Source organism: Macaca nemestrina, chromosome 3 (genome assembly GCF_043159975.1).
Source record: "Macaca nemestrina isolate mMacNem1 chromosome 3, mMacNem.hap1, whole genome shotgun sequence".
NCBI classification, from domain to species: Eukaryota; Metazoa; Chordata; class Mammalia; order Primates; family Cercopithecidae; genus Macaca; species Macaca nemestrina.
Window position 1 is genome coordinate 122,003,895 of NC_092127.1, and position 72,089 is coordinate 122,075,983.

Here is a 72,089-nt window from a genome sequence, read left to right on the forward strand (position 1 = left end):
TCATGTTACTGGATACTTTTCCAGTTGTTGAAATGAAAGCTTTGAAGATTATATTAAATCTTGTATTAATACAAGATTAAATATTGTAGAAGATTAAATATAATCTTCTAAGCTTTCATTTCACCAACTGAAAAAGTTATTTACATGACAATTCGGTTAATATACCTGCAAGTATCTATTGATGTTTTTGTCTTTAATTTTTGTTCACTAATCTTAAGGAAAATTTAATTGGTTGATATGTATATTTTTAGAGCATAGTGAAAAAATTCCTACAACAATTCAGAAAGTACGTATAAGGTATATTGGGATAAACAGGGATGGTGCAGATCTTCAGAGTTATGTCATTTTGCCAACATCTAAATTTATTTTAGATACTTAACAAGGAGCTAGAGTGAGGCATTTGAGCTTTATTCGTTGAGTATCAGGAAGGGAAAAACTTCAGTTTCGAAGATGTAAAACAGGTGTTGTGCAGTGACTCTTCAATTAGTATATTCGTAATCTTTCCCTATCTATGTGGTTTAAAATGTCCAGATAGAAATTCTTCCCACATGACTTGAGTCTGATGTCTTGTTGCTGCGGCAGCAGTGAAGCTTAGCAATCTGCCTGTGTTCTTCACTGGTGTTGCTCTCACTATGTCGGCTCTGCTGCCTTCTCTGCCTGACTCTAATTTTTCCTACTTATATGATTCTCCATCTGCTTCCTTTTCTGGCTGCAAAGTGGCCCTGCCTATATGCTCCTTTGCATTCTGCCATCTTTCTAGTTTTGCTGTTGCTTTAACTATATTTTAAACATGTAGCACAGTTGATTGAAAACTGAAGAAATGTCTAGTGCTTGTTTAGATTTTTTTGCAGAGAACAGTTAGTCTTTGCCACCAACTAAACTGTGCTTTAAACCTAGGTGCAGAAACTTCTTGCAATATGTTTTAAGTAACCAAAATGGAAAATGCAAGCAAACTGTTGCCTATGTTTATCCTTGTGATTTAAAGACAGCTGGTAGAGATAAGCACTAACATAAATCTTGTCTGAATTCCCCAAACCCAGTAAATGAATTGTGAATTCTTTATTGCTTTTTCTAGATATTTAACCATAGGTTATTGTGATATAATGAAAAGCACAATTAATTTGAATTTAGAAAATCTAGGCTTATAGTCTTTACCCACTTATGTGATATATGACCTAGGGGATGTAACCTAATCTGCCTATATCTTCCCCCATCGCTACCTTCACTTTGGACATGAGGACACTGAGGTTGAGAGAAAATATGCAATTTCCTGGAGTTTTCAAAGCAAGAAAGTGTCAGAGATATACATCAACTTAGTTATTTTTGACCTCAAAACCTATACTCAATAAAGACACACAGTACTCAAGTCTGTTTTTAAAAACTTACAGTAATGCATCTTAAAAGTGATGCTTATTGCTAGAGTTCACTCGTATTTGAACACTTGCATGACTTGTGACCAATTGCTATCTACCATTTATGATGCAGTTTCTCTTTAGCCTGTCACTGAATTCATGAGCCTCATTGATATACTTCCCAACCAAAAATAATTCCTGAATTTTTTTTTTTTTTTTTTTTTTGCTCTGTGACCTTACATTTCTACTTTTTTTCTGAGTTTCTTGCAGAACTTATGCCCATTCCAAATTACATGAAATTTATGTGGGTCAATATTTTATCGATTTCTTTTACTATCTCCACAGTTCTTCTGATACACTCACCATGATGTTGTCACTCACTCTCTTGTCAAAATTTCAAACTCACTTGCCCTTTTATCCTTTCACCACATTACATAACAAAACCCTAATCCTGGATAATCCAACTACCTACATTGTCTTGTCCACAACTGGCCTGCTGAGTATTTATGATACAATATAAATACTATGGAAATATTTAACAGATATTATGATTTAACATCTATATACTTAATTGAGCATATTTACAACTACAGATTCTTAGCAATCTTAACAGGACCATTGATCCCAGTGAACAAGTATATTTGCCTGAATATTTTTATTTTTCACTTTTCCCAAGTGTTAAATCATCCTGAAGTATCATCCTGAAGTATCATCAAACTTCCAATAAATCTTTCTCAAGAAATGATTTTATATACTACTTCACAGTAAAAAACAAAAATAAAAACTAAACAAATAGATGGGAACTATTTCAATATCCAAGTGGCATAACACAAATATATCGATAATTGTATTTTTTTGTCCTGTCCTTCCTTCTCTTTTCTTCCTCTTAAAATGTAAGAGGATTAAAACAGATTATGTAACTTGCCAAAAGTCACACAAATAGTGGAACAAGAATTTGTACTTGACCTCGAGATGATGAATTTTATATGTCAACATGACCGAGCTTAGTATGTTTGGATAATTGGTAAAACATTATTCCAGGTGTGTTTGTGAGGGTGTTTTTGGAAGAGAATAATATTTGAATTGATAGATTGAATAAGGAAGATTACCCTCACCAATGGTAGTAGGCATAATACAATCGTATGAGGGCTTGAATAGTGCAAAATTGCTTTCTGCTTGAACTGGGATGTCCATCTTGTCTTCTTTTCAGACACTGGTGCTGTTGCTTTAGGACCTTCAGACTTGGATGGGGATGTATGATCAGGATCCTGGTTCTCAGACCTTCTGGTTTGTACTGTAGTTATACCTCCAGCTTTCCTGTGCTGTCAGTTTGGAGACAGCAGGTCATGAGACTTCACTGCATGCATAATTATGTGAGCCAGTTTGTCATGGTAAATATGTATGTATGTATGTATGTATCCATCCATCCATCCATCCATCCATCCATCCATCCATCCATCCTATTGATTTTGTTTCTCTGGAGAATGCTGATTAAAACACCTCTCTGCTTTCAGAACCCATTTTCTTTCCTCTGACATATTAATATTTTGAATTTTATAGAGAGAGATTATGTGAACAGATGTGGCACCTTTATTGAATTTAAAATGGTCAGTTTTGCTGCCTCACCCAATTTTCTTACTCTGATAAAAACTATAAGAAATGAGATGATAATTATAAGTGATTATGACAAGTGTAATAATAAAATCACTTTTATAAGGAAATAAGGAAAAACAATAATTTATAATGAAATAAAAACTAATGCTCAACATACCTTGCTGTGGTCGATAATTTAACTTGATGTTTAAGAAAGCCAGTTTTATTTCTTTGAACCTCCAAAGGATCTACTGCAATGTGATTTATTTCTGAAACACTGTGAAATTAATGAAAATATTATTTGTAGGGAAAAATGAGTTTACTTGCATTTGTAATAGGCTTTGCCAGAAGCAGCAGCTGTGCCTGTGCCAAGAGTCTGTCACGCTGAAAAATGGAAGGTTGATTTCTACTGTTTTTCCTTTCTTTCGCCTTATTTTTGTCATTTATCATTTTGAAGAAAAAGGGAATAATTTTAATTATTTAATTATAACATGGGGGAAGAATAATAGTGTGCCTAGAAATGCAGCTATGTCCAACTCAGCTTTGATATAATTTAGGTTGATTATTCCAGTCACTTGAGTTTGCCCAAATACTGTTAATTGTAAAAGATCAATCAATCCTAACTATCAAATTCATATGAAAATCAGTTTTTGCTCTTCAGAAAAATGTCAGGATCTTATTAAGGAGGTAAGTTATGCTCTGATGTGTTCCAGGCTTAAGAAATAGGTGCAGAAATAGACACTTCAGGCATATTCTATGAGTGCTTTCTACAGATTGTGCTTGTTTCATTACTCAGCACACCCTAGGAATGAAGGTTTAACCTGTTTCGTATTATCCACAAAGTTTTTTGAGTAAAATGATTAAATATCTTCCAACAGTCATGTAATCTGTGATATCCCTGCCTCATGCAGAAAAAAATATATGTATATAAAATTACAAAAATGAAAGACAATATTGAGTTTAGGTTATATTATACTTATATTACACCAGCATTAGGAAATTTTGCTTGAACATTCTTTTCTAATGCCCTCCAAGCAAGTATTTACCAGTGCTTTTTGAGTTTTAGAAGGATTTAACATCAAACTTCCCAGTTTCAGTTGCTTAATTTCATTACATACCAGTTCATCTTTTTGAACATTAGTACGGAAACTGACTCAAGTATACTTGTGTCCCTCCCATTTTTTGTTATTTCTCGAAGAGCTATTATTTCTCCAAAGTGTTTCTTAACATACACTTGCAGGTTCTCTTTTGCTGGAGAAAGAACTCTGAATTCAAAACATCTGTCTTTAAGTCCTGAGTCCACTTCTTAACTCATCCAGGTCTTTAGATAAGTCAGATACAGTTGCTGTTTTCATCTGTAGAATGGAAATAAGAATACATTTCTCAGACAATTATATGGACAAAGGTATGGGGTATGGTATAGTATTTGAAATAAATACAGGATATGGATAATAGTAAATCACTATATACATATAAATGCTTAAGGAGGATATGTTAATATCCTTGAACACCAAATGTCTAGACTAAGTGTTTTGGCCTTATTTTATTTTGTATTATTATTATTGTTGTTGTTGTTGTTATTGTTTTGAGACAGAGTCTTTGTTGCCAAGGCTGGTGGGCAGTAGCACACAATCTTGGCTCACTGCAACCTCTGCCTCCCGGGTTCAAGCGATTCTCCTGCCTCAGCCTCCCTAGTAACTGGGACTATAGGCACACACCACCACACCGAGCCAGTTTTTATATTTTTAGTAGAGATGGGGCTTCACCATGTTGGCCAGGTTGGTCTTGAACTCCTGACCTCGTGATCCACCCACCTCGGCCTCCCAAAGTCCTGGATTACAGACATAAGCCACTGCGCCTGGCCGTGTTTTGGCCTTATTTTATTAGAGTCAGTGGTTTTTTAAGTGTCTGTATTTGTCTTGGGCTCAAATTTCCTTTATTTAATGATTTGATTTTTCAGTTTGAAGGCGATTCTCTCCTTCTGTCAACTCCTGTCTCTTTCTTGCCATTGATGATAGAAAACATGTAAGAATTTTTTTTTCTATCTTTTCTGATTTCCCTGCTAACCTTGCCTAAAGCCTTAAGATTAGCCATTATTTATTCTACTTTTTATTCTAAAAGGAGCATAAAATCTATGTGTAAACTAATATCTTGTGTAACGCTCATTTCATTGTGATATTTTAAACTTTTTTTTACATATTTTTAAATACTCGATTCTTATTTAGAAAGCCTTTATGTACCGATATTTAAGCTCGTTAACAGCAAAGATACATAATCAGAGGGATTCACTCCTATGCATTTGCAATGGTCTCATTAAAAACTCAAGTATGTTCTTTTAAATTTAGACTACTACAAATTATTTGTCTTTCATTCAAAAAGTAAACTATTATGTACCCAGTATTGGTAATGTAAAGATGAAGCATACATTTTTTTAAAGTATATCCAGTAGATAACAGTCTCGTGGGAAAGAGAAAAAATAGCTCTGATGCAGCAAGTCTGATGGATTGAGAGGAGTTTTTCCAGAGGAAGAGATATTTGAGCAAGGTTGAAGAGGATAATCAAAAGGAAAAGCAACAAAAGTATTAGGGATCCCGAGGTAAAGGAAACAATGCAAATATGGGAAACAATTCTACATGAGCATAAACAGGGGAGATGAGGCAATAGAAAATCATACACTTTTGATATGTCTCCCACCACCAGGGTCCAGCTTTTGCATCAGTATTAGCAGGAGTGAAGAGGAAGCTGAAGGCTTCATTTCAGCAGTCCCTTTATCCCTGCTTGCTCAGTCTTCAAGAAAAACCCATGACTCTCATACACATTACTAAATTTTATCTTTCTTCTGGGCTTTTTTTTTTTTTTTTTTTTTTAGGAATTTGTGGTCTATTACTATCAAATGTTCTATATCTCAATGCTTTCTCAGAAAATTCCTTTTACTATCTTGCTCTTATGAAAATATGCCTCTCCCTTGAGGACATTGTTGTCCTGGATTCTCAAACAAGTGGTGACTATTTTATCTTAATATTTGTAAGCAATACCTGTCACAGAATATTAACTATGATGGATGTATTTGGAACATATAATCTGGATTATCAATTATTCTTTATTGAAGTACTTTATCTACCTAATTTTCCCTGAGCTCAGTGACTCTATTACTCAGCCTGTTATGTGAGCTGCTTCACATCTACCCGTCCCTTGAATTGAGTGTATCAGTGGCATCTTGAAACCCCTATGTATCTCCCCCTGAACTTCCTCTTTTTTTTTGAGATGGATTTTCACTCTTGTTGCCCATGCTGGAGTGCAATGGCGCCATCGCAGCCTCCACCTTCCTAGTTCAAGCGATTCTCCTACCTCAGCCTCCCGAGTAGCGGGGATTAAGGCATGAGCCACTGTGCCCAGCTAATTTTTTGTATTTTTAGTAGAGAGAGTGTTTCTACATGTTGGTCAGGCTGGTCTTGAACTCCCGACATCAGGTGATCCGCACACCTTGACCTCCCAAAGTACTGGGATTACAGGCATAAGTCACCATGCCCAGCCATACTTTTTGATATGGCTCTTATTTCATTAATGAAGCAAATCCAGTTGAACAGGTATTAATAAATAGATTTATCCCTGACTCTTCTTTTACTTTCATACCCCAAATCCAATTTTTTGGCAAATATTTCCAGTTTGGCCTTCAAAATAAACCCAGAATTTGATAATCTGTATCCATCCAGCTTCCATTTTCCAGGTCTAACTCAGCATCCCCTCTCTTCTGGATTATTGTAATAGTCCTCAGGACTTCATACTTCTGTCCTTGCCTTTTTCATCCTTGAATCAATTTTCAGCAGGGCAGCAAGAGTGATGTTTTTCAATGATGGATAGATCATATCAGCCTTTTAAAACTCTCAAGTGGTTTTCCACATCATCCGAACAAAAACCCAAAGTCTTCAATGCCTTACCTGTACTGGCCATCCATTATAACTCTGACTTCGCCATCTAACATTATACCCCTTGTCATTCTCATTTAGCCACAGTGGCTTGCTTTCTGATCCTCAAATGGTCACACTCCACGTTGGTTCTCAGCTTTGCTGTTGATGTTCCATCTGCCTGGACTGTCTTGTTCAGATATCTGTAAGTCCATTCCCTTGATCAATTCTGGTCTTTGCCCAGACATGTCAGTATAGTCTTTTGGGATCATCTTATTAAATGTACAAACACCCTCCCAAGAGGCATAAAATCCCTCTAGCTCTGTTCTGTATTTTATTGTGTTTGTCACTATACAATTCCTTATTTTGATTTTGTTTTTATTTGCTGACTAGCATGTGAACTCTATGATGCCAATGACTTTTGTCTGTTTAATCACAGCATGAGTTCAAAATATTTAAAAAAATTAAAAATAAAAGGGATAAGGTACATATTTTTAAAACAGGAAACATTGAAATAGAAAAATGACTAGAAAATTTAACAAAAATATATAATTTGCAGAAATTAAAAATCATTGAATTTAAAATGCAATGAGAAATGGCAAGTTGCTCACATTCCTGTAGTTCCTTCTAGTTTTTGCCTTCTAATCACTCCTCATTTTTTCTTCCTCAAAGGCAAAGGTTATCTTGATATTTAACATCAAAGTTATTTTTGTCTTTCTTGCTTAATTGTATTGAAATGAAACCATATAATATGCATTTTTACACTGCTGCCATTTTCTTCCCAAGATCAATTTGTGGGATAGATCTACTTTGTTGTATGCAGTTATAGTTTATATAATTCTATTGTTATATAATATCTTATTTAAAAGATATGTGGTTGCTTTTCTATACTAATGTTAATGAATAATTCTATGGTTTCAAATTATTTGACTATTGTTAATAATATTACGGGCATTCTTGTACATGTCTTTGGTCATTGCATAGGAAGACAGTATCTTGAGGCACACTAAGAAGAGCCTCTGGTGGAAAGGTAATCTACATTTTTCTAACCTATGGGGTAGTTAAAGGTGTCCTCCCTAAATTCTTACTCCACTCGGCCTCAACTGCAACAAATCTCAGTTTCTTGGAAGAGTTGAGGATTCCTTCAGTGACTATAGCCTGTAATCTTTCATTGTCAGGAGTTGTTTCCTATCCTTCAAATTTCAATTGATTCAAGCCACTCATTTATGAGTATCACTTTATAAAAACATATGAAGTATTAACAGAATATACAAGTTTATGATAAAATGAACCCCATATGCCTTAAATTAAAATAAAATAGAAAACTAGCCATATTCGAACATGAGAGCTGCCATTTTCTAAAAAATCATACTCATAAAACCAGGAACATAGTGTTGTTATAGATCATTGCAAAGAAACACGAATAACTCAGGGCCAGAGAGACAGAAAATATTTTTCTAGTGTCCCCTTGCCACTGTTCCATGTAATCTTTGACAATGTCCATAGCATGTGAAACTAAACTCAGCTGAAAAGAAAATCAGAAGGTTAATATTGGCAGTACACATTTTTACAGATGCAGGAAAATTTCCACAATGCAAATATCTCTCAGAGAATATCAGTGATTAAAATACTTTATATTTATACAGTGATTGTACACACATTTAACAATATGTTACACTAAACAAACTATGCATCCACCCATACTTCATGTAATCGTTAATACAGTACTGAGATAAAGGTATTTTTTTTTCTTATTCAACGTAAGAGAGAAGCTCCGTAATACATTCTCCACTCCCACTCCATCCTCCACAGAGGAGGAATCTGAGCAAACAGAGAGGTTCTCCCATTTGTGAAAAGCCACATTATTTTCTCTGGTAAGACTTCTGAATGTAACTGAGAAAAAAGAATTTAAGGACAATAAGACATATGAAGGTGGGGCATAGTGGCTCAGGCCTGTAATCTCAGCAGTATGGGGGGCCAAGGTGAAAGTATTACTTGAGGTTAGGAGTTCAAGACAAGCCTGGCCAACATGGTGAAAACCCATCTCTACCCAAAATACAAAAATTATCCGGGCATGGTCATGCACGCCTGTAGTCCCAGCTACTCAGGAGGCTGAAGCAGGAGAATCGCTTGAAACCAGGAGGGGGATGGTGCAGTGAGCCAAGATCACACCACTGCATTCCAGAGCAAGGCTCCATCTCAATTTCTTTTTTAAAAAGCGTGTGAAGCACATAAATATTGATTCCATTGTGACAGATGAGAATCTTAAGAAGCCAGAATAATATTTTCTTATCCTTTTCTTCACTATTTATTCACCCAATATTTTCGAAACACTATGGTGTATCAGGCACTCTTTTAGGTGCTGGAACTATAAAAAGAACAAGATAAAATACTTGCCTAATAAAAATTGTGTGCAGTTAGTGAAGACAGGTAATATGTTTGATAGTATTGGTTACGTAAGAAACCATTCCAAAATTTAAGGACTTAAAAGCCAACTATTATTTAGTTTATATTTCTCCAGGTTGACAACTTGGCTCAGGCCCAGCTAGTTGTTCATTTTGCTCTTGATCTGGTTCACCTAATCTCAACTGTGTTTGTTAATATATCTTCTAAGTTGGTGGGGCTGCTGGCTTATGATGTCCTTGCCTAATTTCAACTGTGTTTATTCATATATCTGGTGAGCTGGTAGGGCTGCTGGTTAATGATGGTCTTGCCTAGGAGGGCTGGAGTAAATTGACATCACTACACCTGGTCTCTAATCACATAGCAGGCTAGGCTTCAATTGTTTACTTACATGTTGCCAAGATTTCCAGAGTAGCATCAGAGCAAGCACCAGTGTTAAAGCACTTTCTAGGTCACTATTTATCTCATATTGCATACTAGCCTATTGGCGCAAGCAAGCGAAAGTGGTAGTATGTAAGAGTCCACGTATCAGGGGCTATTCAAGGGGACTGATACAGGGAAATACAACCAAATGAGAGAATTGTCATTGCAGCAATGTTACATGGATAGTAAATAGGAACATAAATGAATAAAAATATACCTTTAGCTGAGAAATACCAGGCTTTCTAAAGGAGTTACCATTTGACAACCTTAAAATGGCCAAGTATAAACTTGAAGTTATCAAGCATTTTTAAGGCATTCTGTTTCCTTGGAGTTTTACAACAAGAGATAATTTAATAATTAATAGAATATATATATATGTATACACACACACACACACACACTTGCGTGTGCGATGATCATTAAAGATGTTTTTTAAACTCCATAAAATACAATTATACTGGTAGAGAAGCAAATTTTAATATATTGTTAGAAAACAATATTATAAATAGTTATCATACAGGTAATCAGAATTATCAGTTTCACCGCAATAAGTTGAGTCTTTCCTACTATGTAGCAAAAAACAATTTAACCCCACCCTTATGAAATATATAAGCACCTGCTCTCTTTCAAAATGAAATACTTAAAGATGCTATGAGAAAACTTTCATTTCTTAGCTTATCACTGAGATGAAACAGACACCGCAGTTGATGCAAGCACAACTTATTACAAATGTCATAGACATTTTTTTTCAAATTTTGTCATTCATTCAAAAATTCCTCAAGCATAAATTATATATGTAATAATGGAAAGTGGAGAAGACTTTATTCTTTGTGCTTAGTAGAGAGGCTTTATAATCTCCATGTCTATTCCAGTAATGAATGATGCTTTTTTCAATTCACTGATAAGAATACTCTCATTTTTTCCAAGAATGAGCAAGAAATAATAATGGCAAATACAAGGCAGATAGTTCCTTTTATTCATATTGACTGAACATATGTAAGAGAATTGACAACAGCTTAGGTAAAGTGGAAAGCCCTTGGTGTAGTTCACACAAACACTCCACTAGAATAAACTGGTTGTTTGCTAAATAAGTAATGTTGAGAAAGTCTTTTAAGCTTCTAGGGTCTAATCTTCCTCGTTTCTTAAAAAAGAGTGATTATAATAATCAAATATAATAATGTATAATCTGAGAAGGTACCAAGTATCTTCTTTATTATTTTTACATTAGTTTATAAATTTATACCACATTCAACTTATTCTACTAAGTATAAGCAAATCACATTGAGAATTACAAAAATTCCAGATGCATAGATCCTTCACAGACTACGTATACTCCAGTGGGAAATATGAAGGACTTAAGTTGTTAACCATAATACCAGCATAAGGACAATATGAATGGAGATATTCATTGAATTAATTATGTCACAGATATATGTACAAATAAGTTTAAAATTAAGGCTTTGATGTAAATATTATAGAAAATACAATCAGATATTTGAATTGCTAGTTACACTAGATAATCCCAAACTATTTTCCTAGTAATCTGTATCTAGGTATTAGAAAAAGAGTACTGAATTGAGAATAAGAAGGTTGGAATTCTGAGATAAGGTCTGGTAACAATATATGTCATTAGGAAAATCATCAATTTTATCAAACATACTCTTTTTGGTCTCTTTCTCAGAGTGCTGTTTTTCATACTTGCAAAGTGAACATGATAATTTAAATGAAGTTACAGTTAACCTTCTATTTTCCCTTTCTGTGATTCTGAGTCTCTTCAATTTTCTTCTACATGAAGAAACATGTCGTCCCTAGCTTTGGAAAATTTATTTGACTGAAGTTTGTTTATTTAGATAAATTATTATCCCAGTTTAGATATAACCAAATGCATAAAAAGTATGAAAAATTGAAAAATAAAAAATATCCTCATAATAATTAAACAAAGCTTGGAGTATTAGTGTTCTTTAGGAGAATAGATATTCAATACCTGTTTCTAGGCAAACAATTATCAGTGTTTTTGTTGCACAATATTTTATTTAATGGATATATAGAAGAGAGATGTGCAATTGCTTGTGTTCTTTCTCAGAATTGGGAATTACATAAGACAAAAAGTATTAGATTGTCCTTCCAGTAGTTTTCTAGCATGCTATCCCACTGCAGGTGCCAACTGTATGGGAATTGGGTGAATCTGCATGTGATTACATACATTGAAATAAATGATGTGTTTTAAGTCAACATGTAGCCACTTGATAATTTAAATTGAGAGCTCCTTTCTTTTTGCTCCTTTATTTTATTCCAGTTACTACTTCCACAGTCCTTCATTTTACAGTTGTTTTTTTTAAATTATATTTTGTGTTCTAGGGCACATGTGCACAACGTGCAGGATTGTTACATATGTATACATGTGCCATGTTGGTGTGCTGCACCCATCAACTCGTCATTTACATTAGATGTATCTCCTAATGCTATCCCTCCTGACTCTCCTCACCCCACAACAGGTCCCGATGTGTGATGTTCCCCTTCCTGTGTCCAAGTGATCTCATTGTTAATTCCATCTTTGAGTGAGAACATGCAGTGTTTGGTTTTCTGTTCTTGTGACAGTTTGCTGAGAATGATGGTTTCCAGCTGCATCCATGTCCCTACAAAGGACATGAACTCATCCTCTTTTATGGCTTCATGGTATTCCATTTTACAGTTTTAATAAACTTTATTGAGAGATAATATGCATACAATAAGTGCACCTATTTTTAAGTATAAAGTTCAACTAGTTTTGACAATTGTAATCCACCATGTAGTCTCAATAATAATCAAGACATAAAATATTTGTATCACCATATATTCAATAAATTCTACCTGATTCTTGCCTCTGGCAACCACTGATTTGCTTTCTGTCACTATAAATTAGTTTGGTACATCATATACTTTGATATAAATAGAACTACAGAAGTCTTACTCTTATGTGTTAATTTATTTCACTTAGCATAATGTTATAGAGATTCAATGATATTTTTGCATGCATCAGTATATTTTTATTTAGGTTAATGAGCAGTATCACATTCTTTTGCTGTACTATAAGCTATTAACCCATTTATCTGTTGATGGACATTTGGGCTGTGCTGAGTTCTGGTGTTTTAATCAAACTACAAGAAAAATCAATGAAAAAGTATTTGTGTAGACATGCTTTCAGTTTTTTAAAATAAAAAGCCACAGAATAGACTCCATGGGTGGAATGGCAAGTTCACTTTTAAATAAAAAGAACGTGTCAAACTATTTTCCAAAGTTGTTGTATCATTTTACAGTTCCACCAGTAATGCTTGAGACTTCTAGTCAGTCCACATCCTTGTCAATGTAAATATTCTCATTCTTTTTAATGTTAGCTGTTTTGGTAGGTATATAATAGTTTAAATTTGCATTATTCTAATGAATAATAGTGTTAAGAAATATTTATATGTGCATGGATATTTTATTTTTTGTTTTGTTATTCAGCTTGTACAGATTTTTCTATTTTTGATGTTGTGTTCTCATTATTTATTTGTATATCTTTGCTTCTTTATGTATATTTAATACGCAGGATACAAGTTCTTTGTCATATATAATTTATAAATAATATCAATAATTGGTATTTTAACTAATTTCAGTGGATAAAATAATTTAGAAATAAAATTTTATTCTAGTATATGGCTTGCCTTTATCTTGAATATATCTTACAAAGAACAGAATGTTTTAATTTCAATACATTCAAATTTATTAATTTTCTTTTTTCATATGAGTGCTTACTCTATGCAGGTTAAGCAACCTTTACTTACTCCAAAGCCACAAGGATTTTCTGCTTTCAGAAGTGTTTTATAATTCTTCCTTTATCATTAATTTCAAGTTAATTGCTGCTATGGTTTGAGGTAAGAAAGAGGGTAATTTTTTTTTTCTCTACAGATGCTCAGTTGCTTTAACAGCATTTGTTGAAGAGATTACCTTTTAGACATTAAATTTCCTCAAATATTTGGTAAAAATAAGTTAATGGTGTACCTGTACATCTGTTTATGTTCTCTATTTTATTCCATTCTTCTACATGTCTATCCTCACAAATGCCACAAGGTTTTGGTTACCATGGCTTTTTATAAAACTTCGATTCAGGTATTGTAGTCCTTCAACTTTATCCTTTACTCCATCATTTTGACTACTCTGTTTCCTTTGCATTCTCATATGAATTTTGTAAACAGCTTGCCAATTTATTAAACAAAACTTACCGAGATTTTTATTCAGATTAATTTGAATCTATAGGACAAAACCAGAAAGACAGTGATAATCTCATTAGAAATTACTTCTTCAGATGTTTAGAAAATCGCCCAGTCCAGAGGTTGCTAAATCTCATTTGACATGTAAGGTATGATAACATGGCTTAGAGTATGACCCTGAGTGGGCTTGCCGCAGTTTGTTCTTGAATTACTTATTGTTTACATAAACTTGAGCAATCAAGTTCTTCAACTTCTGAGTGCCTTCATTTCCCATTTATCCAATGAGGAAAATAATAATGACTATCTCACAGAGATGTTTTAAGGTTTGAATAAGTCAATATTTGTAAAGTAGTTATAATGGAGCTTGGCAAATATTGTTTCATTTCATTTTTTTCTGTTGAAATAATTCCTGTACTCTGCCATTCTTCCATAAAGGACAATAAAAATATTAATTATTAATCAAAAATATTAACTTATTAATTGAGAAATATGTAGCATCAGATATAGTTTTAACACTTTTTAATATAAAGTTATACCATTTTAAACTCTACATCCCACTGGTAGATTTAAAAGTAGTAATAAAACATAAGAGAAGAAGTACTACATAGAAATGCAAAATGGGGTAAATAATGCTGGAATACATAGAACCAATATAAAGACACAATAAGATTAGAATCAATTAAAATTATATTCCTTTGAGAAGTGAGAAAATCAACCACCTATTCTTGAAATACATATTTATATTCGTTAGTGACCATCCCTATACATCTTATTCTTTCTTTCCTTATATTCAAACAACACATAATAATATGGTAGGAAATATTTGGTAGGAAAGAAATTAATGAAATTCAAGATTCTAGAAATATTTCTTTTGTTGTGTAGTGAGAAGGGTCTTCAGAGCTGCCGCAAACCTATGATACAAAGAGTGACTTTGTTCACATGTGCAGGCATGCACTTAGCTCTCCTGGTTAAAGATTGCTTGTGCCTAGAGATCCTCACAATTCCTCACTAAGAATCTAGGAGGCAGTTTTAGAATTGCATAGCTTGTTTTAAGGCTCTAGAAATAAGACACAAAGGACCTTTATTTTTCTTTTCTTTTTGTTTTTGTTAGTAGTTAGCTAAAGGAGAAACACATACAGGTAGTTCTTATGATTTTTCTGTGTGTCTCAGTTCCAGGGAAAATTTTTCAGGAGGAGAAACCTATACATAATTCTGACTCATCAGAGAAAGAACGAACTGAAAGTTGCAACTAATCTTTAGCATCAAAATATTAAATAGTTTATTGAGAGCAATAATGGGTCAAATAACTTAGAAGTTCATCTGCAAGGCAAACAAGTAGCTGACCTTTTGCAGCATTATGCTTTCTTTCTGAAATCACAGGTTAACAAAATAGAGTGTCATCTATTATAATCTGAAAGAACAAGAATTGTATGAGACATAGCTATCACATTCAGATATGGAAATGCTCTTTATTAACAGCTTCTTTGCATTAGGAGATGTCTCCTTAGGAGCCTGCTTATCTGTGATGGCCATATAAATAAGACAGATGGCAGAGAAATAGCTGTAAATATAATGGAAATTTCAGTAAATATATTGGAAATTTCAGTTATAGCAGTAGGACATTTGTGACATGCACTCTGATGTCACATGGCAAAGTTGTATGGTGTTTGTTAACCATAGTAAGGACAAAGAAGTTCACAGAAAATGAATTTAGAACGGGCTCAGAACTGAGGTTTATATTTCAACTACATTATTTGCTGTTTTAGAAAACTGAAGCCTTAAACCTCATCTGTTGAGATCTGGTTTCCATAATTTTGAAGTAGAAATAATGAAGGTTTTGTTCTCTATGCCCAAAATATTGTTTTAAAGTAGAAAGAAGATAATGTGTGTGAAATATTTCTGTAACCCATTATAAGGCCAGAGTAGTTTCCATCCTCAAGGATGCCATGTGTTTCTCCTTGAGCTAACTAGTATAGAAAGAGCTAATTTAACTCTATGTTTGAGGGTTAAATTAACTCTTTACCTGAGGATCAGTCAAGTCTGCCAAAACCAACAGATTCATGTGAGAATAGCCAGATAGTAACTAATGATCTGGCTACCCAATTGTTACATAAAGGAAAGATGGCTGGTCCTATTGTAACATACTCTGTCGTCCTTGCTCTTCTGCCAATGGTGGAACTCTGAACCCCATATGAAATTATATAAGTTATATGGAATTTCAAATGTGTCAAGAGCTGTGTGTGTGCCCATCATGTTAATTTTCATTAAGCAAAACTACTTAGTAATATTATTTCATCATTAATTATCTAGAGATAGCTTAATTATTCACAACCCTGGGTTTGCAACAGGATTATTTTGGTGCTACTTTGACAGCTGGAGACTTCTGTGGCTGGTGGTGTCCCAGCCCAGGGTCTTGCTCGGCCCCAGGCTCCCCACAGGAGATACTCCATCCAGTTGGCCTGGCTGGCTGCACTTGGCTTGTGTTGTGCCCCAGATCCCATGCTTACCTTGGGATCTGCACTCAACCCGTGGCTGCGATGGTTATCCTTTGACCTGCTTCCACCTTCGGTGCTGGCGTCTGGACAAGGTGAATGGGGTGGTGCTGGAGAAACTCAGACACCAATGACCCTAGAGCCCCAGAGTGCATGTTATTCCCACTATCCACTTGGTGAATGGGGGTGTGTTAACAACTCTTTCATTCCCGTTGCCCTGCCCTGGCCCATGACTCCTGGGCTGGGTCCCGAGGCTGTTTCCCATCATGTGGGGCAACTGCTTGGTGTTAGCAGAGAAGCAGGAGGGCTACAATGTTACAACCTTTTTCATACCTGCATTACATGCAGGTATGAAAAAGTTATTGTCCCCTGGCCGAGAAAAATGAGGTTATGCTGACAACTGGAGGTTGAGCACAGCAGAGAGTTGTACTGAGTGATGGAACATTTTCAGCAGAGAGGGGACCTGAAGAGGACAGCCCCCTACCCAAAGTCAGGTAGCTCCCCAAAGTGTGACTGGGTCCAGGGCTTTTATTGGCTCCAAATGGAGGAATGAGTGATAATTGTTTTGTGAGGTGAAAAAGAAAAAAAAAGGCTAAAAAAGCCATCATTCAAAGATGGGTACAACAGTGTAAGAAACTAATGAAATAAGGGTAGGTATATGTAAAATAGTGAAGGGAAGGGATCAATCAAAGGAAAGTGCACCAAACAGGAAGAGAGGTTCTCAGTCTGGTCCACGGATTTATTTGAGACTTGTAGCTTGCTTGTCAGGCTTTAAACTCTCATGGCTTGAAGACTGGATTTCACTGGGGACCCACCCACATCTGCTTAGGATTTGACTGCCTCCTGCCCTATCAGATCGGCTGTTTTTCCATTTGTGACTCACAAGATTGTCAATAGTCCCATAATATGTTGATTGTCACCAGTGCTACGCTGCTAGTTTGCAAGCAAGACCGTTTCCGTAGGGAGTGTATAAAGCAGTGTGTGTATTTGATCTTGTGTGGTTTTTCTTCTAAATTAAATTTATTAGATTACATATGCTTGCATTTCATTATGCGATCATAAAATGCAATATACTCCATAAATATTGGTGTGATGCAGTACCTAAATTACATTTAGACTATTCCAAAGACAAGAACCACAAAGCAGTGAAAAATTAAAACTCTTATGGTAACAGAGGTAATCAGAGCAGGAAAATAGCTTCCTTTGAATGCAGCATTAGTAAGATGCTTTCCTGTCAATGGTAAACTTAATAAGAATACTTAATTTGAAAGAAGTTTATTGAAATCTTGTTACATTAAAATAAAAGTAATGAAATTACACTAATACTACAATCACATTAAGCTCCATCTAATGAAGAGGGTATGTTTAAATGCTGTTTCCTAAATGTAACATTCTTACCGTAGTCTACCATTTACTGAGTTTTCTATATAAGAGTCATAATTTAAAATAATTTACACAGAATATTTTATTTAATTCCCACAATGAATCCATAATATTGTAGTCTTCATATTTCATACTTAAGATAAACACACACATACACACACAGACACACAGACAAACACAAGGAGAATAAAATAACTTGACTGAGATTAAGAGGAAGAAGTTCAGTCAGAATTCTATCCAGGTCAAAAACAGAACTACATTGATGCATGAGTGTACTAGATGTTATGGATTCCTTCTTGGCCTTCAGGGATAATTCTTGCCCTCCTAGTGAAGCCCTGTGTAGGTTTCTCATCAATTTAGCTTATAATAAAAGATACTTCCATATATCTCTTATCTGAAGTGACTTCTGCTTCTCTGTGTCATGCAACGTCTTGGACCTAGGCTTTACTGTAATGAGTTCATCCTCTTTTTTCTTTTAAAAAATAGCACTTTGTCCTTATCAGCTGCCTCATCAGTGATTTCTCTGTGAGGAGATCAGAACTCCACTAGATATTTCTGAACCTCAGTCAATTTTGTTTGAATTCACATTATTCATGGAATATTTGTTTGTTACACTCTTTTGCTCATGTGACTAGAATTGAGATTTTCTATATGTTAATTTTTTTTACTAAAACATGAAATTAGAATGTGTTGCTTAGAGTCTAGGAATTAAACTTTAAGTATTCAAATATATTTTTAGTATCAAGAAAAGTTTGATTACCTTGCTGAAGTTGGTAATTAACTACTTGGTATGTTGAAGTCACAAAGTTAAAAGCAGATGGCGTACTAGAATCCTACAAAATGCCTTTTTGCTGCTGATGCTGCTTATACCTCTCCCAGAACAAAGATTTTGTCATTCAGAGTCATAGGAAAAATACCCATAGCAAACCCATGGCACAGTAAACTTACTTCAAGCCTATGGTTCTTAAATGCAATAAAGCAACAATAACCATGAAGTAGGTACATACTTTGGCAATACTGATTTGAGACCCTCCGGAGGAAGAAGTGTATAAAAATGAGCAAAGTACAGAAGAACTTACTAAAATGTATCAAGAAGATTATATGGGCAAAAAAGATAATATAGGCAAACAAACAAATGAAATACCCGAATACAGGGAGATAAAACAAACCAACAAATAAAAACGGAAACATATCTGAAATTTAACTCAATAGAAAATTCAAAATTCACCAAAAGAAATTTATAACAAAGATAAAATAAAAAGGTAAAAGGACACTGAGTGGCTTTTTACTTATACAACATAGATTCTGAATTAACTTTAACATCTGATGAAATGCCCCTATTGACAAAATTTCGTGGACTTAATTGATAATGGGGCTTAAAGCAGAGTTACACTTGAAGATCTCACAAAATTTAAACAAGTTATTCCCTATACCCTTAAAGGAATTACTGAACATAATATAGAGGACAAATAGACATATCTCACCTTAATGACTGGAAATATTACTTTGTCTTAAATTCCCATGGTCCCATTACTCTGTAGGGGCATCAATACTCTGACTCTATTATTATTAAATTAAAATCAAAATTAATTATTTCGCATTTACCATTGGTTTGACAAAATAGACTCCCATGAACAGTGGCTCTGCCTCCCTCTTGTTATCTTGAAAAGTAATTCAATATGTTACAGAAAGTCAATTCAGTATTTTTGAGATGCATTTGGTCTCTTCTACCTACAGCTAGGAAAATTCAAACATAAGTGGTGAGAGATAAGACTGAAGTTTAATTTTATAACTGCCCATATTTTTATCAAATCATGAATCAAATATTATTAGGGCAAAATGATTTTACTAAAGTTGTATATTTAAGCTTTGTGCATATGTTAGAACTATTATTTCTTAAATTCTAAATCATAAGAGAATATTTAAAATTTGAATAATCTGAGCATACTGTATATCAGTATTGTTAAATTTAGTTTCACTTTTATAGCTACCCTCTAAACATTTTATTTAATTTGCTGTGGCTTATTAGCTAAGTAAGTAAATATTTTGTAAAAATTAACTGTGGATAAAATGCAGTTATCCAGAATATTCAAGTGATACAGAAAAGCTAACTCCTCATCTTAAAACAATTCTCTGTCTCTGTGTCTCTCTTTCTGTGTGTGTGTGTGTGTGTGTGTGTGTGTGTGTGTGTGTGTGTGAAGTATGCTAAACTTTATATCATTAAGATCAAGATTGCAAAGTGCTTATTTTTCAGCTAATTACATGCTCATAAAAACCAAACAGATGAATTCCAGTTTGGGGTCTCAAGTACACCCTGCATCACCACTTACAGCGAATTCATCATTCCTTCTGAAAATTTGTGTTATCTTTACCCTGGCTATGCAGTTAGATGAGTGAGGTCACATATCTTACCAAGGAGACTCATGCTTAGAAGGTAGAGATTTGTGGTGTTTCTAGAATAAAACATCCTCTCTGCTACCCACAGTAGACATTATTAGCGAAGGTATCTGTCATCATTTTGTAAGAGCAGTTCTTGGCAGCTGCTTAAAATCTGATGAAATGTTAATGACTAAAGCAACTTAAGAAGCACTCTGAATAGAAAGGAGATAATAATAATATTGCTGAGTCTACTAATAACTTGACATAAGCAACTCAGTAATTCTCTATTTTCCTTTACTGGTCTCTAATATCAACTATGGCCATCTCTTTATGTGTCCATCTGCTTCAAGCTATGCTTGTTGCAGCAGAGTAGGCAATTTAGAATCAATGACACAGACATGTTAAATCACAAACGACGCTTTATTTCTAATCAAAGCTGGTATTTACAGTTCATTATTTTAAAAACAAAAATTAAAAATTACCCTAGAGTAGTACTGTTATAAAGCCTGCATAAGCAGTATGCAGCCTCACACTCTTAGATGAGGTTTTTGCTTTCCGCAGGACATAGACTTTTCTCTACCCCCTTTGACTTGAGTTGAGTTGCTGTTCTAGAAGACCATCTTTCGTCCTAAAGGATTATGGTATTGAGCAAAGTATTGTCTCTTGCCAGCGATGCAACACAGATAACTGGAACACCCAGCAAACATGCCTAATTTCTCATTTCATTTCATTTTTTCTAGCCTCCTTGCCATCAGTATTCACCACGATTGACAATACAACCATACAGATCAAGTTCTAGGAAAGGCTTTGACTTGTCTATAATCTCCCAAGGCTAATGAGCATTACAACTCATAAATGTGACTCAGTATTAAAATCAGATTGATATCCCAGTATAATGTGTTATGGAGACTAAGAGGTTTAATAGTTAATGGTAGGGTTCAGTGAGGGGCCATTCTTGACTACAACAGGGAAATATTTATAATCTCATAATTACTAGTCTCTGAATGTCTAATTCATTTATTCAACATTTTTGGTAAGTTACTATGTGCAAAATATTCTTCCAGTTTCTAAGGATACAACAATGACAAAACAGACAAAAATATGTGCTTATATAAACTAAGTAGATGCTGCCCTATTCAATAACCCCAAATCTTAGAATCTTAAAACAATAAAGGCTTATTTACTGTACAAACTGCATGTTTATTATAGGTTGGTTTGAGGCTCTGCTCTATAAGGCCTATGGTACAGCCATTGCTTTTTCCACCAATCACAAATTAAGAGGAAAAGAGTTTATGGAGGGCCTCATACCAGTAGTCAAATATTCCAGAACAGAAATGATACACATTTCTATTTCTATTGCTCAGCACTTCATTTACCAGAACGAGTCACCTGGTCTCACTCAAACATAAAAGGGCCAGAAATGGAATTCTCCCACATACCCAGGAGATGGAGGGCTGGATGGATCTTCTTCATGAGCAGCACAAATTGAACATACAATAAGAAAAAAAATAGCTAGAATATATAGACTATATAGGAGTTATGGGGTAAAATAGAACTGAAATATTGAAGAGAAAGTTTAGCTTCAGGAGTCGTAATTAAAAATAGCAAGTTAGGGAAGATCTAGCTGAGACGTTGACACTAAATTAAGATATGAAGTAAGCGGAAGGGTATGGCAGAGGGGGAAGAGAATTCTACAGAGGACAGAGAAAGCAAAAAGTTCCTGAGGTAGAGATCTGTGGCACATGCTGCTGGAACAGCAAGGAGGCTAGCATTGAAAGAGAGTGAGATGAGCGAGTACAGGAGGGAACTAAAGATGTAGCAATAGACCACATCAATTAAAGCCACTTCAAATGTCTGGGCAGAAAAAGTAAATGGTCTTTCCTATAGTTTAACAGTATCTTCCTGGTTACTGTATTAACAATAGATGACATGGAGTTAGGGAAAGTGAGGTAGCCTGTGAGGAGATATTTATCCAGGCTAGAGACACCATGGGCTTCAACCAAGTTGATAGTAATGAAACAAGTGATACGGTTAGATTCTCTTTGTATTTTGAAGAATGAACTAATATATTTTGCCGATAGATAGTGTAGTGGGAGTAAGAGAGACAGAAATAATTCAAAGATCACAGTCTTATCCTGGAAACTAAGGGGTTAATATGCCCCATAAGCTCTAACTTTAAATATGTATGTAGCGACTTGACCCTCTATTGCAATCACACCTCCTGCTGCCACCCTGGTCTTTGTAATCATCATCTCTCCAGAACCACTAAAATTGCCTCCAATAGTAAAACTCTTTCCACTCTTCCACTCACAGTCAATTCTCCAGATAATAGCACAAGGGATCTTTTTGAAAACAAAAATTTCTCATCACATGGACCAAAATTCAAAGCCCTTCCTTTGAATTTCAAATGCCCTTTGATGCAGCCCAGGGAGACCCCCCACCTCATTTATAATCAATCTTCTCCTTTGCTCAGTGTGCACCAAACAGCATTTTTGTTTTTTGAACGTAACAAATAGTTCCCATTCCAGGACTGTTCTTTACCTGGGACAGCCTTTGCCCCAAATCTTCGCAAAGTTTCTCTTTCACCTCAGTAAAGTTTTTGTTTTTTTCTCAAACTTCATCTCTTAGTAAAAGACATTTTGAAACTCCTTTTTGTTGTTGTTGGTGTTGTTTGTTTTTTTGTTTGAGACAAGGTCTGGCTCTGTCACCCACACTAGAATGCAATGGTATAATGTTAGCACACTGCAGCCATGATTTCCCAGGCTCAATGGATCCTCCCACCTTAGCCTCCCAAGTAGCTGGGACTACAGGTATGCACAACCATGCCTGGCTATTGTTTGTTTATTTTTTGTAGAGATGGGGTTTCCTCATGTTATTCAAGCTGGTCTTGAACTTCTAGGCTCAAGCAATCCACCCACCATGGCCTCCCAAAGTAGTGGGATTATAGGTGTGAGCCACCATGCCAGGCCCACTCCATTTCTAACGCGTTTTCCTTCCTTTCTCACACCACTCTCTTTCACTTTAGTCCTCTCTAGTTTGCTTGTGGGGCTAGTGGTTGACATTATGCAATATATTTATTTAGTTATACAGTATGATTGTATGTTTTCCCTCACTAAATTAAAAATTAATGAGGGTAGAGAGTTATCTGACTCACTTGTATGTCTAGCCTCAGTGCTTGATTAGTACCTGGCATAAAGTGGGCACTCAAGAGATATTGCTGTTGTGTGAAAGAATAAATGAATGAATGAAATACAAGTGAGTGTAACTATAATCTTCTACAGGTGCTCCACTTTTTGAGGTTGAAATACATTAAGGAATATTTTGGTGAACAGCCAGAAACTAGAGAGATGTCATAATGTAGCTAGCACCAGGAATTGAGAAGGGAGAAAGATTCAATTATTGATATTGTTAATATGTTGACAAAAGCAATTGTGTTCTGCTGACATTTTGAAACAATTTATGGAGTTTAAATACTGTTGTCTGGAAAATAGAATGAAGGTAAAGATAAATCCACAGCAAAAGGCTTAAAGAATATATATTTTTACATGAAAAAAATGCAGTTGGGCCATGCTATTAATTTCCAGAAATGAATGCAATAAGTAAAAAATCCTCCAGAACATAATCTTAGAAGAAAATGTAATGAACAGTTTGAGAAGCAAAACTGAAACTTACAGGATTCACCAATTGTGAACAACATTTAAAATGGGATTTAATCATTCAACAGGAATTGCATATTATTAATCTAAACCTGTGCACCTAGTCCGAATACTGAACATTGTGGTCTGTTTTGACAAACTTGCAAACAGTCACAAATTTGTGACTTGCAGTCACAGCTTTATCAGGTATGTAAGTACAACCATATGGTTACAAATATTGGGCCTGGTTATTTACTGTTTTAGGCTAAAGACAGAGCCAAATCTTTATATTATTTTTTAAAAAGAAAATAATGCCCATTATTAAATAGCTGTATCATATGCTGAGGAAAGCTTTGTGTTTTAAAATATATTTTTATTTTTATAAGTGCACTTTATGTTATAATAAATTACCTGAATGAGAAGTTATAAAGAATTGAATAATCATTAAATATTCTGGAAATATGATCTCAATATTGATATGGGACATAATCCCAGATGACAATTGAGAATAAATAATATTATTGATAGAAAGAGCAACTTTGGCATGATGTGCTTTACACAGTTCAGAATGAACTAGTGACTACCCAAATCAGAGCTTTGTGAGTAACATTTAAGTTGACTTAACAGCAAATATGATTTTCAAATTCTACTTAGAAAATGAAGCCTGATTTACCTCTATTTTAGAGACAAGATAGCAAGGAGTCAAGGTGAAAGCGAACAGAAGAACAAATAATAAACTTTTAGTTGGTGATTTAATGCACTTTAAAAGGATATGGTCAAAGATGACAGGGCTCAGATTGAACCTACCCTGTATATAAACGGTTGTGTTTGGCTCCTTCAGTGCTGGTGTAACATTTTTCACTCAGTGTCCTGAGATTTGTAGCCCAGTGGACTGGGATAAAAATACAGCAGTGATATTACTGATAAGACAACCAACACAGACTATTTTAAAGTAATATAGACCAATTAATTATCTGATCACAAGGCAAGGTAAACCTATATTCAATTGTGTTTCAAATCTTGTCATAATTAATAGAGAGGCTAAAGTATCAAGAAGTTATGAGTTAAGGGATGAGTTTTTCTCCTATAATCAAATATTAACATATGTTCCAGTGAGTGTGGAACTAAGTGCATAGGTATTTTCAATGTCTGTGGAAGTTATCTGTCTTGTGTTCAATGATGTTATTACCTAAAGCAATCCATCTGTCCATCTCTCTCTCTGTCCCCTTCCTATGTGCTTCCCTCAGAGATATTGTATACTCTCAGTTTCCAGTTTCAGAAAAAGATTAAATATCTTGCTCAGGGACACCGATATCATAATTTTAATCCTATTGAGTCCCCGTGTTTGTCTGATTCAAATATTTTTTTTCCACTGTATAATGCAGCCTATCAAAACAGAGATTCAAGTAAACTTTTTGGAGATAAACTGCTTATTGAAGTTTGCTTCTTTCTGGTTGACGCTCACAACATCCCAACCTCACTTTCTCACCTTCAACCTTTCCCCCAAAAACATCACAAAATATATGTGTGAAATATATAATTTTAAGGTTGTATTAAATGCTAATAATTAAGTATTCAAAATGTTATATCTCATGGATTTTGTTACTCTGTAGTTTTACCGTCTCAAATTCCTAGTATTCATTTTATTTATATGCATACACCCTAAGGACTTTCAAGTTTGTATTAAATTTATACATTGTATTTGATTGCCAATGATATTACTAACCGGACCTATGGAAAATATTAGTTCTAACATATTTTTATTCAGTTTAACTCATGATTGATTGCATTTCGTTTAATCAGAATAGAGAATATCTAAATACATTTGTATTTCTTATCTCTTGATGTTGGAATTAGTTTGAATCACTTGACATGTATCTCCTTTCAAAATGAGGCCAGCATTTCAGTTGCTATTTACTTGTGCCAAATCCTGACTACATTATTTAACTCACATGGTCCTGAAGAAATGGTAGCTGTGGACTTTGTTTTTGTTCCTGTAAATCACAGGACAGAACATGTTTGAGGGCACTGTTTGAATCAGTTCCTCAGGCCTCCCTTAACGAATGGATGTCACTCAGAAACGCTGGCGATGATGACTTCTTGATTTCAACTGCACTTTTAGAGGGTTCGTAAAGTGACCTACGGCCTTTCCTGCAGTCAGTTCAATGAAGATGGGAAATAGTAATTATAGTGTAATAAAGAACACGAGGACTCTATTTAAATGGCGGAATTTGCATTTAAATGGAAATTTCAAAATGAAAACATGTAAAACCTTGATAGGTACAATATTTAGTATACAGCGTATGCCAGCAGTTTGAAGCAAGCTTAATCACATGTCAGAGGGGGATGTGTAGAGGTTAGCTTTTGTGCAAGTCCAAAGGTCAGGGGTAGAGTTTTCCAGTGAGACTGAAAAGGGAAAGGTAAAATTACCTATAGACGTGACACATTTCATCGAATTGAATTAATAAGCGTATTTTCATTCATGAAAAGAGTAGGGAATCAATTCATTGGGGCACTCCAATCTTATGACCTACAGCTAGTGAAATGACTCATTGATTAACACTTAGGAAATGTAATGGAATTTAACTCTCTGAACTGCTCACAGTAATTCTGCATTAATCCATTAATTGAAAGTGTTTATTTATATGCTGGGTAAGAATTAAGGAAGACACAAGTTTAAATACATTGGACAATTAGAAGGTATTTTGAAATTGACATGAAAACTTATCATGAAAATGATTTCCTTATTTTAAATAAAAGTCATCCTCATAAAGATGCCTCTGCAGGGTACAAGATGGCAAATGAACTCACTTCAGGCAAATGCAGCAAATAATGTGATGAAGGCGAAATGATGTTTAAAAATCATAAAAGTTTATTTCAACCTATACTCTTTTTTGCCCAAGTAGTAATATTATTGCATAGGGCAACTAGCACAGGCTATTTTAAAGTAATATAGACCAATTAAATCTCTAATCACAAGAAAAGGTAAAAATACATACTATTGTGTTTTAAATCTTGTCATATTAAAATATTCTTTGGCAGCTAAATGAATAAAATATATTGAGTAGCGTATTTCTTAGGTTTTGCATATTTAAAAGCTGACACCGACTGTCTATTTTTTAAAAAGTGTGAGATCATCTATGTGAAAACAATTTCTATACTGTAGAGTGTTTTCTAATTTAAGGCAGTTAAGTCAGTATGGTAACTAATACATGAGTGTTTCTCACCCTTTCATGTTCTGCTTTTTGTTTTGTATTTAACAAAGAAAATACAAGTGCCAATGTTGTGACAGACAGAGTGACTTCATTATTTGGCTTTTCTTTAGCGTATCTATTTCCATCAAATTGAGCAGTGCAAATAAGAGAGATCACATATATTACGCATTTTAGCTATCCATCTATACTCATGAACTCATCATTTTAGTGATTAGATAAGTTATAACATAGAAACAGAAAAGAGTCAGACTTGGATCCGGTAGATTCATGAGTCTTTTGAGTAGACTTAGTTAGAAAATAGAATTCTTTTTGGTAAATACAATAGCCAAATCAAAAAGTGACACATATTCTATTGGCTTTAGTTTGATGCAGAATTTATTTAATGATGCCGGTTTTCTTTCAGAAGGATAAACACATTTGCACATAGTATTTGAGCTTCATTTATTAATGACGTATAGCCATTCTTTTTTTTAAATCATACTTTACGTTCTAGGGTACATGTGCACAACGTGCAGGTTTGTACATATATATACATGTGCCATGTTGGTGCATCATTCTAAAATATGTGAAGATATGTCTTCAAAATGTCAATGACCAGCAATGATACTGAGAATGTTTCCCTTCCCCCAACAATTCTATCTTCTAGATTTCATCTAATTTATTAACTGCAAAATTGAGTCCTCGTTCTAATAGTGATGGAAATTAATTAAGAATAAAGAGGGAGGTCTCTGAAAGCTTTCATTCATGTATTCACTCATTCAACAGTTATTTAATGAATCTTTGCTATACTCTAAGTGCTATTTTTGGTATTAGACAAGTAGTAGTATATAAAATAATAAAATCCTTACATTCACTTTATGTTATGTAATAAATGTAACATAATGGCAGGTAATGAGAGAAGTTAAGAACCATATTAAGAACCAAAAAATAATGCAGCATGAAAGAAGTGCTATTTTATATAAGAAGGCAGGAGAACTGAATACATTTAGAATTAACTATGCTGCAGACTTCCTGGGCAACATTTGTGCGAATGGCATTAAGTGTCCAGGGTATACACTATTTTATTTCATATTTTTTACAGTATTAATCCAAGTAATACATAAATGCAGAGTCATTTATTCAATAAACATTGCTTAGATGCAAGCTATGCCAGGCCCAGTGCTTGACTCAGTAATGCTGTTTTTCATCTACCTGCTGGAACAATAATAATTTCTACGTATTTCTTCACTAAAGCAATATGCTAAAAAAAAAAAAAAAAAAAAAGAGAAAAGTCCTTATCTGCTAAATATCCAACCCTGAAATAGATATAATTTTGAGCACCTACTATGGACGAATCACCATTCCAATATTCAAGGATGAAAAAATTAATATGATTAGTTCATTTTTTTCATCCATTCATTTGTGGTCTGGATTTTGATGAGCATTTAGTATCATTTTAGAAAGGCTGGCTTTTATCCTGCTGATAATGAAAACTCATTGAAGGTTATTCATCAGTGGGAAAAATACTTTTTAAAATAGAATTTAAAAATATTAGTATGCAAGAACATACAGAATGAATTGGAATGAAGATTGGGTCCAGATGGAGTAATAAGTAAGCCATGAAAATGATAAAGTAGGAGATGAGAATACCATGAAGCAAGGTGCTGGTAGTGTCTGTAGAGAAGTGTATTTACTGTATTTAGTGTATTTGAATGATATTAAAGAAGTGAATCACAGGTATTATTTCCTTTCTTCTATTTGATATTCTAAGATTAAATACAATGTTCCTATTTGTTTTTTTGTATACCTTAATTAAATGCAGAAATGAACTTCTCTAGATACATGAGAATGTTACTTGACTCCATCATTATTACATGGAATCTAATAGCATGAAGGGAAGGAGTCACACAAAAGACTTTTCACCAAAATATGTATGATGATTATCTTATGTGCATTGTCTTAAAGATTGCTTACATATTATGTATTGTTCAAAGCTATATTTATTAATTACTTTTATATAATCAGGGAAGTTATTTTTCCTATTGTGTATAATGATTATCACTTTCTTAATGAGACTTTCACTAACTCTGGGAAAATATTCAGGCCTTGATGTATACTCTAACAGCATCTTGTTTATTGACTAGTATATAGCTGTCATATTTTTACTTATGTATATCATGGTTAAATGTTATCTTAATTTTCTCAGCCTTTGGTAGTTTTCTCGGACTTGTAGGCTTATTTGCACTCAGCTTAATATTCCAGGGGTAGTAATATATTTTTAATGAAGTGGAGCATAATGTAATATATTTTACATAGACTGCAGACTGCAGAAAAAGTAATTCTTTTTATGACTATATTAATAATCCATTACAAATTGAGTTCAAAATAGAATATTAGAAATTTTATGTCCATTCAAGATGGAGAAATTGACACCAACCTTTTACTTCTGCTTGAAACAAGTGATAAATATATTTTTTAAATGAAACAATAGTTCTTAAGACATTGGAACAAGCAACAAAAGACAACGGCACCTGAGATTTTGAAAACAAATAGTCTTCCAACTGCCCCATACTTTCAGGCTGTGTTGCAAAAAGGAAGAAAACAAATGCAGCCTGAGTCTCCCTTACATGAGGAGATGAAGCTGGCATTCTAGAGAAGCTAAGGAAGCTGCAATTAACAGGCCTTAGTATCAGAAAAGAGAGTTGCTCAGAGAGATAGCTCTGGAGATCTTTAGAACAGCAGTCCCCAACCATTTTGGCATCAGGGACCAGTTTCATGGAAGACAATTTTTTCCACAGATGGGGAGGGTAAACCCTCATAATTTATAACACACTACTTTTCTTACTCAGAAGAGTCTTGCCTCAGTATTAGAGAAAAATTGGACACAGAGTAAATCTTTCTCTTGTCCCCCCCCCAAAAATGAAGAAAACCTCACCATGTTACAATAGTATCAAACTCTTTTTAAGTAACTTAAACACATTCCAGAATAAACCTAAATAATTTTTGTCTGCATGATTATAGGAACGTTTTTGTATGAATAAAAACATACCCAGCAATCAATTACATAAAGTTTTCAATGCTTATAATCCAATCAAAATTGGCCAGACCCATCAGAGAAATACAAATCAAAACCACAATGAGATACCATCTCACACCAGTTAGAATGGCAATCATTAAAAAGTCAGGAAACAACAGGTGCTGGAGAGGATGTGGAGAAATAGGAACACTTTTACACTGTTGGTGGGATTGTAAACTAGTTCAACCATTGTGGAAAACAGTATGGCGATTCCTCAAGGATCTGGAACTAGAAATACCATATGACCCAGCCATCCCATTACTGGGTATATACCCAAAGGATTATAAATCATGCTGCTATAAAGACATAAGCACACGTATGTTCATTGCGGCACTATTCACAATAGCAAAGACTTGGAATCAACCCAAATGTCCATCAGTGACAGACTGGATTAAGAAAATGTGGCACATATACCCCATGGAATACTATGCAGCCATAAAAAAGGATGAGTTTGTGTCCTTTGTAGGGACATGGATGCAGCTGGAAACCATCATTCTCAGCAAACTATCGCAAGAACAGAAAACCAAACACCACATGTTCTCACTCATAGGTGGGAATTGAAGAATGAGATCACTTGGACACAGGAAGGGGAACATCACACAGTGGGGCCTATTGTGGGGAGGGGGCAGGGGGGAGGGATGGCATTAGGAGTTATACCTGATGTAAATGACGAGTTGATGGGTGCTAACGAGTTAATAGGTGCAGTGCACCAACATGGCACATGTATACATACGTAACAAAACTGCACGTTTTGCACATGTACCCTAGAACTTAAAGCATAATGAAAAAAATTTTTTAAAAAATTTGGCAAGGCATAAAAAGAAGCAGAATGATAAAACCTATTATAAGGATTACATTAGTCAATCAAAAGTAACAAAAATGACAAACCTGTTGGTACCAGCATAGGAGGCATTAAAACAGATACAACTGTATTTCATAGACCCACAAAGCTAGAGGAAAACTGTAACATGTAAATTAGAGACATGGAAAGTACAGTGAGACCCAAATGAAACTTCTAAAAGTGAAAACCACAATGACTGAGATGAACACTACACAAGATAGAATTAAGAGAAGGTTATTTATTGTAGCAAAAAGTATTATTGATCAAAGTAATAAAAATGATCCAATATGAAACACAGAAAAGAATGACTAGAAAACAAACACACTTATTAATATCAAACATAAGTGAGGTGATGGGTATGTATGTTTGTGTCCTAATATATGTATAACTGGATTTCCTCAAAGGAAGTCAAAATTAGAAGAAATGTTTCAAAAAATTATTGCCCAACGTTATCCAAAATTGAAGGGAATTATAAATACACAAATTAAAGAACACTAATCACATGAAACAAGAAGAAAACTACACAAAATTACCACAAAATTATTGAAAATCTGTTATAAAGGGAGAATTCCAAAAACAGCCAGATAAAAAATGAACAAATGAGCAAATATAAGAATGACAGCTGACTTTTCTTTGGAAATATTGTAAACTGGAAGATAGTGAGGAACTCTGTATAGTAATGAAATAAAAATAAAGTATCATCTGTCTAAAATTTTAAAATCAGGGAAAATAATTTTCAGAAATTAGGGGAGACTCAAATATTTGAGATGTACAAAAACTGAAACAACTTCATTCACTGTAAGAAATAATGAGGAGTCCTCCAGGTAGCAATGTAAAATACTGAATAAAAATCTGAATCTACACATAGGAATGAAGAAAATAAAAAATATTGATACAATGGACATTTAAAATAAAGCTCTTTAAAAGTTAATTTATTGTATATGGGAAAAGCTATGGCAATGCATTGCAGGGATTTATAATGGGATAGAGGATAGTAGTCTAGGCTTTGTAGAACCTATTTGTTCTCTGTTGAACATTATTCTGTTTCATAACATTTTAAAAAGGAAAAAAAAAACTTTATTTTTTTTTCTGAGATTATAAGAAATACAGGCTGTGTGTTAAATGTGGTCCATAGGATACAGTGTACCAATCCTCCTTTACAACATATGTAAGAATAAAACATATGACAATTACTGAAAGGCTACTGTTATTAATTCTTATTTTAAACAGAAAGGTAAAATATCATTTGAATATAGCTCATGATAAGCTATACTTGTGCACTAAAATGCATAAACAATAACTAAAGTAACACAACAAAAATTTTGCCAAAATCCAAAACAAAATAAAATAATAAAATATATTTGACACTTGAACGATGCAAGGATTAGCTGCGTCAACCCCCTGCATAGTCAATAATCTATGTATAACTTCTGGTTTCCCAAAAACTTAACTACTAATAGCCTATTGTTGACCAGAAGCTTTACAGGTAAAATTGAAAAATACATATTTTGTATGATATATGTATATATCATATATAATCATATATATCATATATATGCTTTATTTTTACAGTAAAGTAGAGAAAATTAAGAAAATCAAAGAAAAGAGAAAATATACTTAGTGTTTATTAAGTGGAAGTGGATCATCATAAAGGTCTTCATCCTCATCATTGTCACATTGAGTATGCTAAGGAAAAGAAGGAAAGGAAGGGGTTAGTCTTGCTGTCTTAGGTGTCAGAGATGTAAAGAGTTATGATAAAAAGGGGAGTCAGGTCCAGGCTGTGTAAATTTATGTAAATACATCATAAGTTCTGTCTGATGGTTTTGCTTTTTCATTTCTCTAAAAATGTTTCTATATGGGGCCAATTTTTTTCTACTATTTTCTTTAGATTCAGTGTCTGCATCATAGAAGTGTCCATGTGGTAAAAGAAGTAAAAAAAAAAAAAAAAAAAATAGGAATGTTTCTGCCAAATTGACTAATGTCAATTTGTTTTCTGACATTGCTTCTTATACATCCTTATTGTCTGGCAATGGTTTAGACACACTCATCTTCATCAGGTTGTCTTCTGCTAATTCCTATAGTGTGTTGTCTACTAGATCTTGAATTTCTCTCTAAGATTCATATCTTAAAATGCTTTACACTCATTTTCTCTTTTCTTTTTCTTTTTCTTTTAACTACATCCATAGTCTCTTTCATTATTTCTTGATTGGCTCTGTTGTAAATCTGGTGAAGTCACACACAACATCTGAACACAGGTCTCCTGCAGAAATTTATTGGTTTGAGCTTGATAAAACTTTCATAGCTTTTCTGTAACAAGAATGCATCTTCAATAGTGTAATCATTGCACATTTTCATGATGTTCTCTCTATGGAGATCTATTCTATAATGTTGACAATCCTTTTATACTGTATCATTTATAGTGAACCTTAAAGGGCCTTATGACTCCCCTAATCTAGAGGCTGAATCAAATACATTGCATTTGGAAGCAAGTAGACCACTTCAATACTTTCAGTATAGTACTCATGGAGTTCCGGGTGGCTAGGGATATTGTTCAATACCAGAAGAATTTTCAAAGGCAATCCCTTTACTGTTGAGGAACTTCTGACTTCAGGGACTAAGCATCAGTGAAATCAATCCAGATGAAAGGTTCTCCTTGCCAGGCCTTCTTGTTACACAACGAAAAGGCTGGCACCTGGTGTTTATCATTTTCCTTCAAGGTTTGAGTTTAGCAGCTTTTTAAATGATGACAGTCCTTACCATTAACCCAACTGCATTTACACAAAACAGTAGAGTTAGCTTAAAATTTTCTGCCTCAAGTCCTGGTAATAGCTTTTCTTCCATACTCATAAATGTCTTTTTGGAATATTTTTCCCAGAATAGAGCACTTTCAACTGAATGAAAACCTTGTTCAGGCAGATATTCTTTCTTCTCATTGATTCTCTTAATATATAGAATGTATGCATTCATGACATACCTAACTTTTATTTTTTGTATTTTCAGGCTATGTGTTTTGTCTGGGATTGTTTTCAAATTATCATAAATCTTCAAATATTTTACAGCCCATTTACTGAAAAAATATTCATACATATGTAGACCTATGCAGTTCAAACCTAGGTTGCTCAGGAGTAAATTGTATACTTAATATACTTTCAAGAGGCAGAAAAAGAAAAAAAGTATACAAAAAACAGATAGGACTAATAGAAAATACATAGCAAAGTGGCCTGGCGTGGTGGCTTACACCTGTAATCCCAGCATTTTTGGAGGCCAAGGCAGGCAGATCACGAGGTCAGGAGATCAAGACCATATCCCGGCTAACACAGTGAAACCCCGTCTCTACTAAAAGTACAAAAAGTTAGCCGGGTGTGGTGGTGAGCATCTGTAGTCCCAGCTACTCAGGAGGCTGAGGCAGGAGAATGGCCTGAACCCAGGAAGCGGAGCTTGCAGTGAGCCGAGATTGCACCCCTGCACAGAGCAAGACTCTGTCTCCAAAAAAAAAAAAAAAAAAAAAAAAAAGAAAGAAAGAAAAGAAAATACATAGCAAAGTGATTTATTTAAAATGAACTATACCACCAATAACTTAAATGGTCTGGATATCTCAATTAAAAGAAGTTATTATCATATTAGATTTAAAAAAAAAAAGGTGACACCAACATATGTTGACTAGATCACAGACACACACAGATTATAATAATGGAGGAAATATACTATCTTACTATCATGGTATAAAAATATATCAGGATAAATATACATTAATTAAACAAAAACTGGAATGTTAAGTTGGTTCTAGAGAAAAGAATATCGCAAGGGATATAAAAATCATTTTATAACAGTAATGCAGTGAATTCATCAAGACGACCTAAATATGTATTCATGTGATATTAGAGCTTCAAGATATATGCACTGTATCTAATACAACTGATAAAAATACACAGAAAAATAAACATAACTGCAATTAGAAACTGAACAAGTAGATAACTTTCAATAGAAAGTCAAGAACACTATGTGGGCTCACATATATTTAGTGATTGAGAAATGAGAAATGTCATTATATCACTTTCCCAGGGCTGCCACTGAAAAGTATAACAAACTAGGTAGCTTAAACACAGAAATTTATTGCTGCGAGACTCTGGAGAATAGAAACCCAAAGTCATGGTGTTGGTAAAATCACGTTTTCTTGAAGTCTCTAGAAGCCAACCTTCATTATCTCTTCCTAACTTCTGTTGGTGGCCATACATCCCTGGCATCCCTTGACTGGCAGGCACATCAGTCCAATCCTCCCTTTTGCTGTCACACAGGATTCTCCCTGTGTTTCTGTCTCTCCTCTTATTGTAAAGACATTAGTTATGTTGGATTAAGGGTACACTCTACTGAAGTATGGCCTCATCTTGACATAACTAATTAAATCTGCAATGACTCCATTTCCAAACAAGTCACATTGTGAGGCATTAGAGGTTAGGACTTCAACATAACTTTTGAGGGACACAATTCAATCCATATTAGCTACAATTAAAATTTCGGTAATGTAGGGTATGCATTCATGGTAAACTGATTTTCAATTGCATTCATAAAATATTACAGAAAAAGGGAAGACCTGAAAGTTACTCCAAGCTTAAAGCTTGAGTCTCTAGGAAAAACACAGAGCCAGTTACAGAAAAAGGGAATAATATATTCTATTTTGAAATTGGTGAATTTTAGGCAGTAATGGGTCATTATTTATCATTTCTGTTTACTGATTTTCCTCCTGAAGGAAGAAGAGATGATTTGGACAAAGGTTGTTTACATCTGTATCTCCTTTCTTACCAAAAAAGCGCCAGTCTCTTATCCACTAAATCACTCCATCTACCACTCTATGTACTGGCTGTCATAACAAGTATTGAGGACATTCTCATTCTTTGCATAGATGTGACAGATGAAGTAATAATACTATACAATGCAAAGAAAAACTAATTTGTTAAACAAAACACGGAGTCCTACATCTGTAACGTTGGTGGATGTTGCATGCACTAAGGGCTTCAGAGGACACAAAGAGTCTGGAACAATGAGATAGAGGAGTAATCATAGTCACGGAACAAGAGACAAACCAGTACAATGACATACTCATCAATATTGGGAACCCAGATGATCAAGATCAGCTGTTGCCCAGCCAACTCTTACAGATAGCTAAAAGACGAAAGGAAAACACAAACAAATAATAAAAATGGAAAACTTTTTATTCAATTTGGAAGAAATAAGTGGTAGCCTTGAAGAAAGTAATTTCAATAAAATTTTTGTATTGAAAATAGAATTATTGAGATTTAAAGAGGAAATGTAGATGTTAATCATATTTTAAATTCTTTTTTATTCAAAGCAAAAAGACAGTGGTAGCATGAAGAAGTACAAACAATGATAGGTTTTGGTTTTCTTTCAACAAGGGAATTATTCTAACCAAATACATTAGATAAGAAGATGAAGCCTATGAATAAAATGTCTAAAAATACAGGAGAGAGAAAACATCACATATTGGATTACAGGATATTTGCAAAACTCATATTTCTCTGAACCATTGTATCTGCTTTTCCTTCCACTTTCCTTCTGAATCCATTCAATTTTCTCCACTGCAAATAATTCATTCACTGAGTGATAAACAAATATCATAATCTAGTGTGGCTCGATGTTCTGTAATTTGAGTTGTAATGTGGTAATATTATCAAATTCAAAAAGAGTTCATCTAATTTTGAGAAATGTTGTTATTTATTCTAAAATGATCTCAGAAATCCTGTCTTTTACTTTATATTGTAAGCTCCTTCCTTCCTTCCTTCCTTCCTTCCTTCCTTCCCTTCCTTCCTTCCTTCCTTCCTTCCTTCCTTCCTTCCTTCATTCCTTCCTTCCTTCCTTCTTCTCTTCTCTTCTCCTTTCCTTTCCTTTCTCTTTCTTTCTCTCTTTCTCTCTTTCTCTTTCTTTCTTTCTTTCTTTCTTTCTTTCTTTCTTTCTTTCTTTCTTTCTTTCTTTCTTTCTTTCTTTCTTTCTTTCTTTCTTTCTTTTCTTTCTTTCTTTCTTTCTTTCTTTCTTTCTTTCTTTCTTTCTTTTCTTTCTTTCTTTCTTTCTTTCTTTCTTTCTTTCTTTCTTTCTTTCTTTCTTTCTTTCTTTCTTTCTTTCTTTCTTTCTTTCCTTTCTTTCTTTCTCTTTTTCTTTCTTTCTTTCTTTCTCTCTTTCCTTCTTTATTTTCTTTCTTTCTCTTTCTTTCTTTCTTTCTTTCTTTCTTTCTTTCTTTCTTTCTTTCTTTCTTTCTTTCTTTCTTTTCTTTCTTCTCTCTCTTTCTTTCTGTCTTTCTGCCTTTCTGTCTTTCTTTTTGACAGAATTACACTCTGTCGCCCAAGCTGGAGTACAGTGGTGTGATCTTGGCTCACTACAACCTCCGCCTCCCAGGTTCAAGAAATTCTGCTGCCTCAGTCTCCCAAGTAGCTGGGACTACAGGCACACACCACCACGCCTGGCTAGTTTTTGTATTTTTAGTAGCGACATGGTTTCACCATGTTGGTCAGGCTGGTCTTGAACTCCTGACCTCAAGTGATCCACCCACCTTGGCCTCCCAAAGTGCTGGAATTACAGGCATGAGCTACCATTCCTGGCCTTGTTCTTTTATAATAGATATTTATTGCTCATTATTTAAAAAGTTACATTAGATTTTCAATGACTTTTTTTTAGAATCTATGAGTAAATATAATTGCTTTTACCATATAGTGAATGCTTGTTATTTTCTATGTAAATATTGACTAATTCAATCATTGCAATAACTATGTTAGTCAGTTTTATATGCATTTGCAATCGGGAAAACTGATACACAAAAAAAGTTGTTATATTCCCCAAGCTACATATTTTATAAAATGTGAAGATAGAGTGGACACTAAGCAATCAGGTTGTAGAGTTCTCATTCTTATTTGCTACAGTGTGCTGTCTCATGGGCTCAATTTACCCATATTTCTATCATTTCTAAGAGTGAGTGTGAAAGAGAATACATTTATATGTTTTGAGTAATATTCACTACTCTTCTCTTTGTTGTCTTTCCATGAACTTTAAACATAAGAAATTTTAAGTTTTACAAAGTGTAACATAAGAGAAATAAAACTGTGTGTGTGTGTGTGTGCGCCCACGCACCTTTGCTGCTCCTCACCTCTCCAGTGAACTTAAAGTTCAGGTATTAATTCTAAAAGTCAAAGTTGTGCTGCACTTTAATATTCTCATGTAACAAAACTATGAACTATCTGAAATAGTCGATATTACAAGAGAGTCTTATAAAGGATATGCCAGCCAATTTCTGACATATATAATGTTAGGGACCTTAGTACAACCATGTTTCAGCAGTAGCTGAAAGGTTAATGGAATTGGGATTTTGTATGGACATGACTGATTTTCCTCCTGCAGAAAGAGAAGGACGGGGGAAAGAAACTGATTTGGATAAAGACCTTTAAAATCATTCACATCTGCAGCTTCCTTTTTAAGGGAAGCACAGCGCATGTCTCTTTGACATCAAATCACTCTAATCTCTTAGAGGCATCCAAAGCTTATCAAAGGAAACATTGTTCAACCAAGAATAAGCTAAGAGACAAAATTAAAAAGTTTGAGAAGAGCAAAAACAAACCCTGTGATTCAACTAAATCTGAGTAGTATTTCTGTTTTAAAGCTAGTATGTTACTGGTATAAGAACTGAATATTTAAAGGCATGGCTTCTGGCTCCTGAACATTATATTACAATTTTCAGGGTACATTTCTATCATCGTTCCTATAAAGAATGAATTTAAAACTTCATTTTAAATAGTATCAAGATGACACTCTACAGCAGTTTGCCATGAAGGACATTACTTCTTTTTTCCTTATGCATGAAGAAACTGATTTTATTTTTTTTAAGCCTTCCAATAAGAAGTCTTTGTTCAGCCTTTGGATCCTTGTTGGGATATGGCCGTTGACTCACGATTTGGCAATTCTTCACAAGGCAATGCCATCGCAGCTACAAGGGCAAAGCAAGGCAGAGTTGAAACCATTTATTCAGCACTACATTATTCTAAAAATTGATTTTGATGCATATGCCCAATATAAGGTTTTGAGGAAATTATTATAATATATTCTGTACTTTCTAATTTTATGTGTGATTTTAATTTTTTTGAAGTTGAATAAAAAGTGTGCAAAGGAAGAAAAAGGCTGCAAATAAGCAGCATGGTGGTTCAGTTTTCTCGTTGTCATAAATTTTAAGTTGCCTTGATTTACAAATATTCTGCAAATTTACAAATGTTATAGAAATCTTACAAATGTTCTTTCTATTTTCTACATGTAAACTTCACTCATTTTTCATATAGAATATATAAATATCTTCCCTCTTAGAAACAGATTTACCAAAAATTATTTCTGCACTTAAATAAACAAAATATATTACATATTATAAACTAGGAATGTTGGTTGCAGATTGAAATGAAATAAGTGCATATTGATATTTAGCATCATTTTGATTGCAGTATTTTTTGCCAAAGATGTTTAAGATGAATAAAATAAACCAAAACTATAGCTCTGATAATATGCCACAAATTTTGATTGATTGTTATCACCTGATGGCCCCTCTTCACCTTTCTCTGTAAAACAGAAAATAAATTAGACACAGAAAATATTGATTCTTCATTCCTGATGCAGTTAATATTTACCCTACTGATGATAACATATTTATTTAATATTTCAAACTAGGAAAGGGAAAAGCAGAAACATAAATTTATACTATTGACATGAAATAGTAAATGTTAATGTAGTCTGGGTGTAGAAACCCAGATACAGCTAAAGAAAGGCATATAAGATAAAGGAATATGAGATGGCAACAGTTTTAGAGTTCACATAGCCCAACACTTTTGTTAAAGCCAGAGAAACTGGAGCCCACATATGACAGATGCCAAGGTCAAACAATTATCAGTAATAATAAATTCTAGGAAGGAAAAAAATAACATGGTGGTTAAGAATAGTCCCTGCACTTAAGTGATCTGAATCTTGAAAGATAAAATGTTTTGTAGTCATTCTAAGAGTGGGGAAAAGAGAATTACAAGCAGAGAAAGTGAAATTAACAAAGTCCATATACAGAATCCTGAAAGAAATAGTACAATATATTTAAGAAAAAAAATTAAAATTTATCTTTCTGAGGAATTGAGCAGATGAAAAGGAGAAATTTGGGGAGCTGGCTAGAGTTTAGATAAATAGTGCTGAATCTTCTATGTCATGTTTAAGAATATTTCATGATAATATAAGATATTGAAAAAGAAATAAATTGTTGATATAGGAGCAAGAGTGAACAATAAGAAGTGTTTAGTTGCAAGAGTGTGGGGTAAGTGATGGGTGGGTGCTATCTATATATTAGAAGACAGAATGAATGGGACTTGCAGTTATGCAAGTTATGGAGAGAGAAGAATCAGGATTGATTGCCAGGTTTTGGATTTGAAAGGTGAATCTCATTGGGTGGGTTAAGGGTGAATGAGAAATAAAAAAGTGTTGTGAAGTCCATCAACTGATACAGGTTGGAGACACCATGCAGTGTAGAGTTCACAGAAGAGGTATAAGGCTGGAGATTTGAGAATTGTCTGAAATGTTCCTAAACACTGAAGTGAATTAGATTTCCATAGAGAAAAATAGTGGGGGCAGAATTTTCTTAAATGAAAAAAACAGACGTCATTTAGGAGTTAGCAAGAAAATCAAAAAACAAAACAAAAACAGTGTCATATAATCTATACATTTCGAGAGGATGAAAATAGTAAATTGTGCCAAATATTGTCAAAAGATCAAGGAAACTGGAGACAGAGGTATCCACTGTATTTGGCAACAGACAATTTGACCTCAAAAAAGATCTGTTTCAGTAGAGCAGTGCTGACAAATCTAGAATAAAGTAAACAGAAGATAAATTGGACAATCTTTGCTAAACATGGCAGATGGAAAGCACACATTTATTTTCAGTTCTCCAAAAAATCCAGCTAAATGAGAGTAATGTATTTAAAAAACCATAAACTCCAAATGACAAAGTGAAGAACACATTAAATAACAATAGAATAAAATATTGTAAATAAAAGCAAATTGACAAATGTTAGCATACTGGATAATGTTGAAACTTTAAATGAACAGCCCAGATGAAAAAATCTTTAGATTCTGACATTTGTAGATCTTTATATAAAACAGGCAGCTTGCTACTTCATTGCCTTACAGAGAAGCCTTTCAAACCAATCCCTATACACTACATGCACACAGAGATGCCAGTCTCTCTCATAAAATTGCACTTTTTACCTCAATAAACCCCCAAGAATCACCAATTACTTGGTAAAAATCTCTAATGTGGGACAAGAATGAAACAGGCACAATGAAACAATAACAAAATCAATCAGAACCAAAAATTCAGAGATGAAACAACTATAACATACAAATTACACATAATAATGAAACTGCTAGTAATACTAATATAAATAAACATTTAGAAAAAATCTAAGAGCATTTGGAAATCAAATGCTGTTAACAAATACATAAAAGTAAAAGAAATATCGGTGATAGTATTGGGTGGGAACCAACTGTATTAGCTCATAAAAACCACTTCAAGTTTCATGAAATTTTGTGAGCTATGGTTAAATAATAAATTATAAAGTTAGTGTTAAATAAATTATATTTAAAACAAAAGATATTCAAACATCAATTCCTAATTATTTTAATGCATTTTCCTGTTATATATGCTCTTGCTGTTATTTAAATCTATTGCTCCTGTGACGACAGCAGCAGCCCATTTGGAACAGCTGCTCTGAAGACTCTGGAGGAAGTGAGGGAGGTGCTGCTTGGATTGGACGCTCTGCAGGGCTGTTGCCAGCCAGGAACAAGTGGGAGCCCCACCTTCTACTGAGTTAATGGGGTGGGAGTCCTGTACCCTTGGGCACAGCTGCAACTGCAAAGCCGTGGCTCTAGATCTGGGCATCCCTGAGCTCTTGGGGGCCCAGTAAGCCCCTGCCACTGCAGGCTTGTAAGTGCCTGCTCCCACTGCCTGACCTCTCCCTGCTTCCGGCACCCGCTCTTGTGTGAAGAAAAGTAGTGGCCGAACCCAGGTGCTGTCATGACCTGGCTGGGTGTGTGCATGCTTGGGGCGACACTGAAACTCCAGCTCCCTGCCACCTTGGCTAACTCCAGACTTTGGGTGCAGATGAATGTGGGAAGGAGGAGTGGTGTGTTGGGGCGGGGGGCGGTTGCTGAGGGCAGCTCATCCCAGGCATGCAGGCACCCCTTAGCACAAACAGTCTGGGTGTTGTGGAAAGCATGTTGATGGCAGGAGAAAGACATGTTAATGTTCCTGGACAGAAAGGGATGGGTCCCTAAGCAGAAAGGGGTGGGTCACTGGTGAAACCTCACCTTCAAGGTGGGGACAGCCTGAACCCTGGGGGCTGGGCTGACAGGTACCGGTGGAGGCTGTGGCTGTGAGTGAGAACTTACAGTGTTTTTTCTGGGCTCACCCATGGCCTCCCAAGGCCCAATCAGCATACACTTCCTCCCTTCTGAGCCCATAAAAACCCAGGAATCTGCCAGACTCAGATACAGGGACTACCAGCTGTGGGAAGAAGCTACTCACTTCAGTTCTCCTCTCTGCTGAGAGCGGGACACTCGTCAGGCTGAGCTGCCTGCAGAAAGGAGGTACCCACTTTGGGTTTCCTGAGTCGAGCTCCTCTCCATCTTGCTCACCCTCTAGTTGTCCACATATCTCATTCTTCCTGGATGTGGGACAAGAACTTGGGACCCACTGAATGGCAGGACGGAAAGTGCTGTAACAAACAGACTGAAATATGCTCGCAGCTTGCCAAATTGTGGTCAATGAGAAGGAGAGAAGAATGGCAGCCCTTTGGGGAGCCAAGACCTAGGGTCTCCCCAAGCCAGGGCTTTGACACCCACTTTGGGGCTTTGTAGTTCTCAGCACCTCCAAATTTCTGGGCGCCACTGTGTTCCCCAGTGGCGGCGGTGGAAGCCTCTTCAGTACACCTGGTCCAGCCATAGCCTTGCACTAAACTGGCACCTGTGCTGGTGCCTGGAACTGCCACCCCTGCCACAGCTGGCACACTTGGCTGTGTGCTGCGGCCGGGCCCCACACTTGCTCACATAACCCTTGCCACTCCACACCTGGCTCACCCTTGGCAGGCATGGGATCTGGGCTGGCAGCCTGAGCGAAGCACAGCCTGCACCAAGCACAGCCTGTCGCGTCTACTGGGCAGAATGAGCCCAGCAGACCCAAGTAAAACTCGGGTAAAGGTGTCACCGGCCACAAAGACTTCTGGCTGGAAAAGTGACACCCTAAGGATTCTGTGACATCAGTAGATAGGAAATTCTATTAATAATGAGATATAACACGTCTCTTTCCACCTCCCCATTCAGTATTCTCAGGTTGTAGCTTGAAATTGGTCCTACAGGAAATGTTTATATCATATAAATTGGCAAACACAATAAACCTTGGCATGATTTATTGTTTTATGAAATGTCTATAGATTTTCTTAAAATATAAAATCTTAAAAGTGTAAATTATGCTTAAAATTTATCATAGTTTTACACTATGAGTAGAATCAAAAACTGAGGAACTATTCTTTCAGTATTTCAGATGATCCACTCCAATAAAGAAATAGCACATGCCATTGATGAATGAGTGAGGTTCCTAATATATGTCTTTGTTGTTTTGCTGTTGTCGTACTTATTAAAGTAAATGAATATATCAACCAATAATCATATTTGTTAATTGCAGCCATAAGTTGAATACAGAGAAAAAAATTCTGAAAAAAATTCAATGAAGTCATTCTGTGAGAATATATTGCTATTTGGAATTTAAGACTGAGTATGTTATATTTTACTGTATGTAACTTGTATGCTATATATCCTTTATATCAGGAATCATTTTATTAAACAGTCATGCACATGTATTTCCATACATTTTGCCAGAAAATTTTGTGAGAAAATACAAGAAAATCAATGCTTAATCCTGGCGATCTAATACTTAATAATGAGATTTTCAAAGGAGAGAAAGGAGAAATTGGAGAGTAGTAGGTTATTAAAAAATTATAGAGGACTATGTCTCAGAATAAAACTTACCTACTTAGAAACCAACAAAAATAATTTTAAAAATACAGAACAAAACACATGACCAAAACAAATCAGAACATTGAGATAAAGAAAAGTTATAAAAGCTTCCATAGATAGCGATAGAAAAGAACAACTAGAAAGTAAAAATATGAATAAATAAAAATCAAAATCATATTAACTTTAGAAGATAAATTTTGGATGTCTTCTTTTGGCTGTATGAATGTCTTCTTAAGAAGACATTCATACAGCCAACAGACACATGAAAAAATGCTCATCATCACTGGCCATCAGAGAAATGCAAATCAAAACCACAATGAGATACCATCTCACACCAGTTAGAATGGCAATCACTAAAAAGTCAGGAAACAACAGGTGCTGGAGAGGATGTGGAGAAATAGGAACACTTTTACACTGTTGGTGGGATTGTAAACTAGTTCAACCATTATGTAAAACAGTATGGCGATTCCTCAAGGATCTAGAACTAGATGTACCATATGACCCAGCCATCCCATTACTGGATATATACTCAAAAGATTATAAATCATGCTGCTATAAAGACACATGCACACATATGTTTATTGTGGCACTATTCACAATAGCAAAGACTTGGAATCAACCCAAATGTCCATCAGTGACAGACTGGATTAAGAAAATGTGGCACATATACACCATGGAATACTATGCAGCCATAATAAAGGATGAGTTTGTGTCCTTTGTAGGGACATGGATGCAGCTGGAAACCATCATTCTTAGCAAACTATCACAAGAACAGAAAACCAAACACCGCATGTTCTCACTCATAGGTGGGAACTGAACAATGAGATCACTTGGACTCGGGAAGGGGAACATCACACACTGGGGCCTATCATGGGGCTGCGGGGGAGGGATTGCATTGGGAGTTATACCTGAAGTAAATGACGAGTTGATGGGTGCTGACGAGTTGATGGGTGCAGCACAGCAACATGGCACAAGTATACATATGTAACAAACCTGAACGTTATGCACATGTACCCTAGAACTTAAAGTATAATAATAATAAATAAATAAATAAATAAATAAATAAATAAATAAATAAATTTTAAAACAGAAGATAAATTTTGGAAATAGTATTTTTTTTTAAATGTCCTTTAAATTCTGAGGGAGTTTAGAATTCTACACGAGCCAAATTATCCATTGGATTTAAAGCAAAATAACAAATATATTCTGTACATGTAGCATTTCAAAACCTTCCTCCTATGTACCCTTTCCCCAGAAGCTCCTAGGGGATATACTCCATGAAAACATTACTAATGAGAAATAGGAACATAATAGATTCAGGAAATAGATTCAGTAATTCCAGTAGAAAAGAGGGCAAAGGGATTTTCTTGAACAATGGAAAAACAAATCCCTAGAAAGACATCTGTGAAACAGACCTACATAGCTTTTGATATTGCTTGAGTCAGGAGGGTAGATAACTTCAGGATACATATCACCAGGAAACCAACATACAAACCAAAACCTGTCAGACTGATACTTTTAAACATTTTGGGAAGAATGTTATGACTGACAGAGAGCTGGAAAAAACAATCTACTTGGAACTTTTACAAAGATAAGTTAAAAAATAATCTTTTATGAAATTAGATAAAATGCAAATGCATGTAAGGCAGAAAATTTAAGTAAAATATACTTTATGGTTAAGGCTAAAACTTCAATTTCTAGTAATCATAGTGATTTAATCAATTATGATGTATCTATATCGGAATTTAAGTATACAACATACCCAAAATGGCATCTAACTTTCCTCTGACATTTTTCTATTTTAATTTTGGCCTCACTTGTTATATTGTGTTTCTTCTGTGATGGCTTTTCTTTTTATCACTCCCTTTCTCCTTCTTCAATACAAGCAAAGTTATGTCCAAGCATGTACAAACAAAATTGTGTGTGCACACACACGTACACAACAAAATTCTTTATATGCATGGGTTTAACTTTTTCAGATAAAAAAAATATCCTTGCTGGCCCTTACTTTGGAACTGCTTAAAGTGTCATATAATTATTCTTAATTACCTTAACAAGTTTCCAATATTGTTGTAAGCTAACCCTTGCCAGAAATATATTTTTAAATTTAATGAGATCAGGCTCTATTTTCTCTATATGTTTTGACCTAAACTATTTTAAAAAATCGAATATAGAGAATTTATTCTCAGAAATCTTTCTGACTATTATTTAATGAAATGAATATGTGATTGGAAAATGATCATTGGCATGGTAGTTCACTGTGGCCTGATATGTGGATGAGAGGCATGTAGCTGTTCATGTTTTAGGCTGATTTATTTTTTAAAAAAACTAGAGATGTCAAATATAAGTCATTCTAAGTAGTTGAGAAAATGTATTTTTAAGTGTCTACTATGTTCACTAAAACACATCTATGTATGTTTTTTATATTATATTTTGAAAAGACTAAGTCTCAGGTTGCTAGTTCCACATGCATTTGATAAATTCATTTATTCTAAATTTAAAACTACGTAAAAGAGTCAGATTGCCTCTCTGCTGTATACAGAAAGAAAAACTAATAATGGTAACAAAAACACCCATCATTTTGTTTGTTTGTTAGGTTTTCCTTCAAGTGTAAATTCCTGAAAGTGTTTATGAAGCATAAAGCCCATAAATACAGGTTCCAAAAAGAAAAACTTTTTGTTTTTAAAATCACAGCGAGAAGTCCTTGGTGTATCTTTTACTTATCAGTACATGGTAAATTATTTGTTTCTAAATTATCTAATAAAAAAACATTTTCCCATTCAGAATTAATCCAACTCATAATTAAGGGAGCTAACTGCCTTGTGCTCATTTCATCACACTTTTTGAATACTAATGATGTTGTACTAGAAATAAATTAATCACATTCCATAGTTCATGCTTTAAGTTCTGCACTTTTGTCAAAACAGTTTTTCATCCTCTTCAGTCTTTCCTAAAGATGTTCATTGTCTTGCATTAAAATATTATTTCTTTCTTTCAATAATTAGAGTTCTTTTTTATTCCCCTTCCGTTGCTTTATTTTCTCTTGACTAATTAATTGGCCCATCTTATTCTTTCTGATCACTTCCTAAATTTGATGGCTTAAATGGCAAATCTCTCTTCCAGAATCTTACCAAATATCAAGACCAAATATTGATCTTTAATACAGAAGGAAGTTATTTCATTTTTTTTCCATATAACAAATAAACACCATTAAAGGAATTAAAATTATTTGGAAAACACATGTGTTTGGGATTGTGGTAATACTCAACATTGGCATCCATATAAGAGCAAAGTAACTCTCTAACTATTCATACTAAAAAGAGAGCCCAGATGGTGGATCTACATTGTGCCTCTTCTCAGTAAACATGGAGCTGACTGATCATCAAATATATGACTCCTAAGAATTGGATAGTTTCCATGAGGCTGTCAATTGCAAGAAAACTTCCCGGTATATCAGTCAGTGTCCTAATCAGAAACAGATGGTACATCCAATTAAGTTCAAACCTTTGAAGAGTTGGGTTTTCTTTTCTCAATTTTTATTTTTTTTCTTTGCTTTGTTTTGTTTTAAATAGATCATGTACAAAAACTTACGGGCACGGTGTGAGAAAGACCTTAAAGAACGATGCGGTACTACCGGGCTGAGAACAGCAGGTCAAAATTAACACTCTTCAGTTTAAAGGAGAGGACAGGTGAACAGATACAGGGTTGCCACTAAGGGGCAACCTTAAAGGATACCTTCAACCTCAGTCTGTTTTTTTCTCATATTCTTTTTTTTTTTTTTTTTTTTTTTTTTTTTTGAGACGGAGTCTTGCTCTGTCACACAGGCTGGAGTGCAATGGCGCGATCTTGGCTCACTGCAAGCTCCGCCTCCCGGGTTCACGCCATTCTCCTGCCTCCCGAGTAGCTGGGACTACAAGCGCCCACCACCTCGCCCAGCTAGTTTTTTGTATTTTTAGTAGAGCCGGGGTTTCACCGTGTTAGCCAGGATGGCCTCGAACTCATGACCTCGTGATCCGCCCACCTCGGCCTCCTAAAGTCCTGGGATTGCAGGCGTGAGCCACCGCGCCCGGCCTTTTTTCTTATATTCTTTTGGTATTTCCCATTGGGCAGACGTAAACCAAAGTCAGAGAGCCAGAGGGGAGGAGGAACTAAGGACTACACACAGTGAACCTCCCAGAACCCAGGGCAGAGTGGAGTGCAGATATGGCGGACAAATGGAAGGTGGTCAGCATACCTGGTATAACTATTCTTCTGCTTTCCTCTGTTGTCCCTTGTAAGAACCTATGTTAAACAAGGTATTATAGTTTCAAAGTGGGCATACCATTTTTAAATATCTCTTATTAAATAGGTCTGTGAAGTTAATGAAGTAATAGTTCATGACAAGCAAAAAATTCAAATTTTTTCTACAAATAATAAATGCACTTATAAATATGTAATTTTTAAATGAATTAATATCAAAGAGAAAAAGAAAAAATAATAATAGAAGTGAGATGTAGTTACAAAGTTCTCAAAATCTCAGTTACAAATTATTAAGATTTGTTATATAGTTGTATGCCACATAACAATGTTTTGGTCAACAGTGGAACACATATAGGATAATCATCCCATAGGATTATGATACCATATTTTACTATACCATTATAGAACCAAGGTTTATGTAAGTACACTCTCTGGTGTTTGCACAATGACTTATTTGCCTGTTAATGCACTTCTGAGAATGTACTTCCATCATTAAGCGATTTATGACTGCATAACAGTAACAATAATTTTAAATTTTTAAATTCATTTAAAATCATTTTTTAAAACATTATATTCAATATTTAAAATACATTATGTAGTGTATAGCCTTGCTTTAGTGCAATCTTAGAACTTTCATAAAGTTATATCACATTTAATATTATGAAGAAAATTCAATACATTATGAAAAGCAGAAACCATATTTTCTAAAATGAAACAAAATAAACTAATTGTTCAAGAAAATATTCATTTGAAAAAATTCTGAAACAATGCTAGTGAAAACTGATGGCATAAGAAAAATCAAAGCTGTACTTATATTTCTTAGAAAATAACAATCACAGTGTCAAGAAAAACATCTTTTTACTTTACTTATTAATAAGAAGGTATTAAAATAAAATAATATATGTTTAATTCAAAAGATTATTTTTCCTGATATGACAATTAAACAAGACTGAGCTCTATAGAGATCAATAAAATCTAAAGAGAAATTAAATTGAAAAAGACAATTGATAAAGTTATTATTTTTTCTTGAGCTAATGTGAAAAATGTAATAAACAACTAGAATCTAACTGGAATATATATTCATGTACATGTATACAGATATATAGATCTTATAGCCTTGCTATAAGAATATATATATGTACATATAATAATTAAAATTCAAAAAAATTAAATACTGCTTTTTGTTAGTACCTTTTAAATCTTGATAAAATATCATTATAACCAGAAAATATTAACTCTCAATATTAATTACTGGAGTGGAAAATCTCAAAAAGACACTTAAAAATTAAACTAGAAAAAATAATTTTATAAGAGCACTCAAAATATGCACCAATTAAGTTTGATTAAATAAATCACTTAAAATAAATACATACAGAAATGGATGTTTCCTATGCCATGTAAATTTTGTAATGTATAACAAAAATGGATGGAAATTTAACTTTTGGCTCTACTATGCCAAATGTGATTTTAATCTTTTGAAATTGTTTATATTTGATTTATGACTTAGGATATGGCCAATATTCATTATTAGTTTATGTATGTCTTAAAAATATATTGTTTAAATTTGTGTAAACTTACTGACATTTTGTCGTTTTTTTCTATTAATTACCAAGACAGATGTGTTAAAGTTGGGTGTATTATTATGTATTTGTCTATTTCTCCTTGTAGTTATTTTTATTTATTACTGTTTTGAATATTGTTCTCCAACAATCCAAGTCCACCTAGAACTTCAGAATATGACCTTATTTGAAAATAAACGAGTCTGCTCAGATGTAATCAGTCGAAATGAGATATTATTGGATTATGATGGGCCCTGATTGAATAACTAGTATCTTCACAAGAAGAGAAAGCACAGACACTGAGACACAGAGGGAGTACACTGTGTGATGACAGAGATTAGATAGGTGAACTAGAAGCAAAGGAATGCCAAGGATTGACAGCAACCAACAGAAGCCCAGAGAAAACGTTGAGAGTTTCTTCCTCAGGACATCCAAAAGGAGACAACCTTGCCAATATCTTGATTTTAGACTTGTATTTTCAAAAACTTTAAGGCATTAAGTTTCAGTTGTTTTAAACCACAGTTTGTGGTACTTGTTTTGGCAGTAATAGGAAACTAGTACATACATGTCGAGGCAATACCAGTAGATTTTTACAAATTTGAAATTATCATATTTGTTTGGTGTATTGAAATGTTTATTCTAAATTGACATCTTTATTGCCAATTATGTAATCTACCTTAAATTTCATTTTTTTTCTGCTATTAATATTGTAACTTTTTGTCTTCTGTTAGTTTTTTTTTCCATCCTTTTAACATATTTATGTTTTGCATAGGTCTCCTATTCACAACATTTTAATACATTTCCCCCAAGTAGGTGACTTTAAATTTCCACTAAGCATTTCGTCTATTTATGTTTCTTATTTTCATTTGCTTGTAGAATCAATAATTTTATTTTTGTGTTTTCCCTTTGTCATGTCTGTTCTTTTTTTTTCTTTTTTTCTAACCCTTTAGCATCTTTCAAATTGGCTATTTTTTGTAAATCATTTTTTTCTTTTTGTATTTTTGCAGTTATTCAAGTAATTTTATTCTTTCAGTAATTATTCTAGAAATTACAACATTCTTCTAAAAATTATCAAAGTCATGGTTAATTAACACCTTTAGTCTCCTAAATTAAAAAATATGTATATTGTGCAATATACCTCCCTTTGCTTACCTCTCAAATTATGTGTAAGTTCTTTCTTGTATATTAACATACTATACACTTTTAAATCCCAAACAGATATATTTATTTACAGATTTATCTTAATGTTTACAAGATTTTTGTTTATTTCTTTTTGTATTGATGTCTTCTATCAGATATCACTTTAATTTGTCAAGTACTCCTCTGATTATTTTCCCTTTATTTAAAACATAGTCCTTTATAATTTTCCTTAGTAACTGTTCTCTGGTGACAAACTCAGTTTCTGGTCTGAAATGTTATTGTTTTCTTCTTGTTATATCCTCACAAATCACTTCTGTCTCATTCTCTCATTCAACATTTGTGATATTAAAAGAAACATGTAATAGACTGTTAATTTGTCTTCCATATTTCTTAACTTTTCTATTATACTTTCCTTCTTATTTTTCTCTCTCTGATAAATGAATGATTGCTTCTGACCTCATAACTGCTCCTACTGGCAGGAGTAGTAGTCTCAACAATCTACTGTGTTTCCTATATCATGTGCTACATTTCTTGCAATATGTAGCTGGATTGCAAATTTCCTGGAACTGCTTCTACCTCCACTCTTACATTCACATATGTTTATTAGGCTATAGGTTACTGACATTTTGTTTCTTCTCTTATATATAATTGTGTAAATATATGTATTTGTGGCATCTTTTATTAATTTTTTCAACATTATATCCCTTAATATATATTTGCCTAATTCTGCTTCTCTCAAAAACAAATAAAAATAAAATGTAATGATACTTTTCTTTTCAATCACATTGTCAACCTCATACTAACAAACTCAACTCTATATTCACAATCACTTTCACTTTACATAGCCTTGAAAAAATCATATAAACTATTATAAGAATATAATCAATAAAAAATTGACTTATTTTCCAACTTCAGCCTTCATACATTAAAGATGTTATTTTATAAGATTTTGTCATTCTAAAGGTGAAAATACGAATTTGTGTAGTTAATACAGCTGTGAACATTTTCAAATAGGATACAGAGAAGCAGCCAACTGAAAACACATTGGTTCTATGTGGTATAGTCCAAAAACTTGAATTATTACTTATGAATATACAACAGAATTTTAAAATACCAGGGAATGAATTAATGAATAAATAGATAATTCCCTTTGAAAAAAGTTAAGTTTTACTAAATAAATTCTCTTTTTCATTTGGCACTCACTAGAAATAAAATATATATATTGGTTGTGGAATTTTGAAATTTCTGAACACATATTTTAAATAGTGTCAAAAATGAATACATGTCTTGCTGTCTGTAAAATGTTAGGCTATCTGGGTGAATTGTGGTGATATATTACTTATTTTGGAGACCAAACATAAAATTGAACAGCTTATTTTACTTTGGTCATGATCATTAAAATTAAAGGGAATTATATGACCTGAATATATCTAAAAACTAGGTTATTTAGTTAGATGTTTTAAACATTTAAAAAAAGTTAGTGTGCAATGATGATCAGGTCTAAATGACAGCCCTAATTACATACATTTACCATGCTTCTCTCTTAAATTGTCACTGAAGTGAGACAAATTAGCCAACCGTTGTACAAGTTGAAAATCAAAAAAAGTAAGTAAAATAATAAATCATAAAACATTACAAAGAAAAAAAATCAATTCCTTTATACTTATACTAATAGAAAACACATGATAGATAATGATAATGATAGATATAGATAATTGATAGATAAAGAGTTAATCATAGAGAAGAAGAAGGAAGGGCTTTTGCTTGTCATGAAATGTCAACTGCCAAAGGCAAATTGGGAAGTGCCCAGGTTGGAAATTCATCTTTTTGCAACTAAGCTGAGAAAAAATTGTTATGATAAAAACTACCGATTGACGTTACATGTAGAGGAAATGTTTCAAGAAAAGCAGTTATTTTCTTGATCTTATACTGTAACTATCCAGTGAAGAAATTCTACAAGATTTTGATGAAATAAACAAAATGAGTATCACCAATGAGTAGTAAATGGATATCATGTGCCTTCAGATGTCATACCATGAAGACAGAAAATCACTTACATTGTGTCTTGTCCAAAATTACATAATCTAAATCTAATCATGAGAAACATCAGACAAACCCCCAAGATGACTTTAAAACTAATGTTTTCAAAGTGTTTCTTCAAAAATGTCACTGAAAAAAATGTACTTAATTTGTTCCACTTCGGATGAGACAAAAGAAAGGTGGCAAGTAAATGCAAGTTAGATCCCTTGCATTTAAGGGGGGAAAATGAGAAAAAGCACATTTCGACTTTGTATTAGTTCATTTTCACGCTGCTGACAAAGACATGCCCTAGACTTGGCAATTTACCAAAAAAAAAAAAAAAAAAAAAAAAAGTTTAATTGGACTTACAGTTCCACGTGACTGGGAAGCTTCACAATCATGGTGGAAGGCAAGGAGGAGCAAGTCACGTCTTAACATGGATAGCAGCAGGCAAAAGGAGAGAGAGCTTGTGCAGGGGAACTCCTCTTTTTAAATCCATCAAATCTTGTGAGACCCATTCACCATCACGAGAAGAGCAGGAGAAAGACATGTCCCCATGATTCAATCACCTCCCACTGGGTCTCTCCCACAACATATGGGAATCATGAGAGCTACAATTCAAGATGAGATTTGGGTAGGGACACAGTCAAACCATATCAGATTTTTTAATTGAAAAAATCAGAATATGCACACTGGATTACATAGAAGTATTACATCAAGGTGTTCTTTGATAAGTGTATTATAATTATGTATAAGAATATCTCCATTTTTAGAATATGTATGAACTATTATTTAAGAGTAAAGTACAATGATGTATGAAACTCAATCTTGAAATTAAATGACATACACATACATAACATACAAATGCACATATACCCACACAGAGCATGCAGAGTCAAAGCTACATAGACTCAAAGAAAAATCAAATATGAACTAGATATTCAATTCAAGTTTTAAAAGAACAAATAAAAAAGTCCCATAATGCCACTGCCACTACATTATTTATAAAAGCAGGCACATAGACCAGCCCAGGAGAAAGAGATTCCATATGTTGATATGTAGTGGAAATTTTATGAAAGAGTATGTGGGCCCAGAAATTCTACCGTGGTCATTTAGTGAAAATAGAATATGCCATAAAAGCAGGTACTCTGGACCAAGACTGTATAGATTCAAATCTCAATTTTTCCACTTACTAGCTATTTCAACCTAGTTATCTTTGTTGTGGCTTAATCCCTTCACCTGATTAAAGAAGAATATTATTAATACCCACCTCATGGCATCACTGTACTAAATGAGTTAGTGCATGTTAGTGCATGTGAAGTGCTCATAGCTATGTCAGTTCTATAATAAACATTACTTAAGGACCACTTATTCTTATTACCCCTCCTTTTTGTTTTGTTTTGGAGGTTGATCTAATTTTCTATTTAAAGAATATGAGATGATTTAGTCTTTAAAAAACATTTAAACAGCATCAGTAACAGAATTTTAAATTGTATTAATTTTTAATTACACATAATTTTAAATTATAAAATAATGTATAGCTTTTCCTTAACCTATCAATTACCTGCAAATGGAAATACAATTTTAATATGATATGGTGATACTTGATAAAATAAATAAAAGAAAAAATTATGGCCTGCAAAATTGTGAGTGCCAGGAGATACGTAAATGTTCTGAATTGAACCACAACTAACCATCATAACTATAACTGAGCAATGAATGAAATACACCAAGTTGTCATAATCCTTTACACAAATCAAATCACAGCCTCATAGTCAAATGAGGAAACTAGCTCCATGGTAATGGAAGAGTAAATATTCTAACCCTCTAGTCTACCTATGGAGCCAACACTCAGACCTACTGGACCCAAGTACCAATTTTATGACATTGAATAGGTTTTATCTAAAGACTCATCATAAAGGAAGTATTTCTGAACCCAACCAATATGAGACATAAACAGTATGCTTTTCTGGTCTTTTTACAATAAAGTTTGTCACTTCTATATAACTAAAACTTAAGTAAAAATTGAAATAATATAATTAAGAAAATAAAATAGGAAAATCTCATAAAGTGAAGGTATAATATATATAAAAAAAAATAGGGGGGCACCCAAGATGGCCGAATAGGAACAGCTCCAGCCTCCAGCTCCCAGCATGAGCGACCCAGAAAACGGGTGATTTCTGCATTTTCAACTAAGGTACCTGGTTCATCTCACTGGGGAGTGTCGGATAGTCGATGCTGGTCCATGGGTGCAGCCCGACCAGCAAGAGCTGAAGCAGGGTGAGGCATCACCTCACCTGTGAAGCACAAGGGGGAAGGGAATTCCTTTTCCTAGCCAAGGAAATTGAGACACACAACACCTGGAAAATCAGGTAACACCCACCCTAATACTGCGCTTTACCAAGTGTCTTACCAAATGGCACACCAGGGAATTATATCCCACACCTGGCCCGGAGGGTCCCAGGCCCACGGAGCCTCCCTCATTGCTAACACAGCAGTCTGAGATCTAATTGCAGGCGGCAGCCAGGCTGGGGGAGGGGCACCCACCATTACTGAGGCTTAAGTAGGTAAACAAAGCCACCAGGAAGCTCAAATAGGGTGGAGCCCAACACAGCTCAAGGAGGCCTGCCTGCCTCTGTAGACTCCACCTCTGGGGACAGGGAACAGCTAAACAAAAAGCAGCAGAAACCTCTGCAGATGTAAAAGTCCCTGACTGACAGCTTTGAAGAGAGCAGTGGTTCTTCCAGCATGTAGGTTGAGATCTGAGAACGGACAGACTGCCTGCTCAAGTGGGTCCCTGACCCCTGAGTAGCATAAGTGGGAGACATCCCTCACTAGGTGCACAGTGACACCTCACACCTCACATGGCTGGGTACACTCCTGAGATGAAGTTTCCAGAGCAAGAATCAGAGAGCAACACTCACTGTTCAGCAATATTCTATCTTCTGCAGCCTCCGCTGCTGATACCCAGGCAAACAGGGTCTGGAGTAGACCTCAAGCAATCTCCAACAGACCTACAGCTGAGGGTCCTGACTGTTAGAAGGAAAACTAACAAACAGAAAGGACACCCCACCAAAACCCCATCAGTACATCACCGTCATCAAAGACCAAAGGCAGATAAAACCACAAAGATGGGGAAAGAAGCAGGGCAAAAAAGCTGGATATTAAAAAAATCAGAGTGCATCTCCCTCTCCAAAGGAATGCAGCTCATGGCCAGCAATGGAACAAAGCTGGACGGAGAATGACTTTGACAAGTTGAGAGAAGAAGGCTTCAGCTGATCAAACTTCTCAGAGCTAAAGGAGGAACCACGTACCCAGCGCAAAGAAACTAAAAACCTTGATAAAAGAATGGAATAACCAATAACTAGAATAACCAATGCAGAGAAGTCCATAAACGAACTGATAGAGATGAACACCATGACACGAGAAATACGTGACAAATGCACAAGCTTCAGTAACTGACTAGATCAATTGGAAGAAAGAATATCAGTGATTGAAGATCAAATGAATGAAATGAAGCAAGAAGAGAAGTGTAGAGAAAAAAGAGTAAAAAGAAATGAACAAAGCCTCCAAGAAATATGGGATTATGTGAAGACCAAATCTACGTCTGGTTGGTGTGCCTGAAAGTGATGGGGAAAATGGAACCAAGTTGGAAAATACTCTGCAGGATATCATCCAGGAGAACTTTCCCAACCTAGTAAGGCAGGCCAACATTCAAATTCAGGAAATACAGAGAACGCCACAAAGATACTCCTTGAGAAGAGCAACTCCAAGACACATAATTATCAGATTCATCAAAGTTGAAATGAAGGAAAAAATGTTAAGGGCAGCAAGAGAGAAAGGTCGGGTTACTCACAAAGGGAAGCCCATCAGACTAACAGCAGATCTCTTGGCAGAAACTCTACAAGCCAGAAGAGAGTGGGGGCCAATATTCAATATTCTTATAGAAAAGAATTTTCAAACCAGAATTTCATATCCAACCAAATAAGTTTCATAAATGAAGGAGAAATAAAATCCTTTACAGACAAGCAAATGCTTAGAGATTTTGTCACCACCAGGCCTGCCCTACAAGAGATCCTGAAGGAAGCATTAAGTATGGAAAAGAAAAACTGGTACCAGCCATTGCAAAAGCATGCCAATATGTAAAGTCCATCGATGCTAGGAAGAAACTGCATCAACTAACGAACAAAATAAGCAACTAATATCATAATGGCAGGATCAAGTTCACACATAACACTATTACCTTAAATGTAAATGGACTAAATGGTCCAATTAAAAGACAGAGCGGCAAATTAGATATAGTCAAGACCCATCAGTTTGCTGTATTCAGGAGACCCATCTCACATGCAGAAACACACGAAGGCTCAAAATAAAGGGATGGAGGAAGATCTACCAAGCAAATGGAAAACAAACAAACAAACAAAAAGAGCAGGAGTTGCAAACCGAGTCTCTGATAAAACAGACTTTAAACCATCAAAGATCAAAAGAGACAAAGAAGGCCTTTACATAATGGTAAAGGGATCAATTCAACAGGAAGAGCTAACTATCCTAAATATATATGCACCCAATACAGGAGCACCCAGATTCATAAAGCAGGCCTTAGAGATTTACAAAGAGACTTAGTCTCTCATGAAATAATAATGGGAGACTTTAACACCCCACTGTCAACATTAGACAAATCAACGAGACAGAAAGTTAACAAGGCTATCCAGGAATTGAACTCAACTTGGTACCAAGAGGACCTAATAGACATCTACAGAACTCTCCATCCCAAATCAACAGAATATATATTCTTCTCAGCACCACATCACACTTATTCCAAAATTGATCACATACTTGGAACTATAGCACTCCTCAGCAAATGTAAAAGAACAGAAATTGTAACAAACTGTCTCTCAGACCACAGCTCAATCAAACTAGAACTCAGGACTAAGAAACTCAATCAAAACCGCTCAACTACATGGAAACTGAACAAGCTGCTCCTGAATGACTACTGGGTACATAACAAAATGAAGGCAGAAATAAAGATGTTCTTTGAAACCAATGAGAACAAAGATACAACATACAAGAATCTTTGGGACACATTTAAAGCAGTGTGTAGAGGGAAACTTACAGAACTAAATGCCCACAAGAGAAAGCAGGAAAGATCTACAATTGACACCCTAACATCACAATTAAAAGAACTAGAGAAGCAAGAGCAAATACATTCAAAAGCTAGCAGAAGGCAAGAAATAACTAAGATCAGAGCAGAACTGAAGGAGACAGAGACACAAAAACCCTTCAAAAAATCAACGAATCCAGGAATTGGTTTTTTGAAAAGAACAACAAAATTGATAAACTGCTAGCAAGACTAATAAAGAAGAAAAGAGAGAAGAATCAAATAGACACAATAAAAAATGATAAAGGGGATATCACCACCAACCCCACAGAAATACAATCTACCATCAGAGAATACTATTATAAACACCTCTATGCAAATAAACTAGAAAACCTAGAAGAAAGGGATAATTTCCTGGACACTTACACTCTCCCAAGACTAAACCAGGAAGAAGTTGAATCCCTGAATAGACCAATAGCAGGCTCTGAAATGGAGGCAATAATTAATAGCCTACCAACTAAAAACAGTCCAGGACCAGATGGATTCACAGCCAAATTCTACCAGAGGTAGAAGGAGGATCTGGAACCATTCCTTCTGAAACTATTGCAATCAATAGAAAAAGAGGGAATCCTCCCTAATTCTTTTTATGAGGCCAACATCATCCTGATACCAAAGCCTGGCAGAGACACAACAAAAAAAAAGAGAATTTTAGACCAATATCCCTGATGAACATCGATGCAAAAATCCTCAATAAAATACTGGCAAACCAGATTCAGCAGCACATCAAAAAGCTTATCCACTATGATCAAGTGGGCTTCATCCCTGGGATGCAAGGCTGATTCAACATACGCAAATCAATAAATATAATCCAGCATATAAACAGAACCAAGGACAAAAACCACATGATTTTCTCAATAGATGCAGAAAAAACCTTTGACAAAATTCAGCAGCCCTTCATGCTAAAAACTCTCAATAAATTCGGTATTGATGGAATGCATCTCAAAATAATAAGAGCTCTTTATGACAAACCCACAGCCAATATCATACTGAATGGGCAAAAACTGGAAGCATTCCCTTTGAAAACTGGCACAAGACAGGGATGCCCTCTCTCACCACTCCGATTCAACACAGTGTTAGAAATTCCAAATCAGAGATATCGACCAATGGAACAGGACAGTGTCCTCAGAAATAATACCACACATCTACAGCTATCTGATCTTTGACAAAATCTGATAAAAAGAAGAAATAGGGAAAGGATTCCCTATTTAATAAATGGTGCTGGGAAAATTGGCTAGCCATAAGCAGAAAGCTGAAACTGGATCCTTTCCTTACTCCTTATAAGAAAATTAATTCAAGATGGATTAGAGACTTAAATGTTAGACCTAAAACCATAAAAACCCTAGAAGAACACCTACGTAATACCATTCAGGACATGGGCATGTGCAAGGACTTCATGTCTAAAACACCAAAAGCAATGGCAACAAAAGCCAGAATTGACAAATGGTATCTAATTAAACTAAAGAGCTTCCGCACAGCAAAGAAACTGCACAGCGAAAGAAACAAATGAAAACACGAGCCATTCTCTTAGATGAGAAAATGTAATTTCCTAAAATGTAAATAGTCTCAAAATTAAACAATAGTCTTAATGGAATTGTGAATATAGTAAAAATAGATGAAGGAAAGTTAAATAATTGAATAAAACTGATTTTTATAAGTTAAATAAACATAATGCTGTCATTTTAAACGTGAATTAAAGATAACTATTTTAGGTGGTTTTTAGAAGACTAAATCTATCAAAATTGTATACAATATTTCCTTACACTTAATAAATGCTACGAGTAATTATCTTTTAAGATACAAAAATTGTAAAATTTTGATGTCAAGAGAAGAAAAAATGTATCTTGTAGACAGATTGTATAGAAAGCAATTGAAATGGTTTTAAAATCTTTTGGTTATTTCACAGGTAGGATTAAGTAGTGGACATTGCTTAATTATTGAGTAAGAATTAATTCGGAGACAAAATTGAAATAGAGGCTGATAAATAGTGATGTGTCCATGAAAGGAAAATGTGTAAAGTAAAATGCAATCCAATGCCTTCTTGAAAGTTTGTTCCTGCATACAACATACATAAACAAATACAGAGAAGATGTCTTTACCATCGGGTGCGGTTACTCTTGTAAATTGTACTTTCTTTGGCAGAAAAGTCCAGGTACACAACAAATGTGATTCCGGATTAGCTATCATTGTCAGGTTTTAAAGGTTTCCTCTCCCTTCAGTGGATCCCTTTCTTTAAATTAATTGTTATGGGATTTTTACTTCCTCTTTGCCTTAGGTGCCAATCATACAGAAACCACTTTGGATAGGCATCATCGAATCTTTTCTTTCTTAAGTCACTTCCTTTCATCTTCCTATTAACTCCTTAGAATAAGTCTGTTCCTTTTCCTTAGGTCAGTCGTAATTCAGGTTCTTAGTTTATTTTATCTACTTTATCCCATGATAAGGCTGGACGTATAGTATTTGGTATTCAGAAGATTCCCAAAATGGCATATATTGAAATAGCTGTGAAACATTTATAATGGTACACATAGTTTTCTTGCTAATAATGAATGTGACTCTCTAAGCTGCTGTGTAATTTCATTAAAAGATTTGTGCTTCTCTAATATCCTACTTTGCTTCTGTTTATGATACCAAATGAGAGGGAGCTCTTACCCCAAGAATAGATGGGGGTAGAAAGACCAATTGGGCAATATATAAAAACCTCCATAGAACATGTTTATAATTAATTAAGAGGTAGACAGTCTAAAAATCTCATTCCCCCAAAAGCTCAATATTGAGCTTCCACCAGCAAAGGTAGCCCAATAATTACCTAAACATGCTTATAACACTAAGCTACACATTCAAAAAATATACTGTAAACATTGTCTTTATTTTTAATAGTAGATTTGTCACTGTAAGTACCTTTTCATTAGCTTAATTTCCTTTATGTAAAAAATAAATTCATCTAAACTGCATTGCATAATTCCCTGTATACTAGCTTTAATTGATATTTAATAAACTTTAAAGAGAATTATTGTCTTGTTTTATAACAGAGGTTGCTTTCGAGTATGTTGACAAGTATAAGGCTTTTTAAATCTTAAATAGCTCCAGATCCATGAAGACTTATGACTTTGAATTAACATTCCTATACTGTCCTTACTATATTATTTATCCTGTGATTATCAGGCCTAAAGCAACTATTTCCTTCATTCAAAAATGATCTGGGTTTGTCATGCATGTGACACAGAGTGTTGGGATTCTAAAGAAAATAAACTATAAAAAAGGAAGGAGAATGCAATGGAATTTCAAATTTTGTGCAAAATGAATTTAACAATAGAAAGCGGAAAGAAGTTGGAAGACAGCAAGAATACGAGAACAATTTAGGAAGAGAAATATAAGGACTTAGAGAGAGAGAGAGAGAGATACCTCTGGTTCCAGCTACTCTGAAGTACCACTTGAGCCCAGGAGTTTGAGGCTGCAGTGTCACAAGATTGCACCTGTGAATAGGCACTGCACTCCACCCTAAGTAACATAATGAGACACTGTCTCAAAAAGCAGGCAAGCAAGCAAGCAAACAAACCAAACACTGTGTATCTCACTATCTAGCTATACTTTAAATGTATAGTTAATAATAGCCAACAACAACCCAATATACAACATTTACATTCAGACTTACATTTATTTACCTAAATCAAAAGAAAGCATTTGCTTTACTTTTGTCAAAATAAAGTGTTCTTTCTGGCAAATTTCTTAAATAAAGTCTCCCCCTACCCCCACTAATATTAAGAAACTCTCTAAATACAGATACTAAATTTCCAAGACTCTTCAAACGATAGTGACTTCTCTATTGTGTCTTGTATTAGAATATAGGCTTGGCTATTGTAACAGATACCCATGAGCAAGTACGGTTTAGATTATATCTCTCTCATGTGACAAAATGTGAACAATACAGGCAGAGAGGACATCTCTAGGATGTTAAGGAAAGGCACTCTCTTACTTTTTTGCTTACTTCATCTTAATACGTGACACATGCTTCTTTCTTTTTGAAAGCATAACATGAAAAGTGCATATATTAATTCATTTTATATCCTTGATCAGAATTAAATCACATGGCTAAACATCGTTACAAACAATCTAAGCAATGTAGATTTCAACTGATTATCAATGTGGTACTCTTACTAAATAGAAAAAAATGGACAATGTATGTGGGGATAATCATAATCTCTGACATATTAGTTAAAACTTGTATTAGACTTTGAACAATAAAATACTAAAAAGAGAAAAATGATTAGCTTTAGAGGTGCCTTTGAAATAAATGGTGAAATAGAAATTTTACAACTATGTATATTCATATTGAAAATTTTTGGACTCCTTAAGTTGTCATGCAAGAATAGAAAACAGTTTGCCATCAGGGTGAGCTAAATGATATTTTTGGAACCCTCATAAGATACACACTCCTTCCTCCTAGAGAGAGAGAGTGTGTGTGTGTGTAAAATATCTACGTACTTTTTGACCTTTATAGCTACTGTTTTCATTTCTTTAAGCTACCTTTTATATGTTGCGCAATATCTCAACCTTTTTTCCCATAATGATTGTTGCAAATCAATACCTTTGTTTTATTTTCTTTCCTTTATACTCCCTTTGTTACTGAGGTTTTCTTAACAGTCTTGATCATTCATACTAAAAATAATAGATTGGATCTGATGAGAAATCTCTTTTCATAAACAATTTTGCAAGAAAATTCTGAAAAGCAGTGATGTACTCAAACTACTGGAAAATTGTATTTATAGGATGCCCTTGTCAAGTTTTATCTTTATTTCTGTGCTGTGTTGGGTTAAGGATGGGGGAAACTTCGTCCTAAGCCTTGTCGTCGTTGAAATGGTAGATTTATCCCTGAAAAATCTATTACTATGAGGGACTGAAAGACTTCTTGTTAGGGATAAATATTAAGGAAGAATATCAATTCACAATCATATTTGAACCTAAGACTTTCAGGTTACACAGGAGGGAAAATTTTAGTTTAATATTATATTTGTCACTTGAACATTTTCTCCAACCTCTTCTCCCAAGTAATATGGTAAAGCAAAAGAGGATGAGCTGTTAGGGGGAATTTTCTGGCTGAAAATGAAAGATCATTGCAATAAAATATCTTTAATACTTTGAAGCCCACAAAACTCAATAATGCCACAGCAGCAAAACAATGTAACACCAAAATCATGAGACTGATGTTTTTATATTTTTCATAGACAGGGCCTCAGACACATCTAGAACATTAGAGGAAATGATGCCAGTGAATATGGTGATAGTATTCATCAGAGACATTAGAAGTAATAACTTAAAATTTGAATCAGGAGTGACAGTACTGAGGATGAAGGGCAGGTATGTCAGCACCTCATGAAGAGATTCAAAAGTGAAGCAAGTAAGAGACTATTTTTTACAATAGTTTTCATAAATATAAAATAAGTTAAAGAAATACTTGGACAACAAACTATACCCTCCAGTCTCATCCCTCATATTCTGTTTAATGACTGGGGAAGTTCTTACTTTTCCCCAAATTGATTCAACTAATGTTGAAATTAGTGTATTTAATGAGCATTGTTAGGTGCTTTCTAATCCCTAGGCATTTTGATAGTGGCATTTTCAAAACTGGAATGAGACACAGTAGCTATCTATATACTTTTTGACTATGTACTTTTCGAAAAGTCACCTGGATGAGTTAGAGGCGAACATTTGCTAGTTGTCCTGGTTCTTGCTGTTTATCTTCTCTCTCATCTGGGACGAAACGCTTAGTGTTCAAGTTGTAGCATGTTTCCACACTTTATTAATTTTTATGGCTAGAAAATATTATATTGTATGGAAATACACAATTTGTTGATTTATTTATCTGCTGATGAACATTTGGATTATATCCACATTTTGTTTGGTATGCATATAAATTAATATTTCTAAATGAAAGTTTGTTTTAGTACCTGTTTACTTTTCTTTTAGATATATGATATACCTAAATGTGGAATTGCTGGGTCATAAAATGAATATATTTTTAAGTATTTGATAAACCGTCATTTTCCACAGTGACTCTACCATTTTACATTCCCATCAGTAATTTATATGGGTTACTATTTCTACACATCCTCACCAAGACTTGTTACTTTGTTTCTTTCTTTTATTATAGCCACATTAGTGGGTCTAAAATGGTATCCTATTAGGGTTTTGATTTGCATTTCTTTAACAACCAATTGTATTGAACATCTTTACTGGTCATATTGGACTTGAATATATTCTTTGAAGAAATGTCTATTCAAGCCTTTATCCATTTTTATTGGGTTGTTTTGCCTTTTTGTTGTTGAGTTATGAGTTCTTCATATATTCTGAATAGTAAATCATTATCAGGTATAACTTGCAAATATTTTTCTATTCTTTATGTTGTCTTTATAATGTCTTTGTAATGTTTTCGATACACAATTTCGAAGTACAATTTATCTATTTTTATTATTATTGCTTGTGCTTTTGTTGTCAAACAAAAATCTATTTCCAAATCTGAGATGATGGTGATTTACCTTTATGCTTTCTTCTAAGTAATTTTATAGATTTACATCTTATATTTAGATTATTGGTCTATTTTGAGTTAATTTATGTATATGGAGTGAGGTAGGTGGTCCAACTTCATTCCTTGGCATGTGATTATCCAGTTTCTTTAGTTCCATCTGTTGAAAATGTATAATGTTGGAGTGAATAGAATTCTCTCACAATTATGATTATTATGTAGAATTATAATGAAGTAAGGATTTATAGTGAAGAGTAGAAATTTTTGATTTGGGAGATTTCATAGCTTTTGATCTAGCACAATATCTGCCTACAAAGTTGGCGTTGCTGAATATAATGACAAGATTATAAACAGAATGATTTCATCAAACAACTGATAACCAATTAATACGCAGAGAAAAAAATAGCCTCTTGAATAATGAATAAGTCTTCAATTACTGGAGAGTCAATTTGGTTGAATGAGATGCTAGCCAATATCAATTACACATGGGTCTGTATTCACTAGCCACTATTCCTAGTCTACACTGAGATTCAGATATCTGAAGGCACTGAAAAAATATGTAAAGCTTTGCAATGGTCAGAAGTCAGTTTATAAACACTTTTAATACATGTTGATGCCAGATAGCTTATTGTTTCATTAGTACCAGATACATTATTTTAAAGATAAATGCCTCTTTACTTTACAATATTTAAAAGCATATGCACATTTAAGGTCAGGGACAATTTTAGACTGGGTTTAAAAAGATTATTTTAGATTGGCCCAAAGGATTTTATTATTATTTTAAAATTCAGATGCCAAAATGTTCTATTTATTTATTTATTTATTTATTTATTTATTTATTATTATTATACTTTAAGTTGTAGGGTACATGTGCATAACGTGCAGGTTTGTTACATATGTATACTTGTGCCATGTTGGTGTGCTGCACCCATCAACTCATCATTTACATCAGGTATAACTCCCAATGCAATCCCTCCCCTCTCCCCCCTCCCCATGATAGGCCCCTGTGTGTGATGTTCCCCTTCCTGAGTCCAAGTGATCTCATTGTTCAGTTCCCACCTATGAGTGAGAACATGCGGTGTTTGGTTTTCTGTTCTTGTGATACCAAAATGTTCTTAATAGGAAACCAGTTCAGCCTCAATCCTTAAATAAAAATGTAAGTAAATAAATACAATATTTGATACCTATTTTCTATTTCAGTAAAGACAGAACTTAAAGCATGATGTGAACAAAAGATCACTTTCTTTAAATGCATAATGTTATTAGCAATGTGCAGCTAATAATGAATAAAACACAAGAACACCCTCTTCTCCTTTGCAGTGGCTGTGTCATGTGTCTGAATGATAGATATCTGTATTTAGATACCTTAATGAACTGTTCTTTCTTTTCTTTAAGTCTTTTTATTTGTGTCATCTTCTCACTGAGGGCTTTAGTGACCAAACATTACCAAACACTCTTTCCAGTTCTAACTCCATAGCATTTGTCACCATCAGAGATACAGTTTTATTAAAAAAACAAAAACAAAAACAAAAACAAAAAACAAACAAACAAAAAACCTAAAAACTTATTTTGGATATATTTGAGTTTATAGAAAAGTTGCAAAAATAGTAATGATTTCACTCAGTTGGCCTTACTATTGGCATCTTTCACAGCAAGAATCCCTTGGTCAAAGCTAAGAAATTAACTTTGGTTAAAACACTTAACTACAAACTTTTTCAGATTTTTCCAGTTATCTATTAATATCCTTTTTAAAATTTTAGAACCCAGTCTAAGTTACTGTGACACTTTTAGATATCACTTTAGTTTCTACCATCTATGTTAGTTTCTCAGTTTTGCTTTTCATGACCTTGATTCTTTGGAAGAGATTTGAGAGGATATCCTGTAGAATGCTCTTCAATTTGAGGCTGTCTGAAGTGAAGTTTTCTTGTGATTACACTAGGGTTATGAATTTAGATAAATAATATTATAGAGGTGAAGGATGCTGTTCATGACATTATAACTGGGATTCATGATTTGAATATGACTTACCACTGATGATGTCAACCTTAAACGTATGGTGCATGTTGTTCCTCACACAGTTCTTTACTGAAATGTCACTATATTTTTTCTCTTTTTAAAATAACACTTTAAGTTGTAGGGTACATGTGCACAACGTGCAGGTTTGTTACATAGGTATACATGTGCCATGTTGGTTTACTACACCCATCAACTCATCATTTACATTAGGTATTTCTCGTAAGGCTATCCCTCTCCCAGCCCTCCACCCCCAGACAGGTCCTGGTGTGTGATGTTCCCTGCACTGTGTCCAAGTGTTCTCATTGTTCAATTCCTACCTATGAGGGAGAACATGCAGTGTTTGGTTTTCTGTCCTTGTGATAGTTTGCTGAGAATGACGGTTTCCAGCTTCATCCATGTCTCTGCAAAGGACATGAACTCATCCTTCTTTATGGCTGCAAAGTATTCCATGGTATATATGCACCACATTTTCTTAATCCAGTCTATCGTTTATGGACATTTGGGTTGGTTCCAAGTCTTTGCTATTGTGAATAGTGCCACAATAAATATACGTGTACATGTATGTTTATAGTAACATGATTTATAATCCTTCAGTTATGTACCCAGTAATGGGATCGCTGGGTCAAATGCTATTTCTAGTTCTAGATCCTTGAGCCATCGTCACACTGCAGAACTAATTTATACTCCTGTCAACAGTGTAAAAGCATTCCAATTTCTCAACATCCTCTCCAGCATTTGTTGTTTCCTGACTTTTTAATGATTGCCATTCTAACTGGCGTGAGATGGTATCTCATTGTGGTTTCTTATTTGCATTTCTTTGATGACCAGTGATGATGAGCATTATTTTCATGTGTCTGCTAGCTCCATAAATGTCTTCTTTTGAGAAGTGTCTGTTCGTATCCTTTTCCCACTTTTTGATGGGGTGGTTGGCTTTTTTCTTGTAAATTTGTTTAAGTTCTTTGTACATTCTAGATATTAGCCTTTTGTCAGATGGGTAAATTGCAACAATTTTCCCTCATTCTGTAGGTTGTCTGCTGTGGGGTTGGTGGTGATATCCCCTTTATCATTTTTTATTGTGTTTATTTGATTCTTCTCTTTTCTTCCTTATTAGCCTTGTTAGTGGTCTATCAATTATGTTGTTCTTGTCAAAAAACCAGCTCCTGGATTCATTGATTTTTTTGATGGGTTTGTTGTGTCTCCAAGTCTTCTTCAGTTCTGCTCTGATCTTAGTTTTTTCCTGCCTTCTGCTAATTTTGAATTTCTTTTCTCTATTTCTTTTAATTTTGATGTAACTGTGTCGATTTTAGATCTTTGCTGCTTTTTCTTGAGGGCATTTAGTGCTATAAATTTCCCTCTACACACTGCTTTAAATGTGTCCCAGAGATTCTGGTAAGTTATGTCTTTGGTCTCATTAGGTTCAAAGATCATGTTTATTTATGCCTTCATTTTTTTGTTTACCCAGTAGTCACTCTGGAGCAGGTTTTTCAGTTTCCATGTAGTTGTGTGGTTTTGAGTGTGTTTCTTTCTTTTTTTTTTTTTTTATTACACTTTAAGTTCTAGGGTACATGTGCCCAACAGGCAGGTTTGTTACATATATTTACATGTGCCATGTTGGTGTGCTGCACCCATTAAATCCTCATTTATGTGAGGTATATCTCCTAATTCTATCCCTCCCCCCTTCCCTTACTCCACCACAGGTCCCAGTGTGTGATGATCCACTTCCTGTGTCCAAGTGATCTCATTGTTCAATTCCCACCTATGAGTGAGAACATGCAGTGTTTGGTTTTTTTGTTCTTGTGATAGTTTACTGAGAATGATGGTTTCCAGCTGCATCCATGTCCCTGCAAAGGACACGAACTCATCCTTTTTTATGGCTGCATAGCATTACATGCTGTATATGTGCCACATTTTCTAAATCCAGTCTGTCACTGATGGACATTTGGGTTGATTCCAAGTCTTTGATATTGTGAATAGTGCTGCAATAAACATACGTGAGCATGTGTCTTTATAGCAACATGATTTATAATCCTTTGAGTATATCCCCAGTAATGGGATGGTGAGATCAAATGGTATTTCTAGTTGTAGATCCTTGATGAATCGCCATACTGTTTTCCACAATGGTTGAACTAGTTTACAGTCCCACCCATAGTGTAAAAGTGTTCCTATTTCTCCACATTCTCTCCAACACCTGTTGTTTCCTGACTTTTTAATGATTGCCATTCTAACTGGTGTGACATAGCTCAAAATAATAAGAGCTATTTATAACAAACCCACAGCCAATATCATACTGAATGAGCAAAACCTGGAAGCATTCTCCTTGAAAAGTGGCACAAGACAGGGGTACCCTCTCTCACCACTCCTATTCAACACAGTTTGGAAGTTCTGGCTAGGGCAATCAGGCAAGTTAGTGTGACAAACTAACTTTGTGACAAACTAACTCATTGTAGTTTTGATTTTCATTTCTCTGATGGCGAGTGATGATGAGCATTTTTTCATGTGTCTGTTGGCTGTATGAATGTCTTCTTTTGAGAAGTGTCTGTTGATATCCTTTGCCCACTTTTTGATGGGGTTGTTTGTTTTTTTTCTTGTAAATTTGTTTGAGTTCTTTGTAGGTTCTGGATATTAGCCCTTTGTCAGATGAGTAGATTGCAAAAATTTTCTCCCATTCTGTAGGTTGCCTGTTCACTTTGATGGTAGTTCCTTTTGCTGTGCAGAAGCTCTTTAGTTTAATTATATCTCATTTTTCAATTTTGGCTTTTGTTGCAGTTGCTTTTGGTGTTTTAGACATGAAGTCCTTGCCCATGCCTATGTCCTGAATGGTATTACCTAGGTTTTCTTCTAGGGTTTTTATGGTATTAGGTCTAACATTTAAGTCTCTAATCCATCTTGAATTAATTTTCATATAAGGAGTAAGGAAAGGATACAGTTTCAGCTTTCTATTTATGGCTAGCCAATTTTCCCAGCACCACTTATTAAATAGGGAATCCTTTCCCCATTTCTTGTTTTTGTCAGGTTTGTCAAAGATCAGATGACTGTAGATGTGTGGTATTATTTCTGAGGTCTCTGTTCTGTTCCATTGGTCTGTTCCACTGGTACTGTTTTGGTACCATTACCATGCTGTTTTGGTTACTGTAGCCTTGTAGTATAGTTTGAAATCAGGTAGCGTGATGCCTCCAGCTTTGTTCTTTTGGCTTAGGATTGTCTTGGCAATGTGGGGTCTTTTTTGGTTCCATATGAACTTTAAAGCAGCTTTTGCCAATTCTGTGAAGAAAGTCATTGGTAGCTTGATGGGGATGGCATTGAATCTATAAATTACCTTGGGCAGATGACCATTTTCACAATATTGATTCTTCCTATCCATGAGCATGGTATGTTTTTCCATTTGTTTGTTTCCTCTTTTATTTCACTGAGCAGTGGTTTGTAGTTCTCCTTGAAGACATCCTTTACATCCCTTGTAAGTTGGAATCCTAGGTATTTTTTTCTCTTTGAAGCTATTGTGAATGGGAGTTCATTCGTGATTTGGCTCTCTCTTTGTCTGTTACTGGTGTATAAGAATACTTGAGATTTTTGCACATTGATTTTTGTATCCTGAGACGTTGCTGAAGTTGCTTATCAGCTTAAGGAGATTTTGAGCTGAGATGATGGTATTTTCTAAAACTACAATCATGTTATCTGCAAACAGGGACAATTTGACTTCTTCTTTTCCTAACTGAATACCCTTGATTTCTTTCTCTTGCCTGATTGCTCTAGCCAGAACTTCCAACACTATGTTGAATAGGAGTGGTGAGAGAGGGTACCCCTGCCTTGTGCCACTTTTCAAGGGGAATGCTTCCAGGTTTTGCTCATTCAGTATGATATTGGCTGTGGGTTTGTCATAAATAGCTCTTATTATTTTGACATATGTTCCATCAATACCAAATTTATTGCGAGTTTTTAGCATGAAGGGCTGTTGAATTTTGTCAAAGGCCTTTTCTGCATCTATTGAGATAATCATGTGGTTTTTGTCCTTGATTCTGTTTATATGCTGGATTACGTTCATTGATTTCTGTATGCTGAACCAGCCTTGCATCCCAGGGATGAAGCCCACTTGATTATGGTGGATAAGCTTTTTGATGTGCTGCAGGATTCAGTTTGACAGTATTGTATTGAGGAATTTTGCATCGATGTTCATCAGGGATATTGGTCTAAAATTCTCTTTTTTTGTGGTGTCTCTGCCAGGCTTTGGTATCAGGATGATGTTGGCCTCATAAAATGAGTTATGGAGGATTCCCTCTTTTTCTGTTGATTGCAATAGTTTCAGAAGGAATTGTACCAGCTCCTCCTTGTACCTCTGGTAGAATTTGGCTGTGAATCCGTCTGGTCCTTGACTTTTTTTGGTTTGTAGGCTACTAATTATTGCCTCAATTTCAGAGCCTGCTATTGGTCTATTCAGAAATTCAGCTTCTCCCTGATTTAGTCTTGGGAGAATGTCCAGGAAATTATCCATTTCTTCTAGGTTTTCTAGTTTATTTGCATAGAGGTGTTTATAGTATTCTCTGATGGTAGTTTGTATTTCTATGGGGTTGTTGGTTATACCCCCTTTATCATTTTTTATTGCATCTGTTTGATTCTTCTCTCTTTTCTTCTTTATTATTCTTGCTAGCTGTCTATAAATTTTGTTGATCTTTTCAAAAAACCAGTTCCTGGATTCATTGATTTTTTGTAGGGGTTTTTGTGTCTCTATCTTCTTCATTTCTGCTCTGATCTTAGTTATTTCTTGTCTTCTGCTAGTTTTTGAATGTATTTGCTCTTGCTTCTCTAGTTCTTTTAATTGTGATGTTAGGGTGTCAATTGTAGATCTTTCCTGCTTTCTCTTGTGGGGATTTAATGCTATAAATTTCCCCCTAAACACTGCTTTAAGCATGTCCCAGAGATTCTTGTATGTTGTATCTTTGTTCTCATTGGTTTCAAAGAACATCTTTATTTCTGCCTTCATTTTGTTATGTACCCAGTAGTCATTCAGGAGCAGGTTGTTCAGTTTCCACGTAGTTGAGCGGTTTTGAGTTTCTTAGTCCTGAGTTCTAGTTTGATTGCACTGTGGTCTGAGAGACAGTTTGTTATAATTTCTGTTATTTTACATTTGCTGAGAAGTGGTTTACTTCCAACTATGTGGTCAATTTTGGAATTAGTGTGATGTGGTGCTGAGAAGAATGTATTAGGTTGGAAGTTACCTGATTTTCCAGGGGTTGTGTGTCTCAATTTCTCTTGGCTAGGAAAAGGAATTCCCTTCCCCTTTGTGCTTCCCAGGTAGACGATGCCTTGCCCTGCTTCAGCTCTCGCGGTTCCGGCTGCACCCGTGGAACAGCATCGACTGTCCAATATGCCCCAGTGAGATGAACCTGGTGCCTCAGTTCAAAATGCAGAAATCACCTGTCTTCTGTGTTGCTCACACTGGGACTTGGAGGCTG

The 72,089-nt window shown here is 34.6% G+C and overlaps 1 long non-coding RNA gene across 2 annotated transcripts; it reads right to left on the reverse strand.

Moving 5' to 3' along the window:
• Window positions 1–3,978: 3,978 nt before the first annotated feature.
• LOC139362193 (uncharacterized) lies at window positions 3,979–43,172 on the reverse strand. 2 transcript variants are annotated; one of them, XR_011620581.1, is made up of 4 exons: window positions 43,056–43,172; window positions 42,505–42,694; window positions 32,523–32,591; window positions 3,979–4,300 (listed from the first exon to the last, which is right to left on the reverse strand). It is a non-coding gene; the product is annotated as an uncharacterized lncRNA (long non-coding RNA). The 2 variants fall into 2 exon arrangements; XR_011620580.1 differs by having other exon boundaries at window positions 42,505–43,169.
• Window positions 43,173–72,089: the final 28,917 nt, after the last annotated feature.